We start from the raw sequence: 72,089 nt of genomic DNA, 5'->3' as shown, positions 1-72,089 counted from the left end.
GGGCGGAAGCCTTATAACACGATCGTTCGCCGATTTGCGGGGGAGGAATGTGGTGTCACCGCCAGACACCACACTTGCTAGGTGGTAGCTTTAAATCGGCCGCGGTCCATTAGTACATGTCGGACCCGCGTGTCGCCACTGTGTGATCGCAGACCGAGCGCCACCACAAGGCAGGTCTCGAGATACGGACTAGCACTCGCCCCAGTTGTACGGACGACTTTGCTAGCGACTACACTGACGAAGCCTCGCTCATTTGCAGAGCAGATAGTTAGAATAGCCTTCAGCTAAGTCAATGGCTACGACCTAGCAAGGCGCCATTAGTAACATTACATGTATCTATGGAGTCTCACTTATATCGTCAATAGCGATGTACCAAGGATGGATTAAAGTTAAGTATTCCAGAAGCTACGTACTTTTCTTTATAGCATTCATTACGTATCCTGTTACAGACCTCACGCCATCCTGCTTCAGCTTCGCGCGTGCCTTTCGGCTTCCTCTCATTGTGTCTAGGCTGTCTTGTCTAGACACAACAGATGGTATGGTCTGTGTTTACATGGAATGGTCTGGGTCTTCTGGTCCAACTGAACCGATCATTGACTGGAAATGGTTTCGTTCGGCTACTTGGAGACCATTTGCAGCTATTTAACGGTGGAATTTTTATGGATGAGAATGTGTCTTCATCGGGCCACAGTTGTTCATGATTGGTGTGGAGAATATTCTGGACAGTTCGAGTCTGTGCTTTGGTCAACCATCGAAGATCTATAGGACATAATCCTGAGGTCGGTTCGTGCACAAAATCTTTCATGGGCAACACTTTCGCAGTTATGGACAGGTATAGAGGCAGCATGGCTCAGTTATCCTGTAGGGGACTTCCAACGATTTGTTAAGTCCATGACATGTCGAGATGCTGCGCTACGCTGAGCGAAGGGAGGTATCCCGAGACTTTTGTCACCTCAGTGTATCAAGCAGTCACAGCCAGAAGAGTGATAGTGTATATCAAATTAGCCTTCAGTGCTAACGTCGTCTCTTGCTACTGAAATGAGCACAGTGTGGATGGTGCTGAGTTTGTAAGAGGTCCGAGCAGATGTAATTTCGATGTATTGCTCATGCGCTGCCTGCGATATGCAAGGTCTTTGACCAGAGAGCAGTGTTGACTGCAGTAGGAACTGTGTAGCTGTAGCAGTAAGTTGTTGCTAGTCTGGAGTCTACTCTGGTCTGGTCTGGTGTATCGTGTTGGCTGGCCCGGTCGCGGTGCAGCGATGCCGGAGCCTGAGTATTATTGTATAAGGTAAAAAGCAACCTCGCGCATATGTAGTAATGTTATCTCAAGTGCCATGTAAATGTTTTAAAAATCTCGTAATAATAATCTTCCTCATAAAAACTAACTTTTAACAACGATTCATTTCAATTTAAAGAATTTACTAATTTCTCCCGTCCATGATCATCCCGATTATTGCAATAGAAAAATCAGTTGCTTCCTTTCATAAATGACAGATAGGTCGGCCAGCATTGCACAGAGCTGTGTCGAAAAAATTTATTGTAAGAGCAGATATATCCGGCGACTTCATTGAGGTAAGAATTTTTCCTTCTTTATTCAGAATGATCTTTCAGGGCCATGATGCAGCACTGCTGTTGTCTAAAATTTACCAGGTTAAATTCACGGTGAATTATTGAAAAGTCATAAGTGAACGACAATTTAATTGAGAGGCTAGTTACATTGTTTTATTACCAGGTTACTGAATTTATTTTTTTATTGGGACGTTACACTGAATGTGAACGACATAATTATAATTTTTACTGTTGAGAGGTTTAGGAATTTTTCTGTTGTGAGGTTACGCTAAATGTGAATGAATTTTGAGCTTAGATTAAACCAGAAAGAATTTTGTGGGTAGATTAAATGTAAATGAATTTTGTGGGGAGGTTACACTGTGAAAGAATTTTGTTTTGAGGTTACACTAAACCATAATCATTATCCATAATATTTATTATTATTTTTTGTGGGGAGGTTACACTTGGCGACAACCGGCCAGGATCGTATTTCTTTGTGAATCTCTGAGAAGTAGTCATATATCTGCTCTTATTTACTTAAATGTAGTTTGCATCTGGCGCAACGCATTTACTAATTTGTCACTCTTTCTTTCACAGATCATCGGCAATTTATTGCTCTTTGTTGTAATTGTGTTTGTTCCATTTTTGCTTCATCTTGGTTTCATTTTGTGCTTAATTTTGATTTGTGAAAAATGCCGCGAAAAACTGTTAACAGTACATCGCGATGTGCAATGAGTGAAATAGACAACTCGAATAATTTGACCGATAATACTAGCGACACTCAGTGTAATAGTGATAATCCTCTAATTACAGATAATCAGTGTGTGCCGATCACTAGTAATGGTTTTATTCCAGATGATGACCAAACAACTTCATTTACGTCCACACTTAATTTAATGACAATTGATGACGCGGCACGTTCCGATACAATGAACGCTGCCCAGCTTGACATAACCGATTTGCAAAATTTACGTAACGAACAGGTAAATGTTTCTAACGAAAATGAACAGTGTACTCAAAGTACGACAGATTTATTTGATTCCGAGGTAGTGACTAACAGTGCACATCCAATTGGCAAACCTTTTTGTGATTCAGAGAATGACCAAATGGTTACACAAAACGTGACAAATGCAGACACACCACCACACAGCTCAGAGAAAAGAGTTGCTAACTTTGGCTTGGATCAAGTTATGGCATTATTGCTACAAATTAATGAAAATAATGAAAATCTCAAACAACAACTTAATGAAAAACTAGACAATCATTTCAAACAACTTAATGAAAATTTCGACAACCATTTCAAACAACTTACTGAATCGTGCAAACAACTTAATGAAAGTTTCAAACTGTCTAATGAAAAACACGACAACCTTAACGAACAGAACAAACAACTTAGTGAACAGATTACAGCCGTTACCGTGCAACGTCATGATACTAAAGAACAATTATGTGACGAAATTGAGGCTTGTGCTGGGAACAGTAGTGAAGAAATTAGATCTGTTGCACAAGAATTAAGTAGTACACGTGTAGCCACAACGAAATTACTTAGAGATGAAATTAGTGCAGTCACTGAACAATGTTCAGAAAACGCAACACAGATACGCGACGAGTTTAAATTAATGTCAGCAGAAGTTTCACGCACTCTGTATACGGAAGTCGATAAGAAATTTGAACAACAGATCAGCCAAATTGACGAACGTTTTAAAGTGACAGAAATGAAAAATATTCCAGCCTTTAACACATCACAGCATATGCCACTCTCCGAACATTTGTCAGACTCACACAGCCAGTATAATTTAGGTAATTTACAGAGAGTACGTGAGTTAGATTCCGAAGAGACACAGACAAACAGATTCTCATGCAATCTTGAACCTGCTAAGGCATACAGAGACGATAATTTGTATTACAACCACTTTCTATCCGTGAGAAAATTTAAGGTATTTAAAAATGACAGAGCACAGGTACACGCTTTGAACTGGATACGACAATTTATTTTTGTACTTTCACCAGCTTGGCCTGTAATGCAGAAACTAGAATTGGCCTGGATACAACAGTTTGTTTTTAAATTTTCACCGGCATTGCCTGTAATGCAGAAACTAAAATTTATTTGCAGCGCGTAATAGACCTTAGGGGATTCATTACACTTCGATGAATATGTGCCGTAGCGTGCACAGGGCCCCGAGCCGTAGTAATGCTATTTCATCTTAAGTTTTCTGCACTGCTGCCTTCTCTTTTACTATCCTTTATATCTATCAAAACAGCTCTTCAACTATCGATCTATCTAGAATTAAGAATGAGTAATGAAAACCTGATACGACAAATTTTACCGAAAGTGACAGTTTTCTTTAGACACTCCCGAAATGACAACTACTGCCGTATTTTTAATAACAGATAAAATTGTAATCATCAGTATGTACAACATTTTCAATATCGTCAAAATTATCAGCAGTAGGAACCACATTTTGGTAACAATAGAGGTTTTTCCCCACAACAGCAATAAAACCAGCCAGTTAGCATACCTAACCAACAATGTAGTCTGCAAGGTCAACCAAGCTTTAATGTTTCGCCGCCTACACGTATAGCGTCGGCTCCGCCAAATAGTAACGCACAGCAACAAGGAAATCAGTACGTGCAGAAAACACACCATTTTAACTCATATTGCAATGCACCGTATAGAAATGACTATCATGACAGACGTAAAAGTAATGAGCACAATTTTCAGCGTACGTTTAATAACAGTCGGTCTTACCAGCAGCAAAATCATCCGCAACAACAGATTATCATGAATGAACCAGACAGTCGGTATCATCCCGAACCTAATGCGTCAGGACGAAATAACAGAACAGTCGGTCTTACCAGCAGCAAAATCATCCGCAACAACAGATTATCATGAATGAACCAGACAGTCGGTATCATCCCGAACCTAATGCGTCAGGACGAAATAACAGAACAGTACAAATAGTCGAAATGCCACAGCATCCTTCCGCAAATAATAGCACGTCAGATAGAATTTGACTAGATACAGTATAGACTGCATCTTTCAGCAACGTAAGCAATACTTCAGATACACATAATCTTGTTCACGAAAATGTTATTTGAAACATGCCTTGTTGAATGTACCACTTTTATCACACCCAGATCTTACTAGAAATTTTTCCATTGCCACCGACAGTTCTAACACCGCTTTAGGCGTACACAAAAAAATGGTTCAAATGGCTCTGAGCACTATGGGACTCAACTGCTGAGGTCATTAGTCCCCTAGAACTTAGAACTAGTTAAACCTAACTAACCTAAGGACATCACAAACATCCATGCCCGAGGCAGGATTCGAACCTGCAACCTAGCGGTCTTGCGGTTCCAGACTCCAGCGCCTTTAACCGCAAGGCGTACACATTTTTGAGGAAATTGAAGAAGACGGTACTACAGTTATTAAAAACATCGCCTTTGCGAGTCGCATTCTGTCACCTGCTGAGGGCAATTATTCTGTTACAGAACTTGAAACATTATGTGTTGTATGGGCATTTACGAGATTTCGGCATTTTCTTTATGGAAGACATACGACCGTTTACATAGATCATAGAGCTATCCAGTTTTTACTTTCCGCAAAATTTACACACTACAGGTTAAGCAGATGGAAACTTTATTTACAGGGATTTAATTTTACAATTGTTCACATTCCCGGAATACAAATTATTGTAGCAGACGCACTATCCCGTTCTCTCAGCAATAATCAGCAAGACATCGCAACCAACTTCTGCCAAGCAAATTTTAGCGTCATGTACATTCAACAAGTTGCATTTGAAAATTTTATTTCGTCGTCATTACGAGATATAGCACAAGAGCAGAGTAAAGACAACGTATGGAAAGAAATTAAACACCTTTGGCAAGATAGGAATAATGTTACCATTAGAAACCATTACACTGTACGCAATAATATTCTGTTTCGCCGCTCTCACCCTGACAGCAACAATTGGTTACTATGTATTCCTGACGAACTTGTTAACAAATTAATTTGGTATACTCATTTAAGTTACGCACATTATGGAGCTAGAAAATGTTTCCTTATACTGAGACAGAACTGTTATTTTGCCAATATGGAGAAATGCATTCGACAAGTTTTAGCGTCATGTAAAATCTGCCAGAAAGCTAAGTCAGACACGACTTCACATATTCCTCCGTTACATGCCATTGTACCTGTTAAATTAAGACACATGACCGCTGTAGACATTTTTTGGTCCGATTCCCAGATCTAATAGAGGTTTTTGCTACATCTTTGTCGCTGTTGAACTCACTTCAAAATTTGTTACCTTCACTCCGTTACGCAAAGCTACTGCTAAATCTGTTTCGAATGCATTTGTAAAACGTTTTCTATTTCATGTAAGGCATGTATTGAAAGTAATTTCCGACAATGGACCACAGTTTCGATCTGCTAAATGGACATGTATGTTACGAGCAAGAAACATTTCTCCGATCTATATATCCAGCTATCACGCTTCTTCGAACCCTTGTGAACGACTAATGAAAGAAATTGGCAAACTATGTAGAATATACTGCTATAAAAAACATATTAATTGGGATACACACATACTGTCATTCCAGGATGTAATTAACTCCATACCAAATGAATCTACTATGTTATCTCCGACTGTTATACTGAAAAATGTTGAACCACCTAACAAAATTAAAGAATTAGTATCCTTTCCTACGTCTCGTCGACTACGACACCATGAAATCATTGACATTGCACTGAACAACATCAAACGTGCCGCAGAGCGCCGGAGAAGACAGCAAAAACAGGTTTGTACACGCCGTGTCTTTCACATTGGACAGAAGATATTAGTACGTACACACTATTTATCTAACAGAGGAAAGAATAGATGTAGTAAATTTGAGCTTCTATACGCAGGTCCATATCGAATTCGCAGCATTCCTCACCCCAATGTAGTACACGTCGAAACTATGAGAACCAGAAAAAGTAAAGGCAATCACCATGTCTTCCTTTATTAAATGAATATACTTTATGATTTATCACACTGTAATGCCATTTCCTGATTTTTATATGACCAATGATGCAATTACATTTATGTGACTACTTACTGATGATTATCATATTTTTTCTTGGCAAGTGCCCGGCAAGGTAAGGTTAGCAGGTCGCTTTTCTTGTCGTTACACATCAGACCGTGCACATTTTTCCAGATAAACTTACATATTTTATGACCAATTATGCAATTCTATCTATATGACTACTTACTGATGATTATCGTATTTTTTCTTGGCAAGTGCCCGGTAAGGTAAGGTTAGCAGGTCGCTTTTCTTGTCGTTATATATCAGACCGTGCACATTTTCCATTTTTTGTGTATGTATGATTGTTTTCCTATCGAAAGTAGAATTTTTGTTTGTATGCGCCACGAAGTCTTTGAGATATAACAAACGCCAGTTGACTTTAACATTTTTCCTTATGATATCTCAATATCTTGACTATTCTACACTTTTGGCTACTGCATTATGAGACTGTGTGTACATTTTTGCACCTGAACACTCTCTATGTTTTTGACATAATTCGTTTTCTGTCATGCTATGCTGTATGCTTAATTATATCACTAGAAACCAGTTTTTATTTAATGGGTATATGATTTAAATGCAAGATATTAATCCTTATTCATCATTTTCAGAAAGCAATAACGTGTAATTGAAATAACTTAAACAAACCACAGTGGATTATTATGAAATGGGAATTTGACCTTCGGAATGAACCAAAGAAAATGGAATACCCTGTGATGAAGAGTAAATGGATCAGAATTAACAAGTATTAACAAGAATATAATATACACATCGTATGATAGCAGTTTTAACTAATTATTTTTCTTTCAGAATACGAGGCGATTGATGCAACTGTCAGACAGAACTACACATCTTAGATTTAGTGATGAAATATGCTAGAAATAAGAAACTCTATACTATGAATAGTTGTATGAAGTAAATGGTAATATGAATAATGAATAATGAAGTGTCTTTTTTGCTGATAATGAATGATAATGAATAGTTATATGAAGAATAAGCTAAAATGAATAAAATGGTTTATCTTTCCAGGTGATGATAGTAATGAAGTTATGGTAATATGAATAATGAAGTTTTTCTTTGCAGATGAAGTTTATATATTTACTGTTAGTTAAGAAATGCTATGTAGTTAGTTAAGTATTCGTTGCAGTTCGTTTTGGCAGTATGTCTTATGTCGCATGGTATAATGACTGAATGTTTTGGAAAGGACAGCTAGAGTACATACATATTGAGTACACGTTTCATTATCTGTTAATTCGAAGTTTACTACTTTTCAGCGTAATATGCGTTTCTTCTTTCAGCTTAATAATCAATTTTGTATTTTTTCTAGGAGATGCTATTCATGACATTAATGTGCTATAAGCAGTTAGTTATTAAACCTGTTCTAGTACTTGCATTTTTTTTCCCATTTGTGTGTGTCATTCATGAATGTGATCACATATACTCTACTTGTTTCATAACCATGCTACAGCTGACTCATGACAAATGACACTACTAATCCTTATTTGCAGCAATAAGTCAAAATCAAATATTTTCATGCCCCAGCAGTTAATTATCGATCCCAACGCAATGCATTTCTGGCACAAAAAAAATGTATTACCAGTCCCAAATAATGCTACTAGTTTAAGAGATATTTATGGTACTAAATATAATGTAGATTTGTCAGATGTATTGAATCCATTATATCTATGTATCATTGGAACACAGGTCTTGAGTAATAGTTATAGTGTGTTACATTTTAAATATGTCCTATGTCACTTCAATGATGAGTTCTGAGTAATACTGAATGATGTTTTGTAATAATGCATAAAAGCTATGCCAATAATTTCTGTAAGTAATATTTTTGTTATACTCTATAAATGCTATGCCAATAATTAACTCTCATTTTGAATGATGACTTCTGAATAATACTGAATAATGTTTTATAAAACTATATGACTACTTTGTAACTGGCCAATGAATGCCACTGTTTCTTATATTTTAAATTTGTCTTATGTCACTTACATGATAAAACTATATGAATACTTTGTAACTGGCCAATGAATGCCACTGTTTCTTATATTTTAAATTTGTCTTACGCCACTTACCTGCTATTATATATGAATACCAGTAGCTTGATGCTACACTCATTAACTCCTGTTTTGAATGATGACTTCTGAACAATGCAGAAAAATGTTTAGTAACTGGCCAATGAGTACCAATGATTACTATAATTAGATGAATTATGTAAATGGTATGCCATTAATTAACTCTTGCTTTGAATAATCACTTCTGAATAATGCATAAAAATGGTTTGTAACTGGCCAATGAGTGCCAATATTTAGTGTAATCAGATGACTTATGGTTCAAATGGTTCAAATGGTTCAAATGGCTCTGAGCACTATGGGACTCAACTGCTGAGGTCATAAGTCCCCTAGAACTTAGAACTACTTAAACCTAACTAAGCTAAGGACAACACACACATCCATGCCCGAGGCAGGATTCGAACCTGCGACCGTAGCGGTCGCGCGGTTCCAGACTGTAGCGCCAGAACCGCTCGGCCACCAGCGGCCGGCAGATGACTTATGAATAATGTTCTGTAATACTCCATACATAGTACAGAAATGTTTAGTAACTAGACAATGAGTGTCAACAATTACTCAAATCGGTTGATAGACTAGTGTAATTCTCTATGATGACTAGCATAAGACTTAATGTCCTTCACCTTCTGACGTAATTACTAGAAATTACTGCAATATCCGTTTGTCCTGTCCATCCTCTTGTCATGGAGCACTATATTTGGTTTTTGCACTAATTCTACGTTGGTGTACCTTACAAGAATGTGGTGTTGACACATCATGCTGTCCACCACCTTGAATGATGGAGATGTTATTATGGTCCCACTGTTTGGTGTACCTAATGTACTACCAAAATGATAACATTGAATATGAATACGACATTTTAGTGTCTTGGCTACACTGATTAATACTTCAGGGAAGAGAACTTCAGTTTGTCTCACTTGGTGTTGTGCTTCTGTAGAAAGATATGGACTTTCAGTACAGCTACGTGCAACCTCCTGTGCTACAACCATGATGCAATCCTTCCCTTTCCTTTCCTAGTTCTTGTAAAATGGTAAATATATATACAGTGCGTGTGCACTTTATGTCATTTGTTAATGTGTTTTGCACTCATTGCGTATACATTTTGTCATTGCTTGATATGTTCTGTACTCAGTGCATGTGCACTCTATTTCGTTTCATGTTCTGCACTTATATATATGTATATACTCTGTGACTGTAAACTTAGTTAATTAAGTAGATTTTAGAAAAATTTGTTGCTCATGGCAAGTCCAATTGACGCACCATCACTGCCAAATTTTTGCCCCCCCCCCCCCCCCCCCCCCCCAGTGGAGGGTTATGTAAGAGGTCCGAGCATATGTAATTTCGATGTATTGCTCATGCACTGCCTGCGATATGCAAGGTCTCTGACCAGAGAGCAGTGTTGACTGCAGTAGGAACTGTGTAGCTGTAGCAGTAAGTTGTTGCTAGTCTGGAGTCTACTCTGGTCTGGTCTGGTCTGGTGTATCGTGTTGGCTGGCCCGGTCGCGGTGCAGCGATGTCGGAGCCTGAATATTATTGTATAAGGTAAAAAGCAGCCTCACGCATATGTAGTAATGTTATCTCAAGTCCCATGTAAATGTTTTAAAAATCTCGTAATAATAATCTTCCTCATAAAAACTAACTTTTAACAACGATTCATTTCAATTTAAAGAATTTACTAATTTCTCCCATCTATGATCATCCCGATTATTGCAACAGAAAAATCAGTTGCTTCCTTTCATAAATGACAGATAGGTCGGCCAGCATTGCACAGAGCTGTGCCGGAAAAATTTATTGTAAGAGCAGATATATCCGGCGACTTCATTGAGGTAAGAATTTTTCCTTTTTTATTCAGAATGATCTATCAGGGCCATGACGCAGCACTGCTGTTGTCTAAAATTTACCAGGTTAAATTCACGGTGAATTATTGAAAAGTCATAAGTGAACGACAATTTAATTGAGAGGTTAGTTACATTGTTTTATTACCAGGTTACTGAATTTATTTTTTTATTGGGACATTACACTGAATGTGAACGACATAATTATAATTTTTACTGTTGAGAGGTTTAGGAATTTTTCTGTTGTGAGGTTACGCTAAATGTGAATGAATTTTGAGCTTAGATTAAACCAGAAAGAATTTTGTGGGTAGGTTAAATGTAAATGAATTTTGTGGGGAGGTTAGACTGTGAAAGAATTTTGTTTTGAGGTTACACTAAACCATAATCATTATCCATAATATTTATTTTATTTTTTGTGGGGAGGTTACAAGTTTGATCTTGAGACTAACATACTGGGTGATTTGCACGAAGAGCTTCGCCTGAGTAGCAGCAGCAGAACCTACAACATCCTCAAGGGAGAAAATTATACTCATTTTGTCCTTTGAGCAAAGGAAGAATGACAATAACCCTCTGTAACCACTACTCAAGGGCTATTTGTGTAGTACACTGAGCTAGAACTTGTGTAGATTGTAATGAAGTGTCTAAAGCAGAAGACTCTCTACACATTTTGTGAGTAAAATACTCTTGGAGTTATAATAATTGTAGTAATTTGTAACTAGTGCATAATATAAATTATGCTCTTTTTCAAATAACATTTTGAGCAGTAAAATTGTCATTACAGGGAATAAATCAGGATATTTCGTACCTATTTTGTGTGTAAAATACCACTGGAGATTAATATTTATAATTAACTCGCGCATAATTTATAAGTTATAACTCCTTTCAATAAAATTTGTAGTAGTAAAATTTACGATGGTTTAGTAGTAATTTGTAACTAGTGCATAATATAAATTATGCTCTTTTCCAAATAACATTTTGAGCAGTAAAATTGTCGTTACATGGAATAAATCAGGATATTTCGTACCTATTTTGTGTGTAAAATACCACTGGAGATTAATATTGATAATTAACTCGCGCATAATTTATAACTCTTTTCAATAAAATTTGTAGTACTAAAATTTACGATGGTTTAGTAGGAATGCAACATTTTTCTTCTTTTAGCGCTCTAAGGTTAATAATCTTTGGCGTCATAATGAGTCAAATGCTTTCTGGAAGTCAAGAAATACTTAATGTACCTGACAGCATGGAGTTCAGGATGCTTGTTTTTGGAATCGAAGGTGATTGTCATAGAAGAGGTTATTTTGTTCGAGATTTGAGCTCAGAATACCGATAGACCCCGATATAATTTATTAGCAAGTTTTAATGCCAGGGAGAGTGCCGGCCGGAGTGGTCGTGCAGTTCTAGGCGCTACAGTCTGGAACCGAGCGACCGCTACGGTCGCAGGTTCGAATCTTGCCTCGGGCATGGACGTGTGTGATGTCCTTAGGTTAGTTAGGTTTAATTAGTTCTAAGTTCTAGGCGACTGATGACCTCAGAAGTTAAGTCGCATAGTGCTCAGAGCCATTTTGAACCAGGGAGAGTACTAAGGTTCTAGAGCACTAGCAGCTTCGATGGTAAAAGGCACAAACTTCCTCGTATTAACGTTAGTGCAGATCGATGGAGGCTAGAGGAATAAATTTAGCCGGCGCTTCCGTCCGTGTGTGCCGCGCCGCCGATTGCCACAGGCAGGAGCGACCGACCCAGTTGCGGACTGGGTTGGCATTCCTCGCCCATTGGCCAGCGGGCAGCGGCCACTGTCACTGCCCGGCGACGCGGCACGCCGGCTGCGTACGACCGTCGCGGCCCCAGTGCTCTGCCAAGGTCGCCGCGTCTGCTGCCGCGCGGGCTGCCCTGGGGATACCGGTAGGGAGCGCTGCGAAAGTGGCTGCTTAGCATTTGGAGATGGAGCCAAAGGCACTGCATCGTTGAATACACCGGTTCCTCACAGATCACCGAAGTTAAGCGACGTCGGAAGTGGCCAGTACTTGGACGGGTAATCAGCTGGGTATGCCACGTGCTGTTAGCCGCTTTTCCTCTGCCTTCACAGCAAAGGAGAAATGGGGTCACCAGATTTTGCGCCCATGTCTTGAATTCAATGTCAAATCTTTCCACAGTGTCTCATGATGTGTGATCATGTGACATTGCTAATGGTGATCCGTCCGTCGGACAGGGAAGTTAAGTTCGAAGACCCCATCGGTGCTATTCGAGAGGAGCAGGCTGTGTGCCTGCACCGGGTCTCAACCTCCACTTCTCTTATCATCATCATCATCATCGTCATCATCATCATCATCCAACACAAATATGACGCCACATAGCACACACACCCATTAAAGTCACCTGCACATGTCACATACACGTAAATGCACAAAAATATGGTTCAAATGGCTCTGAGCACTATGGGACATAACATCTGAGGTCATCAGTCCCCTAGAAATTAGAACTACTTAAACCTAACGTACCTAAGGACATCACACACATCCATGCCCGAAGGCAAGATTCGAACCTGCGAACGTAGCGGTCGAGCGGGTTCAGACTGAAGCGTAAGTGCACAACTCACACACTTTGCGAAACAAAGCTGGCAGTGTGCGTGGAGGTCAGGAAACTTATCCAGTTAGGTGGCTGAACCTGTTCTTCGTGGCCCCCCAGCAAACAATAAAGTATGGCTTTACTTTACTTTTTACCCAGAGGTGGACTATTCTATGGCGGGTGACGAGGGCCTCCCGTCGCGTAGACCGCTCGCCTGGTGCAAGTCTTTCGATTTGACGCCACTTCGGCGACTTGCGCGTCGATAGATATGAAATGATGATGATGAGGACGACGCAACACCCAGTCCCTGAGCGGGGAAAATCTCCGACCCAGCCGGGAATCGAACCCGGGTCCTTAGGATCGACAGTCCGTCGCACTAACCACTCAGCTCCCGGGGGCGGACCCCAGAGGTGGTAATCCTCTTTCACTTTGTACTTAAATGTGTCATACCCTGGATGCCACATTGAAGAGCCAAAGAAACTGGTACGCCTTCTTAATACTGTGTACGCCACCGCGAGCATGCAAAAGTGCCGCAATACGATGTGGCATGGATTCGACTAATGTCTGAATTAGTTGTAGAGGAAATTGACGCCATGAATCCTACAGGGCTATCCATAAATCCGTGAGAGTACGAGGAAGTGGAGATCTCTTCTGAACAGCACATTGCAAGGCATCCCAGATAGGCTCAAGAATGCTCATGTCCGAGGAGTCTGGTGGCCAGCGGTTGTGTTTAAACTCAGAAGAGTGTTTCTGGAGCCACTCTGTAGCAATTCTGGACATGTGGGGTGTTGCATTGTCCAACTCCGTCGGAATGCATAATGGTCATGAATGGAAGCAGGTGCTCAGACAGGATGCTCATGTACATGTCACCTGTCAGTAATACGTAGACGTATCAGAAGCCCCATATCACTCCAACTGCAAACGCTCTACACCAGCGGTTCCCAACAAAATTTTCTCGAGGACCCCGCCCCCCCCCCCCCCCTCATCGAGCATGATTGGTACCTTGTCATATCACAGTATCAATTACCTAAAAAAGCCAAATTAGGAGTCTTTTTATATGTTTTCTATTTTTGATACTTAGAAAAAACAATGACATTCATTACTGAAAAAATATTGAGCGGCCAAAACAAAAAATTTGTTATCATACGAAATATATTTAATATATTTTTTATTCTAATAGCATCTTGCGAACCCCTCTGGCAGAGCTCGCGGACCCCTGGGGTCCACGGACCACCTGTTGGGAACCACTGCTCTACACCATTACAGAGCCTCCACCAGCTTGAACAGTCCCCTGCTGACTTGCAGGGCCCATGAATTCATTAGGTTGTCTCCATACGCGTACATGTCCAACCACTCGATACAATTTTAAACGAGTCTCGTCCGACCAGGCAACGTGTTTCCAGTCAGCAACAGTCCAATGTCGGTGTTAAGGTCTCAGGCGAGGCGTAAAGCTTTGTGTCGTGCAGTCATCAAGAGTACTCAGTGAGCCTTCGGTTCCGAAAGCCCATATCGACATCCTTGAATGGTTCGCATGCTGACACCTGTTCATGGCTCAGCGTTGAAATCTGCAGAAATTTGCGGAAGGGCTTCTTCACGTTGAACGATTCTCTTCAGTCGTCGTTGGCCCCATTCTAGCAGGATCTTATTCCGGCCACAGTGACTTCGGAAATTTGATGTTTTCCCGGATTCGTGATATTCTCGGTGCACTCATGAAATGGTCGTACGGGAAAATCTCCGATTCATCGCTACCTCAGAGATACTGTGTCCCATCACTCGTGCGCCCCGTATAACACCACGTTCAAATTCTCTTAAATCTTGTTAACCTGCCATTGTAGCAGCAGTAACCGAACCAACAACAGCGCCAGACATCTTTTGTTTTATATAGGAGCTGCCGACCGCAGCGCCATATTTGCCTGTTTACATCTCTCTGTATTTGAATACCCATGCCTATACGAGTTTCTTTGGCGCTTCAGTGTAAATTTCCCTTGCAAGCGCCCATTCAACAAAAAGGTCATAATACAGGACAACCATAAATGATTCATTAATTTTCAGAGTTTTATATTTTCCAAAGTATTACATGTTCAAACATAACTGATGCGTGGCACCGAGTGACCGCGCAATCTTAGACGCCATGTCGCGGATTGCGTGGCCCCTCCCGCCAGAGGTTCGAGTCCTCCCTCGGGCATGGATGTGTGTGTTTTCTTAGCATAAGTTGGTTAAGTTCGTTAAGTAGTGTATAAGTCTAGGGATCGATAACCTTGTAAGGGGTTCATTATGTAAGAAGTTTACTGTTAACCACCCTACTGGAGCAAATGTAATTTCGATGTATTGCTCACGCACTGCTGCAATATAAAACATCTCTGCTGCAATAGAATCGCAGGTCAGAGCAGTGTCGGCAGCAGTAGTATTCGCTCGCTCCTACAGAGCAGAAGTCGTAGTAGCTCACCGCTACAGTACAGTTGCTAGCCATGTAAGAGCAGTAGCAGTCGCCACTGGTGCAGTGCAGCTCATTGCCATGTACTGTAAGGTAAACTTTATTATTCTTCATCGCCATGTAATTAAATTTGCTGTCTGAGATGTTAATATGAATTTGTTTCAGTCTTTTTGTGATTTGTCAGCACTAATTAAGTCAGACTTGTAATGTTCAGTTTTTTATGTAACGGTTTGCAGAAATGTTTTCAATTATAAGGTTTTTCATAACATAATTTTTTACCAGTCATTTACTTGAATTTAAATATTTTACAAATTTTCCCAGATCATAGTCATGTGTTGTTTAATAATCAGAGGACCACCTACGCAGGTGTGTCAACAAGCAAAGTCAGTTTTTTTTTTCTAATAATGCAAATCTCAGACAAATGTTGTTCAGTAGTAGTAAATAGGCCAGCACTGCACTAAGCTGTGACATTTAGGAGCAGTGGCATAGACAGCGTTATCCGGCGACACCATTATGAGGTAAGAATTTTTTCAGTTTATTCAGGTTGATTTCACAGGGCCATGACGTAGCGCTGCTTATGTCCAAAATTTATCAGTTTCAATTCTCAGTCAACTTTGTACCAGAAATTTTTATATACGGGAGGGTTACACTTGGCGACACCCGACCAAGTTCGTATTTTTGAGAATTTTCTGAGAAGTAGTCAGCTATATATCTGCTCTTACTTATCTAGAGTTAAGCGTAGTTTGAATCTGCCGCAACGACTTTGCTAATTAGTTATATTTTTTCACAGATCATCGGTAATTTATTGCTCTGTGTTGTCATTGTACTTGTTCCACTTTGTATTCGCTTTGTCTTTATTTGATTTTGTGTCCACCTTTGATTTATGAAAATGCCGCGAAAAACTGCATACAGTACATCGCGAAGTGTAATGAATGAAAATGCCGATTTTAGTAGTTTGACCGAAAATACTATAGACATTCAGTGTCACAGTTCTGATCTTCCAACCTTAGATAAACAGTGCGTGCCAACTACCAGTAACAAGTCAAATTTAAACGATGAGCAAACAAATTTAATTGTGTCCACAGTAAATGTAATAACAACTGATGACGCGGCGCATTCCACTACAGCGAACGCTGCCCTGTTTCACACACTAGATGTGCAGAATTTAGACAGTGAGCAGCTAAAGGTTACTAATGAAAACGATCAATTTACTCAAAACACCTCAGATTTATTTGGTTCCGATGTTGTGACCAACTGTGCACAACCAATCAGCAGATCTTTTCATGAATGAGACAATGACCAAACGGTTACAGAACAAGTATCAAACGCAGATACACTATCACATAGCATAAAAAATAGAGTCGCTAATTTTGACGTTGATCAAGTTATGGCAATATTGCTACAACTTAATGAATCGAACAAACAAATGAAAATTTCAAACAGTCGAATGAAAAACGAGACAACAATTATAGACAACTTAATGAATCGAACAAACAAACAAATGAAAATTTAAAACAGATTAATGAAAAACTTGACACCTCTATTGAACAGCTTACTGAACAGATTACAGCTGTGCAATGTAATGCAACTAAAAAACAATTACGTGAGGAAATTTAGGCTTGTGCTAGGAATAGTAGTGAAGAAATCAGATCCATTGCACAAGAGATACGCAACACACACGAAGCTATAACAAAATTACTTAGAGATGAAATCAACGCAGTCACTAAACAATGTTCAGAAAACGCAACACAGTTACACTATGAGCTTAAAGCAGTATCAGCAGAACTTCACGGGCTTTGGATGCGAAAGTTGAAAAATTTAAGCAACTGAACACCCAAATTGACGAACGTTTTAATTACCACCTACAAAACAGCGAAACGCGTTATCGCAAATTCATAAAATAACAGAACAAAGTAAAGAAACAAGTCATGCAAACAATTACTACACAGAGACAGGAAGATAAGCGTAAGCTGTTCGCGAAAGCAAAAACATACGTAGACACCAACATTGCTACAGTATCGGATGAAATTAACACAGTCAAACAATCGAACACAGAATTACAGGATGAACTTACTGTCCTGAAAACAAAAACAGACACTAATGTTCAGACCTTAGAAAATAAATACACAGAAGACTTTCTGACAGTTACCCTCAGAATTGAAAAATGGAGGTTAGTACAGGATTCCGATGCCATTAAAGCAGACGTTAAGAAGTTAAATAAAACCACGCGTGAAATGCAAATCAAATTGATGCTTGTGACACCAGAAATGACAATCAGGTAAAAGCACTAACTGAAAAATTTGATGAATTAGCCAGTAGAGTTGACGTTATCGAGAACAATGACACTAAATCAGACGATACTTCACCAGTTTCCTTCAATCAGACAGCCGAATTTCAAAATATACAGCAAACAAGCAATGAGCTAGATACATCAAATATGCTACGTCGAAAAACGTCATCTTTACAACATGAAGTGACAGAAATAAAAAATATTTCAGGCTCTAACATCTCACATCCTACGCCACATTCTGAACATTTGTTACACTCCCAGAGCCAATACAACTTAGGCAGATTACAGAGAGTACCGAACAGACGCAGACAAACACATCCTTACTCAACCCTGAACTTGCTCAGACATTTAGAGACGATAACTTTGACTATAAGCACTTTTTATCCGTTAGGAAATTTAAGATATTTAAGAATGACAGAACACAAATTCACCCCTTGGACTGGATACAACAATTTACTTTTGCATTTCCACCAACTTGGCCTGTAACACATAAGCTACAATTTATTTGCAGCTTTTTGGAAGGCGAACAGGCATCTCGAATGAGACCGATTGCGAGACACTGTTACTCAGTAGAAGAATTTCAAAATGCCTTTCTGTCAGCTTATTGGTCGAAAACGACACAGCGCGGTATCAAGGATCAGTTAATTAGCCTACCCAATTATGAAAACTCAAATTTTCCACTATTACACAATTTTTTGAACACATGGTACAGCGAAACCAGTATTTATGCGAACTATACAGCGAGTCAGCACTAATTCAGCTATGTATTTCGTAATTACCATGAGCGTTAAGAGTATCGCTTTAACTGGACAACAGAAAGAAAATATTTCGGCATTTAGAGATTTATTACAGCTTTTGGAAGTACAGCAATCAGATTATTATTCGTTCATAAATACAAACTTTTCACAACAAAACCACGGCCAAATGGTATATGGCAACTACGACTAGCTATTTTAATAGCAAAGGAGATAGACGTTCCCGAAATGACAAGAACTATCAACACCACTTTAATGACAGACAGAATTTTAATCATCAATATGTACAAAATTATCAGCAACCGCAGACACATTTTGGCAACAATCGAGGCTTTTTCCCACAACAGCAACAAAATCAGCCAGTTAGGATATCTAACCAACAATGCAATTTCCAAGGTCAGCCAAACTTTAATGTTACGCCGCCTGCACATACAGCATCGGCTCCGCAGAGCAGTAACGCTCAGCAAGAAGGGAATCAGTACGTACAGAAAACCCATTATTTCAACTCGCATCGCAACGCGCCGTATAATAGTATCCATCATGACAAACGTAAATGCAACGAGCACAGTTATCAACGCACATTTACTAACAGTAGATTTTGTCAGCAGCAGAATCATCCACCATCACAGATTATTATGAATGAACCAGGCAGTCGATATCATCCTCAACCTAATACGTCAGAACGAAGTAACAGAACAGTACAGATAGTTGAAATGCCACAGCATCCTCCCGCAAATAACAGCACGTCAGAAGGAATTTGACTAGATACAGTACAGGTTGCACCTTCAAGCAACGTAAGCAACACGTTTGATACACAAGATTTTGTTCACGAAAGTGTTATTACTTTTGACGATATCCGAGATACGCTTTTGCATGAAAAACCAGTTATACAAAAAACCGTTTCCCACCCTGTTATTGACGTAAAAATTTGATCATTCACATTTTCAGCACTAATCTATTCTGGATCACCTGTTTCGGTAATAAATGAAGAGACTTTCAACAAATGTAACAAAGAAAATAATTATCCTACGTTACCACTGGGCAAAACAAAAGTAAGAGATTGCAGTATCTGGTAAAGGAGTAGATGTAAAACTACAGACACACTTATCATTTTTATTGCAGGTCATACGTTTCACATAAACTTTTGGATTGTTCTTTTATTGATAACAGACGTCATCTTAGGCACGAAATTTTTGGCACAACACGACGCAATTATCGATTTCAAAAGTTCCAATTTGATGTTAAAGGATGGAAAAGTACAGCTGGCACAGGAATTTCAGCACACATTATCAGCAGAAGAACAGGCAATTAATAGAACAGAAGTCATGTCTACATCCCGTAATGTCGACTGGCATTCCACATTGTTCACAGATACGTATGTACACAACTATGATACACCAGACGAATCTGATTACGACCTGATGCAAACGATTTCTGAGAAAGTGAAACAGAACAACGTAAATACAGATGACGAACGTACTCAACTACGTGATATTCTTTTATAGCAAGCCCCAATTTTCGACAACATCCCTGGTACTACGTCCGGTTTTATGTATGAATTTCAAGTTAAACAGCACGACACATTTAAAGCCAAACATTATCATATTCCATATAGCCACAGAGAACAAGTCAAGAAAGAACTACAAGCCATGCTAGACCAAGGCATTATCGAACCGGCAGTTAGTCCGTCCGTACATAAACACGCTTCATATTGTTAAGAAGAAGGACGGCTCACTTCGCCTTGTACTTGATTCTCGTCACGTTAATGACATTATCATCAATGAAACAGATCGCCCACAGACACTAGAAGAACTTCTTCAGAAATTTCATGGTACTGCTGTCTAATCCACCTTAGATTTAATGTCCGGGTTTTGGCAGATTCAGCACCATCCGAACTGCTGGGAGTACCCAGCTTTTCTCTGTTTTGGTGATTGTTATCAATTTTGCAAATTACCGTTTAGTTTAACAATTTCTTCAGCAGCATTTATTCGTGGTATGAATACAATACTTCCGAAAGAACTTAAATATGGAATTACAACATATGTGGACGACATCCTTATAGCAGAAGCTAACTGGTCTCAACATAATTTCATTTTGGGACAACTGTTACAAACTTTTCGTGCACAAGGACTCACAGTTAATCTTAGCAAATCGCACTTTGTTAAAACCTCCATAAAATTCCTTGAACTAGTAACATCAGCAGAAGGCATTGCCCCTAACCCTGAAAAACTTCAAGCTTTACGCGACATTACTGTTCCAACGACTAAGAATCTACTACGTAGTTTTCTGGGATTAATTATTTTTTTCGTTAATTTATTCATTACTTTGCTTTAGACACCCCAAGATTATGCTAGTTGAAAGGCAAAAACACTATTTGGTTCTGGGATAACCAAGCACAGTCTGAATTTATTAATCTGAAACGTGCACCACTTTTTATCACAGCCAGATCTCACCAAAAATTTTTCCGTTGCTATTGGCAGTTCTAACACCGCTCTAGGCGTACAAATTTTTCAGGAAATCGAAGAAGATGGTACTACAGTAATCAAGAACATCGCATTTGCAAGTCGCATTCTATCACATGCTGAAGGAAATTATTCTGTTAGAGAGCTTGAAACATTATGCGTTGTATAGGCATTAAACAGATTTAGGCATTTTGTTAATGGAAGACGTACTACCGTTTACATAGACCATAGAGCTATACAGTTTTTACTTTCCCCCAAATTCACACATGACGGATTAAGTAGATGGGAACATTATTTACAGGAGTTTAATTTTACAATTGTTCATATTTCCAGTGCGAAAAATATTGTAGCAGACGCACTATCCCGTTCTCTCACCAACAATCAGCAAGACGTCGCAGCCAACTTCCGCCAAACAAATTTCAGCCTCATGTCTATTCAACAAGTCACATTTGAAAATTACGAGACATTGCGAAAGAACAGAGTAAACACAATGTATGGAAAGAAATTATATACCTTTGGCAAGATAGGAATAGTACTACCATTACAATTACACTGTATGCAACAACATTTTGTTTCGCCGCTCTCGCCCTGACAGCAACATTGGTTACTCTGCATTCCTGAAGAGCTTGTTAACAAATTAATTTGGTACACTCATTTAAGCTACGCCCATTATGGAGCCAGAAAATGTTTTCTTATCCTAAGACAGAATTGTTATTTTGCCTACATGGAAAAACGTATTCGACGAGCTTTAGCGTCATGTAAAATCTGCCAGAAAGCTAAATCTGCAACTACTTCAGATATTCCACTGTTGTAACCTATTGTACCCATTAAATTAAGGCATTTGGCCGCTGTAGACATCTTTAGACCTATTCCTAGATCTAATAGAGGTTTTTGTTACATCTTTGTCGCTGTTGAACTCACTTCGAAATTTGTTACCTTTACTCCACTACGCAAAGCTACTGCTAAATCTATTTCAAATGCACTCGTAAAACATTTTCTACCTCATGTAGGTCATGTACTGAAAGTAATTTTCGTCAATTGACCACAATTTCGATCTGCAACATGGACACATATGTTACAAGCTAGAAACATTTCTCCGATTTATAGATCCAAGTATCATGCTTCTTCGAACCCTTCTGAACGCTGGATGAAAGAAATTGGTAAACTATGTAGAACATACTGCCATAAGAAACATATTGATGGGGACACACACATTTTTTTATTCCAAGATGTAATTAATTCTATACCAAATGAATCCACTATGTTACCTCCTACTGTTATTTTGAAGAACGTTGAACCACCCAATAAAATTAAAGAACTGGTATCTTTTCCTACCTCACGTCGATAACTCCACCACGAAAGAATTGACACTGCGCTCAACAATATCAAGTGTGCCGCACAGCGCCGCAGAAGACACCAAAAACAGGTTTGTAAACCCCGTGAATTTCACATAGTTCAGAAGATATTGGTACGCACACATTATTTACCCAACAGAGGAAAGAGCAGGAGTAGTAAATTTGAACTTCTGTACGCTGGTCCGTATAGAATCCACAGCATTCCTCATTCCAATTTAGTACATATCGAAATTTACGAACCAGAAAGTCAAAAGGTAACCACCACATTTCAAACGTCAAACCCTTTACAGAGTGAACTTGTTTTGTGATTTATCACACTGTAATGCCATTTCCAATTACATTTACATTTATGTCGCCACATACTGATTATGATCGTATTTTTCTTGGCAAGTGCCCGGCAAGGTAAGGTTAGCAGGTCGCTTTTATTGTCTTAATATCGGACCATGAACACTTTATAAATGACATATTTTTCTTGGCAAAGTCCCAGTAACTTGAACTTAGCAGGTCAATTCACTTACTGTAATCACAGACCTAGCAGATTTTCCACTTTATAATGTACATATGATGGTTTTCCTACAGAAAGTAGAATATTCTCTGTATGTAGTTTTTAAGATATAACGAACGCCAGTTTACTTTGACATTTTGCCTTATGATATCCCACTATCTTGTTTATTGCATATTTCTTTATGCCACTACATTATGATATTGTGCATCCATTTCTGCACTTAAAAATATTCTTGTCTATGGATCTGACCTACCACATTTTCTATTATGGTATGCAGTATGCACATATATTGATGTATGTAATAAAACAAAAAACCTTGCTATGTTATTGTTGTTGTTGTGGTCTTCAGTCCTGAGACTGGTTTGATGCAGCTCTCCATGCTACTCTATCCTGTGCAAGCTTTTTCATCTCCCAGTACCTACTGCAACCTACATCCTTCTGAATCTGCTTAGTGTATTCATCTCTTGGTCTCCCTCTACGATATTATTAGAAATAAGTTTTCCCTTAATGTGTATACGATATAAATGCTAGATATTAATCCATATTCATCATTTTCAGAAAACTATATCCTGTAAAAGAAATAAACAACCACAGTGTTTACTGTAAACTGACATGGATATTTTACCATCAGAACGAAAGAAAGAAAATGCAGCCCTTTGTCATGAAAAGTAAATGGATCGTAATTAACAAGCATTAACAAGAATATACGCTACGCACCATATGATAGCAGTCTTAACTAATTATTTTTCTTTCAGAGTATGACACGGTTATGGCAGACTATCAAGTAAAACTACTTACGTTAATTTTAGTGATGAGGTATGTTAGATGTAAGAAACTCTATAATATGTGAAATGATGATGTTATACGAAGAAAATGATACTAGAGTAGTCATGCCTTGAACTGACACAAACAAATGATGGTGATGAATACTGAATTAATTTTTTGCATATGATGATAATTATGACGTTTTCCTTTTAGTTATAAGATGCTATGTAGTTGTTTAAGTATTTTTTGTAGTTCTTTATGACAGTATGTCATACATCGCATAGTATAATGACTAAATGTTTTTGGAAGAGACAGCTACAATACATTCATATTAAACACAATTTTTGTTACCTGTTAATTCAGAGTTTATTACTTTTCAGTATAATATGCATACATTTCTTCTTTCAGCTTAATAATCCACTGTGTATTTCTTCTGGGAATAACATTTCATGTCACCAGAATCATTTTGAAATATGTTTTTATGTTATATGCTATAGATACTTAATTATTAAGCCTGCTCCACTACTTGTATTTTACTTGCTTCTTTCTATCATTCATGAATGTGACCACATATACTTTACTTATTTGATAACCTTGCGGCAGCTGACCCATGGCGAATGACAAGTGACATTAATTTCCAGCAATAAATGAAAAGCAAACATTCCCATGTGCCCCAGCAGTTAACCATTACTCCTAAAGCAATGCATTGCTAATCCAATATATACTGCAAAGTTCCATTCTTGCCATATGTATTGATTCCATTACCTGTATGTATCATTAGGCTAAGCACCTTGATCACTAGGTTAAATGTCATGCGTTTTAGGTATATCTTATGTCACTTGCACAATATTATATTACATTTACTAACAGCTAAATTCTATATGTAATAACACCTATTTCTGAATAATTATTTGTATATCATCTGTATCACTTACTGAAATACTGACAGGCCACTGAGTGTCAACACGTCTCCAGCTAAGAAAGTATACAATTACTGCTGATGATTTCTGTGTTACACTTATTTTATTTTTTACTTTTATTATTTGGCCTTTGAACGCCACAAAATTTTTGTGAAATTGTTATGTAAAGCTTTCTCGAAGCCACATTAATGATGTGATAACACCTATTTCTGGATAATGATTTGTATATCATCACTTAATGAAATATTGACAGGCCATTGAGTGTCAATTCTCCAGCTAAGAATGTAAGATAACTAATGATAATTTATATGTTACACTTATTTAATGTTTTAATTTTATGGTTTGGCCTTTGAATGCCACAACATTTTGTAAAATTGTCATGTAAAGCTTCCCTGAAGCCATGTAAATGAGTAACATAAATTTTTTCCTTGATCTACTGATTATGTCACATCAAGTATACATCTGTGTAAAACCGCCAATGAAACGCTCATTTGAGTTTAACTTACATATGTTATGTGACAGAAATTCGGGTTATACTTTGTAAGTTTGGACTGATGTCAACAACGTAACTTTTTACAAGATGTTATAAGACTAAATATGTCCTTCAACCTCTGACCCAATTATCACCAATTAATGAGGCATTCCTATATCCTGCCCATCCTCATAGTCATGCAGCACTCTATTTGGTTTTTGCACTAATTCTGTGTTGATGTCAGAATATGGATTCTACAAGAATGTGGTGTTGACATATCAAGCTGTCGACCACCCTGACCAATGGAGATACACTCCTGGAAATGGAAAAAAGAACACATTGACACCGGTGTGTCAGACCCACCATACTTGCTCCGGACACTGCGAGAGGGCTGTACAAAGGAATGATCACACGCACGGCACAGCGGACACACCAGGAACCGCGGTGTTGGCCGTCGAATGGCGCTAGCTGCGCAGCATTTGTGCACCGCCGCCGTCAGTGTCAGCCAATTTGCCGTGGCATACGGAGCTCCATCGCAGTCTTTAACACTGGTAGCATGCCGCGACAGCGTGGACATGAACCGTATGTGCAGTTGACGGACTTTGAGCGAGAGCGTATTGTGGGCATGCGGGAGGCCGGGTGGACGTACCGCCGAATTGCTCAACACGTGGGGCGTGAGGTCTCCACAGTACATCGATGTTGTCGCCAGTGGTCGGCGGAAGGTGCACGTGCCCGTCGACTTGGGACCGGACCGCAGCGACGCACGGATGCACGCCAAGACCGTAGGATCCTACGCAGTGCCGTAGGGGACCGTACCGCCACTTCCCAGCAAATTAGGGACACTGTTGCTCCTGGGGTATCGGCGAGGACCATTCGCAACCGTCTCCATGAAGCTGGGCTACGGTCCCGCACACCGTTAGGCCGTCTTCCGCTCACGCCCCAACATCGTGCAGCCTGCCTCCAGTGGTGTCGCGACAGGCGTGAATGGAGGGACGAATGGAGACGTGTCGTCTTCAGCGATGAGAGTCGTATGCGTGTTTGGCGCCGTGCAGGTGAGCGCCACAATCAGGACTGCATACGACCGAGGCACACAGGGCCAACACCCGGCATCATGGTGTGGGGAGCGATCTCCTACACTGGCCGTACACCACTGGTGATCGTCGAGGGGACACTGAATAGTGCACGGTACATCCAAACCGTCATCGAACCCATCGTTCTACCATTCCTAGACCGGCAAGGGAACTTGCTGTTCCAACAGGACAATGCACGTCCGCATGTATCCCGTGCCACCCAACGTGCTCTAGAAGGTGTAAGTCAACTACCCTGGCCAGCAAGATCTCCGGATCTGTCCCCCATTGAGCATGTTTGGGACTGGATGAAGCGTCGTCTCACGCGGTCTGCACGTCCAGCACGAACGCTGGTCCAACTGAGGCGCCAGGTGGAAATGGCATGGCAAGCCGTTCCACAGGACTACATCCAGCATCTCTACGATCGTCTCCATGGGAGAATAGCAGCCTGCATTGCTGCGAAAGGTGGATATACACTGTACTAGTGCCGACATTGTGCATGCTCTGTTGCCTGTGTCTATGTGCCTGTGGTTCTGTCAGTGTGATCATGTGATGTATCTGACCCCAGGAATGTGTCAATAAAGTTTCCCCTTCCTGGGACAATGAACTCACGGTGTTCTTATTTCAATTTCCAGGAGTGTATTATTATGGACCTACTGTTTGGTGTTCCTAAAGTACTACCAAAAGGATAACATACAATATGAATACTACATTTCAATGTTTCATCTACACTGATAAGTGCTTCAGGAAAGAGAACTTCAGATTGTCACACTTGGTGTTGTGCTTCTGTGAAAAGATATGGACTTTTCAGTGCAGCTATGTGCAACCCACTGTGCTACAACCATAATGCTATCCTTTCCATTTCTTACTTTCTTGTTATAAAGAAGCTAAAGACTTATACAGTGCATGTGCACTTTATACCATTCTTAATATTCATAACTACCTTTGTAAGTTCAGTACTTATATAATTTGTCAGTGATTTGCTCTGTAATTGTGTAAAACACATGTATATTAATTACTAGAACTCATTTTGTAGACTTAGTAAACTAAATATGTCATATCTAATTGCAATAGAAAAATATGTTGCTCATGGCAAGTTCAGTTGACTCGCCATCGCTGCCATATTTATACACCCCCCCCCCCTACCCCTATCCCCAATGGAGGGTTATGTAAGGGGTTCATTATGTAAGAGGTTTACTGTTCACTACTCTACTGAAGCAAATGTAATTTCGATGTATTGCTCACGCGCTGCCTGCGATATAAAACATCTCTGCTGCAATAGAATCACAGGTCAGAGCAGTATCGGCAGCTCCTACAGAGCAGAAGTCGTAGTAGCTCACCGCTACAGTACAGTTGCTAGCCATGAAAGAGCAATAGCAGTCGCCACTGGTGCAGCGCAGTTCATTGCCTTGTACTGTAAGGTAAACTTTAATATTCTTCATCGCTATGCGTGTAATTAAATTTGCTGTCTGAGACGTTAATATGAATTTGTTTCAATCTTTTTGTGATTTGTCAACACTAATTAAGTCAGACTTGTAATGTTCAGTTTTTTATGTAACGGTTTGCAGAAATGTTTTCAATAATAAGGTTTTTCATAACATAATTTTTTACCAGCCATTTACTTGAATTTAAATATTTTACAGATTTTCCCAGATCATAGTCATGTGTTGTTTAATAATCAGAGGACCACCTACGCAGGTGTGTCAACAAGCAAAGTCAGTTTTTTTTTCTAATAATGCAAATCTCAGAGAAATGTGGTTCAGTAGTAGTAGATAGGCCAGCATTGCACTAAGCTGTGCCATTTAGGAGCAGATGTATAGACAACCTCAGCGGTTTAGTCTCTTAGGAATTCACACACAATGGATGAATAGATTACTGATTCATGAACAGAACCGTAACTCGCCGAATTGGCATTGTGTCCACCAATTGGTGTTACGAATGCATCACCTTGACAAATGGCGAGATGTTTCTCTGTTATAGGAGTGCAGCATGCATTCAGAAGGAATTATTGAAAAGAGCCGTTGATGTAAACACATGGACCGTGCCAAGAACACTGGAACTGCTCAGAGAAAGCATCAATGACACTGTGATGGCAATTGAAAGGACGGTGCTATATAAGGCACGGAACGCACTTGACTACCTCCTGGACGTCTGTCGTATGACCACAGGGACACTCATAGAAAAGTGGAAAGAGCAGAAGAGAAGAGTGCAAAATGCAAACTTGGTGTGTTTGCGGTTCTGTTCATGCATCAATTATATTTGCACAATTAATACTTTGGAAAACACAGAGCTCTGAAAAAGAATGAATCATTTATAGCAACCCTGTACATTGAGAGGCATTTGAAATTGTAAAATCGTCACCGGAAACGCAAAGATCATCAAGTTTACACGAAGTGTTACAGCATACTTGTATATTCAAATGAGTGGCATTTCAGCACAACAGCAGAAAGTAGATAGGTGTTCTGTTTCCTTACCGTATAGCAGGCCGCACTCACGTCAACAAAGGGAACACCGCTGACAAGAAGTTTCTCGAAGCCGTCCTCGATATGCTGGGTAAGATTTAATACCTGACCTGTGTAAGACTGCGCAGGTCGGAAGTCGGATTTTCTTCTATGAGTGGAGTGAGCAGGGCTGGAAAAATTCGTTCATATAGCTTGAACGGATGACAGACTAAAGATACTGACCGAAAATTTTTCTGGTCGCCTAGTGGTTCTACAGCCTTTATCAGAGCAATAACATGAGCTTGTCTCCAGAGAATCGGAATATTGAACGTTTCCAAGCCGATGCTGACCATTTGGCGGAGCCAGTCAGTACCCCTTTTCCCAAGGCGTTTTAGCAATTCTATATGTATTTTGTCCACCCCAACAGCTTTGCCATCTTTCAGATCTCGGATACCGTTAGTAATTTTTTTCTGTTGTGATGAGGCTGCCAATGCTATCAATTCCTGATTATAAATCACCAGTTACTTTATTAACAGTCTTAAGACGCTTACTGCTGTACTTCCCAATAGGCAGAAGTTGGTGGACGGTTTCACTTGCTGTGACGTTGCTACATAATACAGGGTAGTGCGACCGAACGAGGTGGCGCAGTGGTTAGCACACTGGACTCGCATTCGGGAGGACGACGGTTCAATCCCGTCTCCAGCCATCCTGATTTAGGTTTTCCGTGAGTTCCCTAAATCGTTTCAGGCAAATGCCGGGATGGTTCCTTTGAAAGGGCACGGCCGATTTCCTTCCCCATCCTTCCCTAACCCGAGCTTGCGCTCAGTCTCTAACGACCTCGTTGTCGACGGGACGTTAAACAACACTAACCTAACCTAAGGGTAGTGCGGGTCGCTGGATAATTTCTTTATTGTGGACCAGGCCTTATTGCTTTCGCATATCCATTCTTTTATCAGGAGGTTTTTGGGACTACGGCCGTCTTCTGTTGTGAGAACATAAAAGGACGGCTGTAGGCGTTTTATTTTTTCACAGTAGGCCTTCTTGCTGTTGTAGGTGAAGTTGAGGTGGCGGTGGTGTAAGTTCCTATGGGACCAAACTGCTGAGGTCATCGGACCCTAGGCTTACACATTAGTTAACCAAACTTAAATTAACTTACGCTAAGGACAACATAGACACATATGCCCAAGGGAGGACTCTAACCTACGACAGGGGGGACCCGCGCGAATCGTGGCAAGGCGCCTCAAACTGGGGAATCTACTCCTTGCATTCGTGTTTCATCCGGCTCCCTCTTTACTTCGGAGAAATGGTCTGCCTCAAAGCTAGAGCCCCTCGGAAAGCTCTAACACGCAACATAATCGGGACATCATAGTTCTTTGGACTGACAAGTTGACCTGCGTCTCAAAGGTGTGACTTGAGGCTGTAAAACTTTTTGAGTGGTGCACACAACTGGTCAGTGTTGCACGGAGGATATTCCTTGCAGAACCTGCTTCTTTATTATTTGACTGACAAATAGATCAGTGTTGTAAGTCTTCTTCCATCAATAGCAATAGAATGTCTTTAGTTGCCCAGAGTCGTGGATGAGTTTGAGCAGCTGACACTCTGCCCATAGCTCAACCTCTAGCCCATCGTTGTTACTTGCACTATATCCCCATCAATGTGTTGGCTGTTGAAATCGCCGAAAATGACTGTGTTTTTCTGATTGTGTTGATTTCCTGGGGGCTGGAAAGCAAACTTAGCGGCAAGAGGTTTGTAGACGGAAGTTACAGAGCACTTGTCCAGTTCCACAGTTAGGATTTCAATGTCGTCATAATCTGCTACACAAGCGGATTTTATCACTAGGTACTGGCAGAAGTAAAGCTGTGAGTACCGGGCGTGAGTCGTGCTTCGGTAGCTCAGTTGGGCACTTTCTGATAGACTCCTCATAGATCAAACTTGCCTCGGCGGTAAGAGCAACGTACATACGGCGCTCAGTGACTACCGAGATATCATCGCATTAGCAGCGGCATGCCGAGTGCGTGGGGCACTCGTCGCTATTGACTTCGATCATGCATTCGACAGAGTGGATCATACCTTTTTGCATGCGGTGATGGGCAGATTGGGAATCCCACAGGCCTTCATCCTAGTGATCATGCGACTGTTACACGGCGTACGATCAAAGGTCTCGGTGAATGGGCGGGGCACTGACTACATGGTTATTTCAAGGTCAGTTCGTCAAGGTTGCCCCCTTTCGATATTTTTGCATGCAATGGCTTTGGAACCCTGTCTATATGGTCTCCGAAGACGGTTGGAGGGCGTGCCGTTGCCACAACTGACCTTTCATTGCCGCGCTTATGCTGACGATGTGATGCTGGTGGCACGGACAGGCGAAGAAGTACGTACGGCGTTGGCATGGATACAGCGATACGGGATGGCGGCAGGAAGCGTGCTTAATCTACAAAAATCACGCTGCATGAATGTCGGTCGAGTATTACAACCGGGGGAGGAAGGCCCGCTCATCTTAGTTAAGACCATAAAATGCCTAGGTATTACGTTCCACACGGATGTGCAGCGGACAGCAGCGGATAACTACCGACGCATATTGAAGCTGATGCGGACAATGGTGCTGTTACAGAAATTAAGAGAGTTGGATATGATTCAGAGGGTGACCTATGTTAACGTATACCTAGCACCGAGACTCACTCACGTAGCGCATGTCCTGCCTTTAACGCGCACAATGGCATCACGGATACAAGCAACTTTCGGAACCTACGTGAGTGTGGGACACCTGTTTAAGATCCGATACACAACGCTTACGCTACCACCTGGAGAGGGTGGACTTGGTCTAGTGAACGTATATGAAAAGGCACGGGTGTTATTCGTCAGTACGATTTTCCGACAGTGGCGCGGTCAATTTCGCAATATCTCGGGTGCGTTGGCCGATGTACTAGCGCCCACTTCAATGCTGCCCCCAGTCGATGTGGGCCATATTTCATCGAAGCTGTCACATTTCAAGTCTTTTTTTTTTTGGAGCTTAGCTATGTCAGAGATTCCTTCCCAACAACACGACTACCGACGACGCGAGACGTATACCAACTCTTACTGCGCCGGTGCCCCAGGAATACCCTGGAAAAGAAGTACCCAGACAAGAACTGGCGACAGATATGGCGCGTTATACGGAACGTTTACCTCCCAACGTCGGTACGCTCAACATGGTATGTGGTGATAAATAGGAAGTTCGCAACGAATCAACGGCGGCACGCGATTCATTTGGCAGACACTCCACTATGTTTAGGCTGCGCAACAGTGGACACTGATGAACATCGTTTAGCATGTAGTGGGACGGCTCCAGTGTGGCACTTGGCACAACAGATATTGGCGTTCCTGTTACGCTCCGCCCCTCACACAATTTCATCAGACACACTTTTTTTCCCCCAAGAATCTTATTTCCCGGTCCAAAAAACCAATGCAGTGACATGGGTACGGGGAACGGTGGTGGGCTACGTGTATAACGAATCGGAAAAGGACAAACTTGATTTTTGGCATTTTCTTCTGGATGGACACACGAAGCTGCAACAGCATAAGAAATATAGGCAAGACTTCGCTAATTACTTGCGACTTACATTTACCGACCCGCCGGCCAGATGGGGTGTGACGGGTGAGAGATGAGATAGACGAAGAAGCCGAGATAGACATCGATCACACTTACGGACCCTTAGTTAAGTTCGAGAAGACGACCCAGTCTTACACCAACGTCTGGAGAACGAGTCGATAGATGGCTCTCTTGCTCTATCGAACGTTGGGTCGTGAGCAGGTGTCGCCCCCGACACGAATTTCATTTCATTGCTACAGGAGCATGTTTCTTTTGTATTTGTATTATCCGCAATTGTCTTCATGTCTTTCATTTGAGCATTTTCAGTTTTATTCATTTCCTTAATTAATTAAGTTTCTAATTAGCCACTATTTGTCAACATATGGACTTTGTAGACACTATTTATGCGATAGTACAACAACATGTATGTCAGCAAAGGTGGTAAGCCTGACATTGGATACCAACAAAAAAAGAAAAAAAAAACAAAAAAAAACAAACAAAGAAACAAAAAAAAACAAAAAAAAGTTGGTAGAGCATTTGCCCGCGAAAAAAACAAAAAAGTGGCTAGCGCTCCTACCTAGCAAGCAGGAGACCGGGATTCGATTACCAACCTTAGTACAAATTTTCACTCGCCGCTTCAGTTTACATACATAAATCCCTATCTGTATGGGACCAGCAAAGTCTCCAAAATAGTGTAATATCATTTGTATGACTACCTGCACCTGGTTAAAGGCTGGATACCCTATTTATTTTAGATGCAAAAAAAAAAAAAAAAAAAAAAAAAAAATTGGTAGAGCACTTGCCCGTGAAAGGCAAAGGTCCCGAGTTCGAGTCTCGGTCGGGCACACAGTTTTAATCTGCCAGGAAGTTTCATATCAGCGCACACTCCGCTGCAGAGTGAAAATCTCATTCTGGATCATTAGGCTTAGTTTGCACTTCCATATTTTGAGTGAAGTCTCTCTATAGCTAGTCTCATGCCATCAATTCTTGGTCGGCAGTCGGTGGCTTTTGTATAAAATTATATTTTTGATGTAGGTCAGATAGTAAAACTGATTTTTTGTTGTTGTTGAAAATCGTTCGATGTTGATCAAGAGTGCTCTTAAGGGTGGTCTTGAAAAGGCTCTGTTCTTGGTTGTTATCGTGGGGAGAGGTTTGGCCAGGCCAGTGGCATTGTTACCGCGGCACTCCGGGTCTTGCTTTTCGTGGTAAGAGCACTCCACGTGGAGCGACCTCTCTTGTCTCCCAGTGTATAGGTGAGAGGCAAGACAGGTACCTCCACGTGGTGTGCTCTTACCACCATAAATAGGTGAAACGCCATCTGAATTCTATATGCAAGGAAAGATTATGCACCGGGTTTTTCATTCAGAAATCGCTTTTGAATGTTAGTGAACTGTGACAAGATCGTGCTGTGTCTCGCGTAAGAAAGCGAGTAGCCAATCAGCCCGTGTCGTGATTCGAAAACGGGAGTGTTGGTCTACCGAGACTGCAGTTTAAAGTTCCGCGATACTGCTGCTCTCGTTGGTCAGAATCTCAAGACCGTCAGAGAAAATATATTGAATCGATTTGTTCAACAGGACTATACTTAGCGTCTGAAATGACAGACATACACTATCTGGTCAAAAGTATCCCAACACCTATTAGTGTAGATGTTAGTGTAGAGTAATAAGGGGTGTGTCCAGCCTTCGCCTTTACGACGGCTCGTATTCTGCTGGATACGCATTCAGTTCACTGTCTGGTTGTCTCTCGAGGAATGGAAACCCGTTCTTCAAAAAATGGTTCAAATGGCTCTGAGCACTATGGGACTTAACATCTTAGGTCATCAGTCCCCTAGAACTTAGAACTACTTAAACCTAACTAACCTAAGAACATCACATACTTCCATGCCCGAGGCAGGATTCGAACCTGCGACCGTGGCAGTCGCGCGGTTCCGGACTGAAGCGCCTAGAACCGCTCGGCCACCACGGCCGGCGAAACCCGTTCTTCCTCAAGAGCCGAGGCCAGAGAGGATATGGGTTTCAAATGCTGGGGTCTGGAACGAAGCCGACGATCTGATTCATCTGAAAGGCGTTCCATTCGGTTGAGGCCGGAACTCTGCATAGCCCAGCCATTTCAGAAATGTTACTGTCCACAAACCATCGACTCACAGATGCCGACAGGACACGTTTCATGCTGATACAATCAATCATCTCCGCACTGTTCCTCTACTGTATGCAGTATACAGTGCTGTTATATGTGTTCATATCCTTCCGCGCGTAGTATTTTCTTACGCGCCATAATGAGACCACACCACAAAAACTAAAAATATCCCTATAATGTAAACCAACTTCTCTATGCGTCGGTGTTCGCACTACACGCCATGGCACAGAACGTTCTCCAGGCATTCGCTAAACCCAAATCCTTCCATCGAATTGTCACAAGGCATAGCGTGATTCATCAGAGCAAATCATTCATTTCCTAAAGTGTGGGTTAAGAAAATCTGCCCGACCATTGCATCCCATTCTTTTAGCTCCATACGCACAGCCACTGTCCTCGCTTGCCTGCTCTTAATACCGCAAAATGTATACACGATGTTCAAAGAAAGTGTCGACTACTTCGAGAGATGGTAGCATTCATCGAAACAAGAAAAATAAGTTCAGTAAACACAGGCCCGGAAACGCATTCTTTTCGAGGTACACACGTGTTTATAGGAATGGCTGCGCAACACTTCGTTGCTGATGTTAGCACAGTCGTTGCATTGGCGCTCCGTCAAATGTGTCGTCAGGCTATTCTTACTCACATTGCTCTACCTGTCATTAAGTGGTCTACAGTAAGTTTTGTGGTTCGAGTCGTGTTGTAGGGAACGTTAGTTTTCGTCGTGTTTGTGTGCCGTATTGTACAGTACTGTCAACCCTGTGTACTATGGTGGTGTTTTACCTTCTCCCAAAAGCGGATTCACTTATGTGTTTACTGTTATTGCGTTATTTGTACGTACAAATGGCGTAGTACATTTACATTTTCTCTGTTCCAACACCTGTTAGCAACGGAAGCCTACCACTCAAGTGAAATGGCGGGTATGATATTCTGCTATGGATTAGCAAATGGACATAGCCTGCGAGTCCATGTTCTCTACGCTGAAAAATATTCACAGTGCAGACTGCCCTCTGAGAAGCTGTTCGGGAGACTTTTCCAGCGTCTGAAGGACACAGATACCCTTGCACCTCGGAAGAGTGACAGTGGAAAGCCCCGCACAGTCCGTACGCCTGACATGGAGAAGTGCGTGCTATGATCGGAGGAAGAAACCACTGGGAGCAGTGGGTGACAATTAGTAGCAGCAGAAGGCGTGTTTCTTGGGGATACTTCCCGAACAATTGCTGTGCCCATATCACCTACAGCGCATTCAGACAGACGGCAGTCTTTCAATGGCTAATATTGCAGAAGTGTGCCGCAGACCCACTGTTCACATCCAAGATTTTATTCACCGATGAGTCTGATTTCAGAGGAGATGGTGTTGTGAATTTCCATAACCCGCATATATGGGCAGATGTAAATCCCCAAGCAATTCAGGAAAGAGGGCATCAACACTAATTCTCAATCAACGTGTGGGCAGGCATACTTAGCGATAAATTAACAGGGCCAGACGTGCTACCAAAATGGTTAACCGGGGTGCAATATCTGAACTTCCTTATTAATGTACCGCCTACGTTACTGGAGGCTGTGCCATTGCAGCAACGAATACAAATATGGTTCATGTACGATGGCGCATCAGCTCACAATCGTCGAAGACCTGACGCAGACATTTCAGGACTGCTTGGTCGAACTGCGAACTGGGGGGTGGGGGGGGGGGGGGCGACGAGCGTCGGGGGCAAACCTTGGCCTGCTTGTTCTCCAGACCTCAATCCCCTTGGCTTTTGGTTATGGGGGCACTTAAAGGAATTCGTTTGGTCCACGCCACGCCGATCAACGAAGTGGGGACTCTACAGGGTGGCGTCTTCAATACCTGCCAGCAGGTACAACAACAACCGGGTATACTTCAAAGGCTGCGTTATTCCTTAAGCCGGAGAGCAGAGGGTTACATCGTCATGTATGGACGTCACCTTGAACACCTCCTGTAAAAATGTCTTTATCGCAGAAAGTATGTATTTCCGAACCCATGTTTATTGGACTTATTTTTCTTGTTTCGATGAGTACTACAATCACTCAAAGTATTTTTTGAATACCCTGTATACACCGGGTTTGTATTCTAACAGTCGTCAGGCGCATTTTCTCTGGTGTTGCGCCAGATAATTACAATTTCGTTTTTGCATTGTGTAGCTGGAGACACCCCGAACAATTACTGTTCGTTGGGGTTGGGTTGTTTGTGCGAAGAGACGAAACTGCGAGGTCATCGATCTCGTCGGATCAGGGAAGGACGGGGAAGGAATTCGGCCGTGCCCTTTCAGAGGAAGATCCCGGCATTTGCCTGCAGCGATTTAGGGAAATCACGGAAAACCTAAATCAGGATGGCCGGGCGCGCGATTGAACCGTCGTCCTCCCAAATGCGACCACTGCGGCACCTCGCTCGGTTTACTGTTCGTCACGTCTTCCGTGCGGCGCCCAATGTCAACAGAAAGTCCCGGTTTGTTCCTCGCTAGAAAGAAAGTTATTTTTGAATCGGAATTTTACGTGTCCATTCGATAGAGGGCTTCCAAATCAGTCTAGTATGATAACAGTTTTATCGATGTGTGTTAACAGGGGCCGGCCGGAGTGGCCGTGCGGTTCTAGGCGCTACAGTCTGGAGCTGAGCGACCGCTACGCTCGCAGGTTCGAATCCTGCCTTTAAAGGCGCTGCAGTCTGGAACCGCAAGACCGCTACGGTCGCAGGTTCGAATCCTGCCTCGGGCATGGATGTTTGTGATGTCCTTAGGTTAGTTAGGTTTAACTAGTTCTAAGTTCTAGGGGACTAATGACCTCAGCAGGTGAGTCCCATAGTGCTCAGAGCCATTTTTTGAATCCTGCCTCGGGCATGGATGTGTGTGATGTCCTTAGGTTAGTTAGGTTTAATTAGTTCTAAGTTCTAGGTGACTGATGACCTCAGAAGTTAAGTCGCATAGTGCTCAGAGCCATTTTGTTAACAGGGGTAGTATAATACAAATAATAACCAGTAATCCAGCAGCGACTCGGCAGTGCTGCTTGCTTGGTGGTAGCAGTCAGCAGGGGCCAGGGCAGCGCTGCCGCTGTTGGATTACTGGTTATTCTTAGAGTTTTACTTACTGCCCCTGTCAATACATATCGATAGCACAGACATCGCACTGCAGTAATCTGGGGCCGTACTATCGAATAGGCACGTACAATTACGCCTTAAAATTGTTTTTTTGTTTGTAACGTGAAAGAAACCAACACTTCCCGTCGAAAAAAGTGGTGAGAACTATTTGTTTGAGCTGACTCATAAAGCAAAAACGGAACTGCAGATATGTGCTAAAACAGCAGAGAAAATGCGCCTGACGACTCTTGCCCCGTATATATCAAAATACACACACACTCATATTTATATATAAATATATAGTGAGAGAGAGAGAGAATAATATTCAGAGGCTTGAACGCAATCACTCGCTATCGGCTACGCTTGATGAACTCTGGCTTACAGTTGAGGCAGCATCTGCCACCCAAGCTCAGAGGGATAATACGTCCAGCCGGCTTACAGCAATTTTCTCTGCCGCAAATGGCAGCTCGTTGTGCTAATCTTAGTATTCTGCGTACTCCCGAATCATATAGAAACTGGACCACGTATTGTTCCTACAATAGTGTTAGAATAGCGTACACATAATAACTAAAATCTGGTTGAGCACTATCTTTCCTAGCGCTATAGTTGTAGCGGCCAGCAGTTTTTTATGTGAAAAGACCAAGAACGTAAAATCTGGGAGGTGTGAGCTCAACAGTCGTTCAGTGGAGCAGAAAGGGGACAGTGACTGTGGTACTAGAAGCATCCTCCGCCACACATCATAAGGTGGCTTGCAGATTGCAGTTGTAAAATTAGATGTAGAAGTTGTAGCTCCCGTCCAAGTACGTTTCTTTGATCGTTCCCTTTCTATATATTTATTGGTCTGGGCAAGACTTAATATTTCACTGTCAAATAAAGGCTGTTAAAAAACAGTACGCACGGTTTTTAAGGGTAGCAGTACGGACCGAAACGAGGAAAAAATCTCCAGTAAACGTAAGCTCTAAGATATGTATCTTAGGAGCTACGTGCACTTGTTCATCTTCGCCGCTGTGAAACACATCACTTCTACTGCAAGCTGTTTGCTATTACGAATGACCTACAGAATGCGGTAAACAAATGAGGACACGTTCCTCTGCTATAGTCATTGGATACAGCATGCAGGAAACATCTGACAGTGCTGTTACTGCAGACCGTATACACAGTTCTGCGTAAGTGCAGCCCATTTTCTCCGAAATGCCCGAGAACACCTCACACAGAAACTTAAGCGCCAATGGACTGATCGGAGAGTTCCAGCACGTTGGCCTGCTCTTTCCCCTACCCTAATCACTTGGATTTTTGGTTGTGGGAACACTTGAAGTTTTTGGTGTATGCAATGTCCATTCGTAATGTACAATGACTTCAGGAACGCGTTATCAATATCTACTACCGCATCCGTGACCAACTCGGAGTTTTTCAGAGACTGCGTGACAAAAGCATGCTCTACCATGAACGGTTGCAATACTGAGTACTTCCTTTAGTGACAGTTTTTAAGTTTAACTCGTAGGTCACAGTAAGTAGGATAAAATAGAAGCTCTTCTGTTTCATAGCAACGGAATAATGTATTCTCATTTCTTGACTCATTTGTTTACTGCATTCTGTAGATCGTTCGTAGCAGCAAAGAGCCTGCAATAGAAGAGTTCTGTTTTACAGTATGAAGATGAACATGTCCTCATAGCTATAAAAAATTTTGTTTTGGTCCTCTCAAAATGCGGAATACTTTCTTTCTTTACATCATGTATATTTCTCAAGCTTTGGGTATCAACACGTCGCGTGATCCAGTTTTCTTGTTCCTACAGTTGAGATCATAGTTCATCATATAGTGTATTGCCTAACAGAGATCAGAAATAAACTACGTAAACTCGCTTTAAACTCACCACCGACACCTCTGAAGGGAACGAGGTGGCGCAGTGGTTAGCACACAGGACTCGCATTCGGGAGGACGACGGTTCAGACCCGAGTCCGACAGTCCTGGTTTAGGTTTTCCGTGATTTCCCTAAATCTCTTTAGGCAAATGCCAGTATTTTTCCTTTGTAAGGCTCGGCCGACTTCCTTCCCTAATCGATGACCACGCTGTTTGGTCTCCTTCCCCCCAAATCAACCAAACGGCTCCTATGACGTCTTCTCAGAACTCGCAGTATCCGTATGCTCCGAGACTCGACTCGCCAATCTCCGCGCTGCCCGTTTACAGCCCTAAGCACGCCGCTTGAGTCTTGTCGTGTACAAGTGGACTCCACCAGCGTAGAAAAGACAGCGGGTACACGAGTGCGCGAGTATAACTGAGGACTACACAATGGCTGCGCATGACTACTATCTACAGAAATTGAAGTCCACCCCCGCGTATTTATGTGTTTCTGAAGGTTAATCTCAAGAACTACTCTAGGGATTTCGATACGATTACGCTGATACATTGATTCGCTATTTAGATTTTTGTATTTAATTTATCTCCGCTATGGTTCAAATGGTTCAAATGGCTCTGAGCACTATGGGACTCAACTGCTGAGGTCATTAGTCCCCTAGAACTTAAAACTAGTTAAACCTAACTAACCTAAGGACATCACAAACATCCATACCCGAGGCAGGATTCGAACCTGCGACCGTAGCGGTCTTGCGGTTCCAGACTGCAGCGCCTTTAACCGCACGGCCACTTCGGCCGGCTATCTCCGCTATGCCAGTCACGTAATCCGTTCGTAGACACTTAGTGCTACCCGTGCTAATCCAGAGCGGGTCGCTTGTCATTCAGTAACACTGATCGGTTAACAGTGATTATTATTCTCTATCTATACACAGTCCTGCGTAATGCAGCTCATTATATATATAAGTCGGGGCGGTTAGTAGGCCCGAGCGCCTCCCCAGGTGGCGGATAGTGGAATGCCTCCTAGATATAGGTGGTAGCGAGGAAATGAAATACTCGGGGCGGACCAAAACTACTAGTAGCGTCTGTTCCCACAGTGGGCGGCTACAAAAGGCGTCCGTTCCACTTGTCAGTGGCTTCCTCAACCAACCTCCTGATCTGGAAAGACAGGTTGTACTCGGCAGCATGCCATATATCCAACTACTAAACATCATGATGGTACAACGAGAAAAATCTCATTACCTTGGACCCCAGTCAATAGACTGGGACCGTCGTGAGCATAGGATTCCAGGGACTCACGGGCATAATGAGAAGAATCGGAGCTTCTCAAACTCCCTCAAGACCAAACGTAAACACTACATCAGAACACTCAACGTGAACACACTGATGAAGACAGGAAAGATGAAACAACTCACAGACACTCTCAAAAAATTTCAAATCAAAGTACGTGCACTGCAAGAAACACGATTCACAGACGAAGACCATTTCAACAGGGAGAACTTTTAGAATGTACAAAGGAAACCGATCGAGACAACTGAAAAACCTACGGCTTTTTGGCACAGGATTTGCAGTACACAGGTCAATCACGGACAGCATAATCGACTTTTCATCAACAAACGAAAGAATCAGCACCATCACAGTGAAATCAGCCAACAAATCCTACACAATAATCAACGCACGTGCACCGACTAATGACTACAACAGAAAAAAACCCGGACGAAATTGATGACTTCTGGATGACAATGGAAGAAACTATCAGGAAAATTCCTGCACATAGAGTCAAAATAATACTGGTAGACTTCAACGCTAAACTCGGAAAAAATATACAGACATACCACAGGAAAACATACTCCACACAAGGACACATACAAAAATGGAAAACACCTGATAGACTTTTGCAAAACCCACGACTTGCCATTATGTCAACAAAATTGAAGAAACCAACACGTAAACTTACCACATGTAAATTACCCAGTGGAAAGCAGGAACTTCAAATCGACCACGTAATAGTCCAGAAAGACTCACAAAAAGAAATTTTGAACATAGACACACGTAAAGGCTACTTCGACTCAGACCACTACCTACTACAGATCAGGATTCGTCTTTTGCCCAGGAAAAAGCCCCAGAAGAACAAAATTGTTAGACCAGATACAAAGTAGACAACAAAAAACGGACTATCATAGAGCAAAGCTTGATCAACACGACATCCAAAGTAAAGTTCTGTGGGGAAGTATCAGAGCCCTTTGAAAATCGCACAGGTGTCCGACAAGGCGATGGCCTCTCACTTCCCCTTTTCAATCTTGTGTTTGATAAGATAATAAAAGAATGGGAAATATCATAACAGGGGATAACCCTAGGAAACCTACAGATTAAATGCCTGGCTTGATTTTGCGATTGTCACGAAAGTTATAAACGAAACAAAAGACGCTATTGAAAAACTAGACGAAAGAAAAACTAAACTGGGCAAGGCATACAAAGTAGTGTGGAATCATTACAACAAGAAGTCTATCTCACAAAAAGCCACATTACGCCACTACGACACGGTGGTGCTCCCCGAGAAACTATATGCAGCAGAGACCACACTAATCCTAGGAAAGACACGTATCAGACAACTAGGAAAAGTAGAACGGAAAATACTTGGGAAAATATTTGGCGCAACTAACAACAATGGAATATGGATCAAGAAACCTACAGAGGAACTATACAAACATACGGAGACAATCACAGAAAAGATTAGAAAACGCAGACTACAATTCTATGGACGCCTATACAGAATGCCATCACACAGACTGAACCAACTTATCATCACAGCAGACACAATAAACGGCAGAATAAAATTTAGAAACATCATTAAGGAAAGTAAACTACATGAGATACAGTGTGACAAACGAACAGGCGTAAAATGGACCGAAGAACGGAAGTAAGATCACAGCCGGAAGATGAAATAAATATGGGCAACCAAAAAGGCAATCAAGATGAAGCCGAAGACACGAAGCCGACAAGAAGCATGGACAGAGGACCGGAAACAGAAACGCAGCGAGCGAATGAGGGAAGTTTGGGCAGGAAGGAAGGCAGCAAAAGGAATTGGCCAACTGCGCTCTTTAAAGGCAAAACACCAATAATGGGCTGTGCTTACGCAGAACTGTTTATACGGTTTTCAGTAACAGCACTGTCAGATGTTTACTGCATGCTGTATCCAATGACAATAGCAGAGGAACATGCCCTCATTTGTTTACTGCATTCTGTAGGTCGTTCGTAATAGCAAACAGCTTGCAGTAGAAGTGATGTGTTTAGCAGCGGCGAAGATGAACAAGTGCACGTAGCTCATAAGGGACGTATTTTAGAGGGTTGGGTTGTTTGGGGGAAGAGACCAAACAGCGAGGTCATCGGTCTCATCGGATTAGGGAACGATGGGGAAGGAAGTCGGCCGTGCCCTTTCAAAGGAACCATCCCGGTATTTGCCTGGAGCGATTTACGGAAATCACGGAAAACCTAAATCAGGATAGCCAGGCGTGGGACGTATTTTAGAGCTTACGTTTACTGGAGATTTTTTCCTCGTTTCGGTCCGTACTACTACCCCTAAAAACCGTGCGTACTGTTTTTAACAGCCTTTATTTGACAGTGAAATATAAAGTCTTGCCGAGACGAATAAATATGTAAAAGGGAACGATCAAAGAAAACTTCTTGGACGGGTGCTGCAACTTCTACATCTAATTTTAGAACTACACTCTGGAAGACACCTTATGATGTGTGACGGAGAATACTTCTAGTGCCACTGTCACTGTCCCCTTTTTGTTCCACTGAACTACTGTTTAGCTCGAACATCCCTAATTTACTTGCCGGCCGGAGTGGCCGAGCGGTTCTTGGCGCTACAGTCGGGAATCGCGAGACCGCTACGGTCGCAGGTTCGAATCCTGCCTCGGGCATGGATGTGTGTGATGTCCTTATGTTAGTTAGGTTTAAGTAGTTCTAAGTTCTAGGGGACTGATGACCTCAGTAGTTGAGTCCCATAGTGCTCAGAGCCATTTGAACCATTTTGAACCTAATTTACTATCGTGGTCTTTTTGCGCAGAAGATTGCTGGCCACCAAAACTGCAGCACCAAATTTTAGTTGTTATGTCCATACGGTATTGTAGGAACAATAGGTGATTCAGTTGCTAGATGAGTCGGGAGTGTACAGCGTGCTAAGATTAGTACACCGAGCTGTCACCTGTAGCAGAAAAAAATGTTCTAAGCCGGCTGGACGTAGGGTCGCCCTGAGCTAGAGTGACAGATACTGCCTCAACTGTAAATCAGAGCTCTTCAAGCGCAGCGAATGGCGAGTGACTGCGTGCAAGCCTCTGAAAACCTATGCTAAGATTGTTCCAAAGGGTGAGATGTCTGAAGAAAGTAGCCAGGATAAGACATGTTGCATTATATTGCTGAAGGATAACATAACAGAGCCATCGACGATACGGCACAACCACCGACTTTAACACATCGGAAATGAAACGTCTGCCGCCAAAATTACGAAAGATGGGCTGCACCCAATGACATCCCGTACCAGTAGGCCAGATATTGGACCTTTACGAGCATGACGAGTGAAATATGGTAACGCCCGCTCTCCTCGGAGTCTCTCCAGAAGAATTCGTCCCTCGTGATGCTAAGCCCAAAGCTGAGAGTCATCTTAAAAGACAATGTGGTGCCTCTCCTCCGTCGAATGTTATAATTTGACGCAGCGCTGCTCTCTGGGTCAAATGGTTCAAATGGCTCTGAGCACTATGGGACTTAACATCTGAGGTTATCAGTCCTCCAGAACTTAGAACTACTTAAACATAAATAACCTAAGGACATTACACACATCCATGCCCGAGGCAGGATTCTAACCTGCGACCGTAGCGGTCGCGGGGTTCCAGACTGAAGCGCCTAGAACCACTCGGCCACATCGGCCGGCCTGCTCTCTGGTGCTGCACCAAGAGATGCAACCATGGTCGCCCTGCCGACAGTCGGTGGTTTTCCAGATGTCGTTGCACTAGCTGTGTAGCTACTTCCCTTGCTCCAAACAACCCCATTTTCGAGATCAAGGTACGTGACGTTAGTATAGTATCCTGTAGGGCGACGTGGGTAATACACTATCTGCTCAAAGATATCCGGTCGCCTCTACGTAATGCGCAATTCACAATTAGCTGTCACGAGAGCCAGATCCACCGGTACAAAAGGACACAGGAAGTATTGTTTTGTCAGTAGAGAAGCTGTAACAGCAGAATCGATATATCAGGAATGATCACTAACTTCGAATGTGGACTATTCACTGCAGTAACCTGAGTAACGTATCCATCAAAGAAATTTAAACCCTCGTAAAGCTGCCCAGCCGGGCGCGGTGGTCTAGCGGTTCTAGGCGCTCAGATCGGAACCGCGCGACTGCTACGGTCGCAGGTTCGAATCCTGCCTCGGGCATGGATGTGTGTGATGTCCTTAGGTTAGTTAGGTTTAAGTAGTTCTAAGTTCTAGGGGACTGATGACCTCAGATGTTAAGTCCCATTTTTTCCTGCCACAGGTGGCAGCTCGGTGTACTAATCTTAGCACGCTGTACACTCCCGAATCATCTAGAAACTGAATCACCTATTGTTCCTACAATAGCGTATGGACATAACAACTAAAATTTGGTGCTGCTGTTTTGGTGGCCAGCAATCTTCTGCGCAAAAAGACCACGATAGTAACCATTTGAACCATCTGAAAGCTAGAATGAGATTTTCACTCTGCAGCGGAGTGTGCGCTGATATGAAACTTCCTGGCAGATTAAAACTGTGTGCCCGACCGAGACTCGAACTCGGGACCTTTGCCTTTCGCGGGCAAGTGCTCTACCAACTGAGCTACCGAAGCACGACTCACGCCCGGTACTCACAGACGAGGTACTGGCAGAAGTAAAGCTGTGAGTACCGGGCGTGAGTCGTGCTTCGGTAGCTCAGTTGGTAGAGCACTTGCCCGCGAAAGGCAAAGGTCCCGAGTTCGAGTCTCGGTCGGGCACACAGTTTTAATCTGCCAGGAAGTTTCATCTGAAAGCTGCCCAAAACAACTGTTGGTCATGTAGATTTATTTAAAATGCCTGCTCCTAGCTGCGTTTGTTAAAGCCAGGCAGGTGTCACTTAAAGACGCTTGCGAGTATTGCGATACGTCTTTGCCGTTTGTAATGGGAAATGTAAGAAATACACTACTGGTCATTAAAATTGCTACACCAAGAAGAAATGCAGATCATAAACGGGTATTCATTGGACAAATATATTATACTAGAACTGACATGTGATTACATTTTCACCCAATTTGGGTGCATAGATCCTGAGAAATCAGTACCCAGAACAACCACCTCTGGCCGTAATAACGCCCTTGATACGCCTGGGCATTGAGTCAAATAGGGCTTGGATGGCGTGTACGGGTACAGCTGCCCATGCAGCTTCAACACGATACCACAGATCATCAAGAATGAAGGGTACAGCCACGGGTCGTAACACATCTGAAATGTAACGTCCACTGTTCAAAGTGCCGTCAACGCGAACAAGAGGTGACCGAGACGTGTATCCAATGGCACCCCATATCATCACACCGGGTGATACGCCAGTATGGCGATGACGAATACATGCTTCCAATGTGCATGTCGCTAAACACGTGTGCGACCATCATGTGCTGTAAACAGAACCTGGATTCATCTGAAAAAATGGCGTTTTGCGATTCGTGCACCCAGGTTCGTCGTTGAGTACACCATCGCAGGCGCTCCTTTCTTTAATGCAGCCTCAAGGATAACCGCAGCCATGGTCTCCGAGCTGATAGTCCATGTTGCTGCAAACGTCGTCCAACTGTTCGTGCAGATGGTTGTTGTCTTGCAAACGTCCCCATCTGTTGACTCAGGGATCGAGGCGTGGCTGCACGATCCGTTATAGCCATGCGGATAAGATACCTGTCATCTCGACTGCTACTGATACGAGGCCGTTGGGATCCAGCACGGCGTTCCGTATTACCCTCCTGAACCCACCGATTCCATATTCTGCTAACAGTCATTGGATCTCGTCCAACGCGAGCAGCAATGCCGCGATACGATGAACAGCAATCGCGATAGGCTACAATCCGACATTTATCAAAGTCGGAAACGTGATGGTACGCATTTCTCCTCCTTACACGAGGCATCACAACAACGTTTCACCAGGCAACGCCGGTCAACTGCTGTTTGTGTATGAGAAATCGGTTGGAAACTTTCCTCATGTCAGCACGTTGTAGGTGTCGCCACCGGCGCCAACCTTGTGTAAATGCTCTGAAAAGCTAATCATTTGCATATCACAGCAGCTTCTTCCTGTCAGTTAAATTTCGCGTCTGTAGCACGTCATCTTCGTGGTGTAGCAATTGTAGTGGCCAGTAGTGTACCTGAGAGACGTTGGGCCACGACCTAGGTGTTTCTAGGAGATCGTTCAAAAGTATCATTAAACTTAAATAACATTATATCACATTATTAACCTAAATCAAGGGTATTTTTGGATTATTGTTACTGTGAACCAATATTGTATCATCCCCAATATTAGAGTCCAGACGACTTGTGCTCTCAGTTACATGTTCCGGAGAAGGATCCTTTTCGAAGCAGCAATAGAGAGGTACAACAATACTTCGCGGTGTTGGTCCACATCGCCCAGACTTCTCGCACTTCTGCAATTCCAACGGATGCGGCAGTTTCGACGGGCCTGATGTACTGTCCTGCGAACCAAGATTAACTATAAAGAACTAAATGGCAATTTCTAGTATGGAATGATAGGCTTATACAGTTGTTTACTTAGTTGAAATGTTTACACACTAGCACCAGCCTCTTTGAAAACGATGTCTCTGTCTTCAGTGCTGAGAATCGAAAGATCTCGATACGAGAGATACAAAAAAATGTTATGATCTTGTGGTGAAAGTGAACTTCAATCGTGTGATTCCTTCCGTCTATGTAGCTTTTGCATTTTAATTTTAAGTATTGTCATGGCGTCATTATGTAATTCATTAAGACTCAAGTGATCATCCAGAGGTTTACGCCGCCAGAGAAGTAGCAAATGGAGGGATGGTTAACTGTCTTATTCAATATTATTACTAGTTTCTTTGAATGGCTTGCAGGACGTGATAAGTTCTTTAGGGTCTGTTTGTCTACATTCTGAAGTCAGTACCTTTAGTGGTTGTAACTACTGAACCTTGAACAGAGTATCACGTTCTGAAAGCAGCATGGACTTCGACCCTTTATTTGAGTGATTCTGTGAACCTCTTTGAAAGATCAACTCTGTACCAATATGTCACTAGTGCTTTACACGAGTTTATTGTCTCTCATACATGAGTTAGTTCTCGCTGCGATGCTAAAACCTCCGACTTTTGTGTATACTTGAGTGAAGTGCTAAGACAGTGACAGGTAAAAGGAAATCTAGTGCTTTCAGAGCTGCCATTATATTAGAACACTGATCTGTTGTGAAAGCTGCTGACATCGTTAAACACTCACAAATTTTCAACGTTAAATACTCATAAATTTGCAAGGACTTAAAACGGCGAACAAGCTGCGACAAAACGTTAACTGCTGTTTTTCCTCATAGGGAAATGGGGCGTTAAATAGTACTCTGTACTCCATATGCCACGTTTCACTAATAAGGTTCAAATGGTTCAAATGGCTCTGAGCACTATGGGACTTAACATCTGAGGTCGGAGTCCCCTAGAACTTAGAACTACTTAAACCTAACTAACATATAGACATCACATACATTCATGCCCAAGGCAGGATTCGAACCTGCGACCCACTAATAAGGGATATAGTCACTGTAGAGTAGGTTATTTTACGTGTATCATCCATGCACATATCGGTTTGGGAAGAAACTTTTTTATCGGCAGTAGCAGTGAAAGCTCATGGAATCAGCACGGTTTTAAGAGCGTCTACAATGGATTTATTCAATTCTTCTCCGTAATCGGATGAGGTAGTACAGCCTCCATATTAACATCACAATCACTTCACCTCCTACAGATACAAGTGCTTGGGTTACCGTTTTGAAATCTGAGCCATGATCCACACTGAATGGTCTAAGATTTCCACGCCACGTGAGTGTCACAGATCACAAATAGAGCGCGTGTTAATATGCGCTACTAAAGGGCCATCATTGATGAAATGGAAGTCGGCTTGCATGTGAAGAAATTTAATTTTATTTTTATATTGAGGATGAGCTTTTCCATGGCCTCCATTGCTTGTTTAGAAAGACACTGTTTCAGAATTCCTTTGCAAATACAATTACTCTATTAGTGTGTTTACGAGATGAATCTTTGTAAAGTGTGCTGAGCTTTGGGAAAAGACGTCTATTTGCACATGGTAACAAGAGAAGTATAGTATAAGTGGTTCTGATGAGCATATATGGGATACGAATTGTCTGTGTAACTGACAACAATGAGAGAGAAAAGGTGTACAGCCAACTGCTTCCGCGTAGTAGCAAAGTAGTCGCGGAACATAGGACTCCTTTGGAGTACGGATCATAAGCAACACTACATCATCCTCTAGCTCCAAGAGATAATGCAGTGATATTTGGAATTTAACTTATGGCATTTCCACACTGTAATGTGATAATAAATTTCAAGACTTTTCGGTCAAATATCGTGATGAAAGTTACATTTACTGCTGTTCTTCGAAGCGGGTGCATGACTCTGAGGAATTCGATTATGGACTCAGGTATTTCTGTCACGAAGTTGTCGTATATCACCTTCGTTAGCCGTAGCTGAAGATGAGATGTTGCTAATATCTAAGAATCGGTTAACCAATTAAATTGCATTCGAGTGCAGAGACATATGGGCTTACACATAATCAGACAGAAGAAGATAACGTAGGTCTGTTAGCTGAAACACTAGAGGATAGTTCAAATCTCCATCTGTCCAATCAGATTACTGCTGCAAATTGAGGGTTTCTATATGGAACCAACCCATAGGGTTTACACGAAGTCTGATCCGAAAAACAACCGCAACTGCGGACCATATTGATTAGATTGAAAATCCGCTTCATTTGTGAATGATACATCTTTCATTGCACAACCAGCTCATCTTCGGGTGTGACATAATGGTTTTTTTAAGTTATGAGTGTATTACTTACAAAAGATCTAAGTTGGATCTTTTGTGGTCAGTTGGCCCACCTGTCCTAGAACGATGAAAACAAACCATTGTGTGGTACCCGATGATGAAGCTTCACGTCTTCCAAACTGGTAGTGTAATAAAAGATATAATTTCACAACTGAAGCTGATTTCTAATCTAATATGTAGGCTATAGCGGAACCATTTTCGCCATGTCTCTTAGGCCTGCTACACAAAGAAGCAAATTCAGGAGAGCCTATGTGACGCACGTAAAGTGGAGCAGACGAACTGTCAGAGTATTCTCCTGGACACGGGTTGTTAAGGAATCGTAAGAGCGCTGTCAGCCAAAGACAAGAGTATGGGTTCAAGTCATCATTTCTCAGAACGTTTCATACCAGTCACGGAGAAAGAATTCTTTCGCGAATATTATATCGTTTGTGGATACTATTTAACATGAACAGAGTCCGTCTAATGAAAACACAACTGGCAGTCGACAATACTGAAGGCTGTTTCCTAGTCTCTGATTCATAGTCGAAGAACTGGAAACTTAACATCATGCATAATAATCTCCTTAGCAAACTGCACTTCATCTTGAGTTGTAAGAAACAGGTACCATGAGTCTAAAAGCATTCAACTTCCACATTGTGTGTTTCATTATAGAGTAGTTCTGCGTGCATCAACGTAAAGTTACTTCGTATTGACATTGGCTGTCCTTAGCAAACGGGAATACCCACGACTACGCTGAACAACACCATTCTCAAGAAAGTGGCCTTCTACATCACTCAGGATGCTCATCGAAAAGACATGTCAAATCCTTCGAGAAATGCGTACGAAGTGGACTGCGAATACTAAATATTTGACACAAAGGATCTCGGTTACTTGTAGTATTCTCGTATTACACTGGCCAACGGTTAGCTGGTTCCTTTGCGCGTTTCTCATTCAGTGCGTGGCTTCGAAGCCGCAATAAAGTAGTAGTTTGTGACGCGCTGGAAGCGCGAGGTGAATCTGAATGAGTATGCAACTGGAGAAACTATAAAAAGTGAAGACAAAGGACAGACAGGGATGAACCGCAAAACTAGACTGTCAATCCTGCAAATAGCACTGGAAACAGATACAGATGCCAGTTTTACTTACTGATTTTTAATTGCTTTGAAGAGAGCTGTACCGAAATTAGTGCAAAGTTGGTCACAACTTCTGTGTGAAATGGTGTAGATCACTAAAGCTGTACACTCGTAGCTGTACTGCGGACATGGTACCATACAGAGGATGGCACAAAGACCACGGTATGGGAGAGCGTGCGTGGAATGGGTGTCTCGGCGAGTGACACATGGATTGAGAGGGGAAGGTGCGAAAGGGTGCTCTGATTCTCTTTCGTCTTCCAATAAATAAGTTTAGCGGAGTTGTGCTGTCTTCTTAGTTCCTGGAAGTCAGCTGCTAGCTGTAGTAATCCGTGTATATCGCAGTCATTTCTAGTAGTAGTAGTAGTAGTAATAATAATATTCATCTGTAGATCTCTTTTTACAAGGATATAGGACATGTCAAAGTATTTACAAGTTTAGACCAATTTAAAATAAGCTAATTCGTATACACATACATTTACAGACTTCTACTCAAAGACAATCGTTAGATTTACTCCTGGTATACAATACTTTTTTATAAATTACTTATTAACATATCTCACTCTTGTTCCATGGTCACGGACAGAGCCGTTTGTGCAGCAATTACCATTGCTATATTTTATGGGTACAACTGACTGGTAGATGTATTCACACGGAACAATTAAAATCCCCAGTGATTTGAACAGATCTTTACAATGAGCTCTATTACTGTTTTTGTTGAGTTGTAGCAGTGTTTGCATTGTTATTCCTATTACTGTTGATGTCCTGGTCAAGAGACAAAATGTGTCTTGCTTGTACTGAAGTATTTATGGCAGTAGCATCCTCGTAACATGGCTGATATTATATGTAACGGAACTATGTTGGCTGCTTCGTGTATTTCTTGTTTACTGTGTTTGAAGGTGGTATTCGTAGCAGCGGATGTTTAGCTGCGTAGACACATTCGATAATCAGACATTGCCGAGGACAAAGTTTATACATAACAGTCCTCAGTTCAACGACGTACACCAGACGCTACTTCTGCTTCTGTTTGCTCACTTTTGGTCTAAGCAATTCAACTGAGTAGCCAGTGGTAGCACTACGGTAAAGTTCGCTTCTCGCCCTTTGCAGAGCCCTTCCGGCGTCCAACTGTGTCTTTCATTATCAGTGCTCACGGGATTTGACTCCTATTTCGTCTTTCTTAACGGGATAAAATAGTTAGATGTGCAAGCCACTTAAGAAGAGATATAGAGCCACTACAGTTCAAGTTTTGCACGGTGATTTCCACTACCATAATTTCGGATTTCGTTCAGTGAAATTGAGTATAATGGCACAAGGAAGGCGTGGTATCAGGTAGCTCGTTTCTGAGTAATACTGAGTGTGCGGTTTAAACATACAATGACATGAAATGTAATAATTTGAGAAGTAATTGAGGCATTTATTGACGGTATGTTTCTACAAGTATGGTAACTCAAAATGTTTTTACACATCTAATACACCTCGATATGGGCATTATTAGTGGCGCGACAGACATGTAATGTGTATCCCACTTCGCTCCACGTGTTTTGCAGCATTGCAGGTGTAACATTTGCGAAGCTACACGATTGCGATTGCGGAGGTCTGGCAGATCACGGGAGAACAGTAACTGCCTACTTGCTTGTCGGATTGACTTGCGAGGTTTCCGCTGGAAAGATGGTTCAAATGGCTCTGAGCCTCATGGGACCAAACTTCTGAGGTCATCAGTCCCCTAGTACCTAGAAATACTTAAACCCAACTAACCCAACGACATCATACACATCCATGCCCACAGCAGGATTCGAACCTGCGACCGTAGCGGTCGCGCGGTTCCAGACTGTAGCGCCTAGAACCGCTCGGCCACTCCGGCCGGCGTTCCGCTTAGAGTACCCGAGGATTAATGGAACAGTAGCCCTCTGAAACTGCGTGCTTGGCGTGATGGCCCGATATCGAAAACAAACCCCCAATTTCCCGAATCCGCTTGTCCCATTTCTTGATTGTTACGCAAGTGGGAACATCGTCAGTTCAAATGGTTCTGAGCACTATGGGACTTAATATCTGAGGTCATCAGTCCCCTAGAACTTAGAACTACTTAAACCTAACTAACCTAAGAACATCACACACATCCATGCCCGAGGCAGTATTCTAACCTGCGACCGTAGCAATCACGCGGTTCTGGACTGAGGCGCCTAGAACCGCTCGACCACCGCAACCGGGCCATCGTCAGTTGGTCGCAGTCCTACACGCGTCGAAAATGACGTTGTGCCAGTGTAACAGACTTAAGCTCTGCAAGAGAAAGCACATACACCTTGCGCTGTGTAGCCCACATGGCTACTGACGCGCATTTAATGAACAAAGAAGTTACATGCATGCGCACGCAGTATCAAATGCTGCTAGCGAACACAGAAAATCTTTTGAGTTACCGTACGTGTAGAAGCAAATTGCCAATAAACACCTCAATCATTTCTCGCGTTACTACGTTTTATACTATTACGTGTTTAAACCGGCCACCCTGTATTGTAATTACGATTCATTCGCTTTGTCACCCCAACATAACAGCGGAGGGAACTATAATATGCATTCACCAAAAAGAATATCACAAATCGCAGAGTAATTCAATAACCCTCAGACGAAATACATACTGTGATGTGGCTGACCTCTCTGCAGGCACATTTCCGCATAGTGACATTGCGCCGCCCTTTCATTGAAGTCAGTGAACCAGTTGCATATCGGCCAATCATCACCAGTAATCTTAACCATAGTATGCTGTTTATCACTGTTAACATCAACTATGGCACAAAAAAAAACCGCAGATAAAACCGAGCAGTAGTGAATGCAGTCTTCAGCGCAAAGAGTAAAAAGAACATTGCAGTTGTCAGTCGTGAGTCAGTGGAAGCTTTGTCTCCAAACAACACGTGCAGTGTGCTGTTCTGCAGAAAGTGCCAGTGCAATACAGACACAAGGATCAATGGTCATAAGACGTGAAACGAAAGGCAATTACTGTGTAACGAGCAACCGGAGACCATGGGTCCCTGATAGCAAAATAGTCAGAAAAAATTCCTGAACGACCTCAGAAATATTTGTGTGTGCACATAGCTGCGGAATATTAGCTCCTAAATAGTCGTAAATTCATGGTAAAAACTTTCAGCTGTCTTTTATTCAAACAAAAAAACCGAGAATGAGAAAGCAGCTGGGGATTTTTACTTGGTCAGATAACAGCCTCACAGTTTATTTATTCCTTCATGAGGTTGTTTCTAAATAATTTACTGCAGTTCAAAAGGAACAATGATATACATAATTACAATACCAGAAGAAAAAATGACAATAGCAGCTGTTTTAGCACAAAAAGGGGTGCACAATTTTGCCACCACAATTATTGATCACTTATCCGATGATATAGAATGTCTGACAGACAGCAAGGTGAAATTTGAAAACGAACTGAAAAAGTTTCTTCTTGACATTGCCTTTTATCCTGTAGAACAGTTTCTGTTTTTGTAATCTGTAACAGATGGTGGACGGGAATTACTAACTCACAGTTGTACTTAACAAAAATAATTGTAAATGGTCCGCACGATGATTTCCACTAAGAAAATTTCGGACGTTGTTGAGTGATACTGTCTGAGCATATGCTCAGCGTGGTCTCTGACGTATGAATGTGTAATGTGACTGTAAAATGATCCATAGAATCTGAAACTAACTACTGACTCAACATGGTGAAGTACATTCAGTTCAGGAAAGTCTTATTAAATATTCCACTCTGCAATTGGTAAACAGGTAGAGAAATTGTTGAGATACAACTTTGAGATGACATGGTAGCTCAACACATCGAGATTTTGCCGCCAATATAAAGAGTGAACTTATTTTTCGCATCAAATCAGGCAAATTTTTGTTACAAATGGACGAATCTAAAGATGTAGTTTAACTCGCAGCGTTAATTGTAATAGGTATCAGCACGAAAACGCATTGCTAGAGAATCTTCTTTAATGAAAAACTCTATCAGAAAGTATTATTGGATTTGAAATACTTGATACTTAAGTTCCATTCTTGAAGAGAATAAAATACCATGGGACATCTGAATTGATACCTGTGTTGATGAAGCAATGCATGAAGTTCGATCGTGTCAGCACATAAATACGAAAATTTCACTGTTTTGAAACGAGGGCCTATACCTTACTAAAAAATACCGCGCAAAACTGTTACAGTGGCCATTGCATGGGCCAAAGGCAGGCACTTGCTGCAAAATGTATTCCCCAGTTATAAGAATGCACTTGATGACATCATCAAAGTCATTAACTTCATAAAATCTCGACCATTAAGTAAGCGTTCACTCAAAATACTGTGTGAGGACATGGGTATTGTACATACATCTCACCTTATACACACTGTGGTCAGACGGTTATCTCGAGCAAAAAATAAACCGTATTTCTGAGGTGGGGTACTGAGGCCTTATACAAATTTTTGTTTCTTTTTTGATATTGTTTTGTGTTGGTATTATGTTTCTGGATTAAGTTGAGTATATTGTGCAGGATCGTTTTATCTTGCCTAAAGAGAAGGAATGGTTTAAATTGCGTTTTATAATTCATCATCATAGGTCACAAGCAGCAGAAAGATAGGTAAAACAACGAATCGTCGACTTCAAACAAATTCTATCAATCAGCGATATTTTTTCTCTTCGCTGTAATGTCTTGGATCTAATATTTAAACATCGTTAGCCGTAATATTTAAGCTACTTAACCTTGATTATGCAAGCTGAGTATGCATTTAATTAACTTCGAGCGCCACTCTCGGTGCACCGAAATAGCTTACGTCCTTAAAAACCAACGGCAAAGTTCATGTAATCTGTGCTGAGATCAATACCTTGGTACTACTACATTGATCAAAACTGACCTCAAGTATTTTTTTAGAAATTTTGAATTTACAACAATTTATCTGTGATTGTTTTTCTTAAATTCTGTTTTTATCATTTTTGGACTCACTGAATTTAAAGAAATCACTGGTTTCAGAGCACTGTTCTTCATAAACACTTTTAAATCAAAGCTATGAACAGTTCAGTTTCCTCAATCTTGTGAATTATGTAATAAAATACTTTTCAAAAACAGTTCAGTAATGAGAAATTACCTTCCACGGGATCTCTTTTCTCGTTAATTCTCGGTATCAACTTCCAACGTGAATATTTGCGACAGTTTTAAAAAAAATGTCTACGGCCTTGCCGCGGTGGTAACACCCGTTCCCCGTCAGATCACTGAAGTTAAGCGCTGTCGGGATTGGCTAGCATTTGGATGGATCACCGTGAGGGTGTGCCTAGTGCTGTTGGCAAGCGAGGTCCACTCACTACTTGTGAGGCCAGTTGAGGAGATACCTGATTGAGAAGTAGCGGCACCGCTCACGAAAACTGACAGCGGCCGGGAGAACGGTGTGCTGACCACATACCCCTCCATATCCGCATTCAGTGATACCTGAGGGCTGAGGATGACACGGCGGCCTGTCGGTACCAATGGGCCTTCAAAGCCTGCTCGGACGATGTTTGGTTTTTTGTTTGTTTTTAAAAGTAAATGACTTTTCATGTAAATAGGTCTTGACTACGTTACTCATGAACAACTTCCTTCTTGAACACCACGTTTTTTTTTTTTCGATATAACTGGTCGTTTTATTTTCGCACGATACAGAGCTGTCTCAGAACGTTGTATATGTCAACAGCTCGAGAGCCAAACAGTAACTTTTTACTTTGTACAATATTTTTCGTTTTGCATTTCATTAAAAATGAATGCAGAGGTTCGAGGGAATGGTGGAGTGATGTTCTCGCCCATAACAACCGTCGGCTTTATCTGCTGAAGTGACCTGCACCGCTAGACGGAGCTTCGGGTGGAACACCACTGGAACACCTTGTCAGCATTCTCCTCGGATTACACGGTATAAAAATATATAAAAAGAACAGATTTTAAGTACAGATATTTAAAAAACATTTATTCAGTTACTAACGTAAATAGGATTTACCTGAGTTCGCTCAAGCGGAGAATGTAGACAGTAGTGCCCACCCAAACTGGAGCACTATAGTACAAGATGAGTGGTTTCTTTTTAAAATACTATTCCTTTTTTCGGGGCTCCAAAAATATGGAAACTGCATGGAGAGAGATCGGTACTGTCTGTAGGATGTTTAAGAACTTCCCAGCGAAACTTCTACAGCGTAGTTGAAACAACCGTGGAAACATGTGGCCTAAGAAACATATTCGTGGCCTTCGATCGCAGTTCTCACATAATCGTTCCATTTCATATCGCTTTCCAACGTTAGGCCCAGATATTTAAACGACTTGAGTTAGTCAAGCAGAAAACTAGTACAGTATAACCTCGTTAGCATTGACTCGCATAAGAAGAACTCGCGGTTAACGTGAAATGGTATGTTTTATCAGTTATCACGAATGTCGGTTGAGGGGAATTACGAACTCTGTTTCAGTTCCTAGCGTAATTAAATTTCACTGTAACACAAACTTCCGACGTTAGAGTATTCTAATGCGTAATTTTTTTCCGAAATGAATGTAGGAAATGTAGCTACAAAGCTAATTATACTTATTGTTGACTCGTTTTTAATGTATTGTAGGTCGGTAGCTGCGATTATCACCTCGACCATGAGCGTATGCTGTACATTGTAAGACAATCAAGAATGTGTGCAGCAGCATTTAGGAACGTACTCAGTGCCAGATTTGACAGCTGTTCTGTTAGCCGTAGCCGTATCGAATTGGAATACTGAATAAAAACTACAGTTACAACCGGTACCGCCGCACGCGAAAATGGCAAAGAGGAAACAGACAGCTCTAGATGTACAGTTAGAGCTTAAGATTCTAGATGAAATGGACCGTGGTACCAAGAAAACAGCAATTGCAGAGCAGTTTCGAATACCTAAATCTACTTTATCTACGATTATTAAGAATCGAGAAAAAATTATTAATGCTGCGGCATCAGGTTCTGGAAACAAATCTAAACGACTTCGTACCGCCAAGTATGAAGACATCGAGACGTTACTGCTAGAATGGTTCAATCATATGCGTGCGTCTAACATACCTTTAACTGGCCCTATGATTCAGTCGAAAGCAAATGATGTTACTAAAGATATGGGCATCGAAGACTTCCGTTGTTCTGCTGGTTGGTTGTATCGGTTCCAACAGAGACATTCAATTTAATCTGTACAAATTTGTGGTGAGGCAAATAAAGTTGATGAAGAAAGTGCGAACAGCTGGTTGCATGAATTCAACCGAGTGAGGGAAAAGTATGCCTCGTGTAAAGTGTTTAACATGGATGAAACTGGATTTTTCTACGATATTTTTCCAAGTCACACCCTGGGGATAAAAGCTGTCACGGTGGAGCATGAAGCAAACAACGTGTGACTGTTGTACTGTGCTGTAATGCTGACGGCAGTGAGAAGTTTCGTCCCTGGGTTATCGGTAAATCCGAAAAACCACGTTGTTTTAAAAACATAAATATGGACACTTTACCTTGCATCTAATCTCACCACAAGAAAGCTTGTATCGATGGCACATCATTTCGCAAGTGGCTTTTTCGTTTCAACAGTCGAATGGTTGCTCAAACTAGACATGTTCTTCTTACATTGGACAGACGTACTGCCCATAATGTTCATGATCTGAACCTATTCAACATAAAGTTTTAGTTTTTTCTACCCAACGCCACAAGTCGCCTTCAGTCTTTGGACCAAGGCATAATCTCTCTCATAAATAGAGCTTATCGTAAGCGACTCGTAAGAGCTGCAATTCGTGCTGCTGAAAACGATAGTGCAACCCCAAATTGGAATCTGCTTGACGCAATAAAAGCCATCGCAGCAGCCTGGAACTCAGTATCGCCACATCATATAGGAAAGTGCTTTAACAGAGCTTGGAGACATAGCAACACTGAAGATAACCACGAGATAGAAGATGCCACTTCACCTGATGAATGGACAGTTCTGCAGGACGTTGCGAACCCTGGGATTAGTTTCGAAGAATTCATTAGTATAGACGACGTTGTTGCCGTATGTGCTTCTCTGGAATCGGGTGTGCCAAAAGCTGTGAACGAGGTGCAAGAAGGGCCATAAGAAGAAAGTGAAGAGGAAGAGAATACAGATACCATTCCAACTACCCATCAGGCGATGTTTATAGCCTTGGACTGTTTAGAACGGTTCGCTTCAACATCCGACGTCACTGCTGGGTTTACGGACGCTATCATTACAATTGGTTGTGAAATTACAAAATATTATCGTTCCCATGAACGTCAGCGTACCATGACCGAGTTTTTTCCAAGAAAGTAAGGTACATAATTTGTGAGTACTTGTAATTTTACAATCACTTTATACACTCCTGGAAATTGAAATAAGAACACCGTGAATGCATTGTCCCAGGAAGGGGAAACTTTATTGACACATTCCTGGGGTCAGATACATCACATGATCACACTGACAGAACCACAGGCACATAGACACAGGCAACAGAGCATGCACAATGTCGGCACTAGTACAGTGTATATCCACCTTTCGCAGCAATGCAGGCTGCTATTCTCCCATGGAGACGATCGTAGAGATGCTGGATGTAGTCTTGTGGAACGGCTTGCCATGCCATTTCCACCTGGCGCCTCAGTTGGACCAGCGTTCGTGCTGGACGTGCAGACCGCGTGAGACGACGCTTCGTCCAGTCCCAAACATGCTCAATGGGGGACAGATCCGGAGATCTTGCTGGCCAGGGTAGTTGATTTACACCTTCTAGAGCACGTTGGGTGGCACGGGATACATGCGGACGTGCATTGTCCTGTTGGAACAGCAAGTTCCCTTGCCGGTCTAGGAATGGTAGAACGATGGGTTCGATGACGGTTTGGATGTACCGTGCACTGTTCAGTGTCCCCTCGACGATCACCAGTGGTGTACGGCCAGTGTAGGAGATCGCTCCCCACACCATGATGCCGGGTGTTGGCCCTGTGTGCCTCGGTCGTATGCAGTCCTGATTGTGGCGCTCACCTGCACGGCGCCAAACACGCATACGACCATCATTGGCACCAAGGCAGAAGCGACTCTCATCGCTGAAGACGACACGTCTCCATTCGTCCCTCTCCCTCCATTCACGCCTGTCGCGACACCACTGGAGGCGGGCTGCACGATGTTGGGGCGTGAGCGGAAGACGGCCTAACGGTGTGCGGGACCGTAGCCCAGCTTCATGGAGACGGTTGCGAATGGTCCTCGCCGATACCCCAGGAGCAACAGTGTCCCTAATTTGCTGGGAAGTGGCGGTGCGGTCCCCTACGGCACTGCGTAGGATCCTACGGTCTTGGCGTGCATCCGTGCGTCGCTGCGGTCCGGTCCCAGGTCGACGGGCACGTGCACCTTCCGCCGACCACTGGCGACAACATCGATGTACTGTGGAGACCTCACGCCCCACGTGTTGAGCAATTCGGCGGTACGTCCACCCGGCCTCCTGCATGCCCACTATACGCCCTCGCTCAAAGTCCGTCAACTGCACATACGGTTCACGTCCACGCTGTCGCGGCATGCTACCAGTGTTAAAGACTGCGATGGAGCTCCGTATGCCACGGCAAACTGGCTGACACTGACGGCGGCGGTGCACAAATGCTGCGCAGCTAGCGCCATTCGACGGCCAACACCGCGGTTCCTGGTGTGTCCGCTGTGCCGTGCGTGTGATCATTGCTTGTACAGCCCTCTCGCAGTGTCCGGAGCAAGTATGGTGGGTCTGATACACCGGTATCAATGTGTTCTTTTTTCCATTTCCAGGAGTGTAGTTCTGTAAGTCTACAACAACGTGATTGATAGTGTAGTGTATTACACATTAGTGTACTGCTGTACATGTATACTTATTAAAATCTGTGTTTTTCACTTAACACGAATTTTTTTAACACGAGCTCCTGATTTTTCGGTCCCTTCGGATTCGTGTTAACGAAGTTTTACTGCAATACTGTATCCGAACCAGGTTTGTTCTTCCTACTCATCCTCATTAACTTACGGTTTTTCACATTTAGATCTAGCTGCCATTCATCACACCAACTAGAAAGTTTAGCTAAGTTTTCTTGTATCTTCCTTCAGTCACTCAGCTTCGACACTTTACCGTATACCACAGTATCATCAGCAAACAACCGCAGATTGCTGCCCACCCTGTCTGTCAAATCATTTATGTATACTGAGAACAACGGCTGTCCGGTCATTCTTCCTTGCGGCACTCCTGACGATATCCTTGTCTCTGATGAACGCTAGCCGTCGTGGGCAACATAATGGGTTCTATTACTTAAGAAGCCTTCGATACACTCACATATCTGTGCACTAATTCCATACGCTCGTACCTTCGTTAAAAGCCTGCAATGGGGCATGGTGTGAAACGCCTTCCGGAAATATAGAAATATGGGGTCTACCTGTTGCCCTTCATCCGTAGTTCGCAGCATATCATGTGAGAAAAGGGCAAGCTGAGTTTCGCACGGACGACGCTTTCTAGAAATATGGGGTCTACCTGTTGCCCTTCATCCACAGTTCGCAGTACATCACGTGAGAAAACAGAGAAAAGATCAAGCTGAGTTTCGCACGAGCGATGCTTTCTAAATCCATGTTGATCTTGGCCATAAGCTTCTCAGTCTCGAGGAAGTTTATTGTATTCGAACTGAGAATATGTTCAAGGATTCTGCAGTAAACCGAAATGAGGGATATTTGTTTGTAATTTTGCGTGTCGGTTCTTGTGTACTCGGTAGCCTGCGCTTTTCTCCGGCCGCCTGGGACTTTATGCTGGTCGAGACATTTACGATAAATACAGGCCAGGTAAGAGGCCAATGTTGTAGAGTACTCTCTGTAAAAAAGAACTGGGATTCCACTCGGACCTGGTGATTTTTTTTTTTTCAAATCTTTCACTTGTTTCTCTAAGCCAGTGATGCTTATTACTATGTCGTCCATATGGGTGTCTGTCCGATGGTCACATCACGGTATGTTTGCAAGATTGTCGTGAGTAAACGATTTCTAGAACGTGAAATTTAAAACTTCAGTTTTCGGTTTGCTATCTTCAACTGCCTCATCGGACTGGTGAACACTGGACTGAATGGAAGCCTTAGACCCGCTTAGCGATTTTGCATAGGACCAGAATTAACTTTAAAATTGTGACAGATTTAGAATCTATAGAAAATAACAATCAACAGCGATGTTAATTAAATTGTTTAATCATATTAATTCTTTTACTTCATTTGAACTATATTTGGGGATCGCAACATAAAAATGTTCAAAGCAAAGAGATCTCTGGCACCTGCTACAGGTTTGAAACCGCGCAGTTTGGCACAATGAACAAAGCATATTACCAATGTCAAAACACTAATTCACAAACCTCTTACGCACTCCAACGTACAGTACTCAGCGCTCAGGCATTAGGCGGCTCCAGTGCGACTGAGCGAGTCACAAACAGCAAGTGCGCTCGAAAGTTTAAAAGCTCTATCTTCATAAGGTCATAACTGCCTACTATCAGATTAATGGCCCAAAGCATCGATTGCTGGTGCTGATATCTTGAAAGAGGACTTCTTTTCTGCTTAAAATACTAGCATGAGACGAAGTTGTTGATGTTTCCTTGCTAGTGTGGGTACGAAATTTGTCTTTTGGATCCAAAATTTTCTCAAGCTATGGCTCTAACTTCGTCTAGAGCATGAGTAAAATATCTCGTTAATATTCAGCACTCAGGTTATTTCTCTAAGTAAATTTTGTAAATCTCACATATATAGATAATGCTAAACGAGGATAAAAAACCTCAAACAAAGTCGTTGATTTTAAGGTAGTTTTCTTCTGAAGGAAATTTCCTTCCTTACACTTATCCTCCATGGTGTCATCAGCTAGGAGATCAATGTTCTCCATTTGCAGAGTAGCTTGAACGTCTTCCACTTCGCAAGTAAAGAGACTCTGGAAAGTATCGATGTCATTGGAATAACGATGTAAATCTCTGAGAACCTGGAAAAGAACACTTTCTTCAGACCACGAAGAAATTCCGTTGCAAATAAGAGCGGAAAACTTGAACAATGTTCACCGTTCAACGTCTGAGAATTGGCGAAGTGTGAGAAAATTTTCTGTCCGACGTTGTGTTCTGTTTGACGTTGCGTGTAAAGGTCACAAATGATATTGTCCTCTGCTTGATACTTTTATTTAATTCATCCGAATGGAAAACAACATCAACCAAGAAGGCTAATTTCCGTAGCCATTCTTTGCCCGACAGGACTTTAAAAGGATTGTTTTTCACGTTCAGAAATTTTACAAACAATCTACTCAATAAACAAACTGACTTGAAACGTAAGCCCTATCTAGAAAATTTTATTGAAATTTGCGATCACAAGGAAGGATAAACATATGAAATCACATGTAACACATAAAAAAATTTAACCAACTAATACCTGTGCAACCCAGGTAAAAAATCTGTAAACATACAGCATCCAAGGATGCAACAGTCAAATAGTTGTCAAGCAATTATCACAAAAAATTTCATATTACAAAAACTATGTGATTGTAATAATATTATTTCAAAACAGACAGTTCACAGTTGCCCCCTGGTTGCCATATGATCTTCAAAGCCACCTACACGTAAACTATGAAAATGATGTTATTGATTATAAGGAAGATGTAAATAAGATTCTCCATTTACACCACCCACAGGAACACGTGAAAATCCCATTGTAAGCCGAAACATACAAGCTTCTTCTACAAAAATCTCTAAATACGAGTACAACAAGCAAATAAGGATTACATTGCAGCTGCTGGAATTTGGAATTGACTTCTTGTAAAACAATTTATTTCGAGTTAATTCATATTTTAGGTCCTACTGACACAAAAACTGAAGACGTTACCAGCAAAAGAAGATCTGGTGAACATATTAAGTTATTTACGTCTAAATATCAAGATGTCGAAATTAACAGAAAGTATATATTCCAATAGACAATGCATTAAGAACAAAATCATCCCGTCTTACATAAGCATCAAAATGAAAACAAAATCATCCATAGTGCAACGCCTCAACATCATCAGAGCAAAAATATAGATGAAAGGAGAAATCACAAACAAGATAAAACATACAAATGCAGTCAACCAAGATCTGTATGTAGGTAACTTAAGACTAAGTAATATCTTAAGACCGCTAATATATTTGATCATGTAATAAGATTTATATACAGATACATCACGCATACCAATCAACAAATAAGTAAACTACTGAAGAAAAAGTTTGACAAATTGATAAACACAAAATACCTTAGACAACAATCTGATCACCAAATTGCATAATGTTTCCAATTCTGTACAGACGTTACCCAATATGTACACTGAGCAAACAGAAGGAAGCCAAACAGAAATTTAGTAAAAGAATTAAAATTCACAGAGATGGAGTTAAAACTGAAAACTTTGAGGTTGTTGACTAGTGTGATTCTATCAGAGTTGCGAAGGGCTTAGAAGAGGATCTGAATGAAGTGGATAGTGTCTTGATAACAAGTGATAAAATAAACATAAATAAAATAAGAATAATGGAATGTGGTTGTAACAACACAGTAAGTTCGAATCATTAACGCACAATTTACTTTTCTTTCTATTCTTTTCAATTTATTATTTAATTTAATAAAAAAAGTGGGCATTTTTCACTTTTGCTGTATTAATTTTATTTCTTCACAAATATTTTCAGCTTTCTAATCCATTTTCAAATGATTTTGTGGTTCTGTGAAAAATAGAATATATTATGTTACCTCCATGAATAGAAAGATAATGATATGAATATAAACATATTTGAAATACATTTACCTGCAGTAGATTGCTATACCTTATGAACTGAAATGATAGAGTCTTTAAATTTGTATTTTCTATTTGTGTTGGTTCACAAATGCTTCCTTGTTGGTTTGACAGCTTGACATCCACAAAGTTATTATATTGATCAAATACTAAAGCTAAGCATGGCATAAATGGAATAATAATTTCAAGTAATATGACTGTACATTTACATGTGTATTTGAGGAAATTTAAACAATAGGAAGAAAGAAAATGGTATGGAACATAAAATAAAATGAAAATAAATATTGAAATATAGTGAGCTAAGATTAAATTATAGATTTCATTTTGTTGTATAGAAGAATTCTGCTTGCTCATTAGCAGAATGTGATTGAAATTATCAAGAGATTTTTTTATTCTGGAGATCTATTTATTCATTAAGGAATGTATCTGAGTGACTTTGTTAATGACTGAAAATTTCGATTTCCTATCCTTCTTAATTTAATGCAAAATTTGCACATTTGTTGTTTAGGAGATGTACTGCAAAACCATTTGTATTGTTATATTGGATTTTATGTGGTCTTTAAAATGTATCTTACAGTTTCTATTAGTTTTCCTGATGTACACTTTGTCACAATCTTCACATCCATTTTTGTTTATACCTTAGTTATTAAATAGGTCTGTTGTAATTTTGGTGTTTCTATAATATTATTGATATTGCCTTCAGTATGGAACCCAATTTTGATATTTTCATTTTTAAAAGTTTTGGTTATTTTACTATAAATGATTCCATAATAGGGCAGAACTGTAAGTTTAGTGTTTTGTTTGGTTGCCTCTCTTTATAGAGTACTTTGACTTGCCTCTGATTATTACTTAACTTTCAGGTTCTGTCTATACATTTCTTTAATTACTTCCAGATTGAAATTATTTACTTTGGCTAAATTTTCTAGTATTACTAATTGTTTGTTGATCTCATCTTCATCAAGTTGAAAATTTTTTATTCTTCATATCTGGGTTGTATGATTCATTATTAATTAATGTGTCTGTAGTGGCTGGTTTCTGAAAAATTCCAGATGTCTACACTGAGTTTTCTTTCTTTATTGTTATATTTGAGAGGTTGATACAGTTATTTATTTCAATTCCATGGGTGAATTTCATTTTATCATGCATACTTTTTAGGTGTGAATGTGTTTTGACTGTATCATTTAATATGATTTAAGTGTCCTCCACATAATGTTTGAATAAACGACTTTGTCTGCTGCTTCTTAAAAAGTTATCAAACAATTTTAATTCAGTCTGGTTAACAAATATGTTACCTAAGGCTCCTGCCGTGCAATTACCCATGGCTAAACCATATGGTTTACGGATTTTTTTGTTGTGCTCGAAATGTTGGGGTTCTGGAGTTCATAGTGTGCATTATTTTACTTCTTTATCTGTGAAGAGATAACTGCAATTTTTAAGGGCTTTCTTGACTTGTGCATTAAATGTGTTTGTAGGGTCGTATTTTACCTTCGTTACATTGTTCTTTTCAAAAAGTAACTGCAGTGGTACCTATTAGTGGCATCTGGAACTGCTTCATATTTTGTATTGTCTATTGGAAACTTAATATTGTTTTTCTTTTTTTATTTTCCACATGTTATGGGCATCATCAACTATTTCAGTTTTTATATTGTCTGTGTAAAACTGAATTTTGTTTGTTATTTTTCAGTCATATATTTTTCACATGTATTTCAAAGATTTAAATGATAGTCAAATATTAAACGATATGTAGAATATGTAGGATGAAAGACAAATTTTTTGTAGACTTTTGCTAGCAGTTGACAGAGAGAGCTGCTATAGATAGGGCAAATACATTATATGTTACTTAGGAAGCGTATGAATAGTCAGTCTGTAGCCTACAGCAACTGTGAACAACACTTATGTATAACGGCAGTACACCGCGACAGATAATGCTTACTGTAGAGAAATGGGCAGTGTATAGAGAGGTTGGAAGCAGCCCTTTGAAGTTGTGGTGAAACATCCCCTTAGTACAATTTATACACGACTGTGCTTAAACTGACACACAATATTTTGTTAGCGCAACGGAATCTGACTTTCAATAATCCCTACAAAAGAATGGCCCTGACTAACATTAAACTATACCTTTCACAAATCACTTACCTCACAAAAATCTTCGCTACTCAAGCTACTGCAATACGGCGAGCGCCACTACTGCCAGCTAAATAAAAGATTCAAACTACTGAAGGCACTAACTACTGATAGGGATAGTTAGCAAATGAAAGATATTAATAGAGAACAAACAATGTATTTACCTTGATATCATCATATATAAACATAGCAGTTCATGACAAATTTCAAAACTCCGCCATCTCTCTCCCCATCCACCACTGCTGGCGGCTCACCTCCAACTGCGCAACGCTACGCGCTGTTAACATCCAGCTGCCCCTCTACAATGGCAGACAACAATGCAAACTAGCCACAGACTGCACACAGCACAGCCAGTGATTTTCATATAGAGCGCTACATAACTTTGCCAATAAGAAAATATAAACAGCCTACTTACATAGCCCCCATGCTCCCCACAAAAAATTTTTACAAATGGTGTTGGGCATTGGCCAATACAGATTTGACAAAAATTTTCACAATTACAGTAACAAAGATATAAAATGCACACACTTATTGATACAATGTTGGTCAAAAGCTAAAATTTTCTCACAGTCCATAAAGATAGTCCTGATCATTCATCATAATAGTAATTACAGTTTCTCATTAGTAAAAGAAATTGCACACAGAAGTAGTGGATTTCCATGCAGTCTTGAAGAAGTAGTGTTGTCCTTCCAACGGAAAGACAGTGCTGACTCTTGACATGCTGACAGGTAATGGGCCACAATGGAGCAAACCCACAGCAGAGTCATTCGAAGTTCTGACGAATATTGGTAGATAGGTCATCACAGAGCAGACCCACTGTAGTCCTGGTAGAGAGTATTGGTACTGGTGGGCCACCAGAGGTGCAGACCCACTGTAGTCCTTGTAGAAATAATGGTATTGGTGGGTCATCAGAGATGCAGACCCACTGTAGTCCTTGTAGAGATGGCCAGCAGCCATCTGTTGCGACTGTGCAGGTGCACAATCACCATCGAAGAGGCTTGCAGAGAAGATAGCAAGTCCATATACCCCCACTTGTGCACTCACAAAGTTTGTGGAATTGTCCTTAGACCCAGCAATGCTGTTGTCCAGTCCCTTGCTGAATTATTAACACATGTGCAAACACTATCAGTCCCTACTTCTCACATATTGTCCATATACTATGACCAACAGAAACGTGTGCAGTGAAATGTAACGTACAAGTTACTTAATTAGATGAACCAGTGTCAATTACAATTTTATAGCAGAAGAATACAGTAACAAAGGTACAAAATACATCATGAAAAACATAACAATACAGATAACATTTGTAGTAATAGGGGCTTTACAAAAGAATAGAAATAAACATATACATCAGTGTTACAGGAATTATGACATAAGTAAATACATAAAAGATCAGAATAACTTTTGAAACATCAACTTTACACATGAGCATTAAAACAAAACAGAATTAATAATGTCTAACATCTTTACAAAGTAAATAACATATTATTAGTGCCAATTATATTCGAGGATAACAGTATTCCTCATCATAGTGAATGTAGCTTAATATTAAAAGAAGAAAAAATTCTATGAAACTACACAGAGACAGGAAGAAAACAAATACACAAGGGTACACAAACATATAGTGGGATAACACCAATAGGAAAGGATAGCGTTCGTTTTCAGTGTAACGTTTGGTACTGCAGTCCAACACAAAACTTCATATATCTTTCCTCTTATTTCATCCTTTGTTTCCACCAAAAAAATATTCTATCTAAGCATGCTTTCTGTATTTATATGTTCACACATTTCTTACCTCAACATTTATTTCCAAGAAAATCCTACCTAAACCTGTTTTCTGTACTTTTTTTCGTATAACTTCTCTATGCATTTCTTCCAATTCATCGCAACTCATTCTCTTAGAGGCTACCTACTCTTAAGCTAACTTAAATCTACTGAGCTCAGATGCTAAACTAAGGGACGAGGCAATGCAGCATCACATAACAAATTATCACAAACAGCAATGACAAAAAAATGGCAATTTGCAAAGCAAGCAGCAGCAAATCTAAATTAACAGATAAAATGCAAAATTACAACTAATGTGAGCCAATGTGCAGCAACATGAAAAATAAATGAGTAGTAAAATTGGCTTAGCAGAGTAACACAAAGTCAAATTCAGTAACACTACGCCTGGCAAACAGCAGCTTATATCGAAACATGACATAGCTCAAGCAGAAAAAATAGTACACTAAAGATAACAATGCAGATAAGGGAAATGTATAATCACATCTTAATGTCTAAGTAATTAAAGTGGTGCACCACAACAACTGATTGTAAAAAGAAATATTACCATGTACTTGAAAAGAAAATTATGTGTTACTGTTACTAGTTCCTTCTTATTGTTCTTTCCTTTCCAAGTGCTCCTTTTTTTTAAAGAATGTGGATCATAAAATAATTATTTAATAGATCTGTTGACAGAAAGTGTTCACATTAGCAAATGCATTTCATTTTACAAAAGCAATGCTGCAACACAGCTGGAAACCAGATATCAAATGAAATAAGCAACTATGAAAAGCAAAGCATAAAAATATCATTCAGTAGTCATGTGGCATTTCGTAAGTCAGTAGCACTCAACTCTCGGAGAAAGACACTTGTCATAATCAGGTGTGCAGATGTATGAATATTTCCCATCAATTCATAAGCATTTCAGTAATTAGCACAAAGTGCGAGTAATCATATGTTTTCAAGTAACGAGGGCGTCACATTAGCGATGAAAGGCACACCCTAATGGCTTGTTCTCCAGGTGTTTGACACAGCTGTGTGCCCACAACGCATTACAAAAATCATATGTTTTCAAGTAACGAGCGTGTCGCATTAGCGATGCCCTCTACAAAGGAATATCAATAGCAAGGTTAATGGAAGTAATGAGGGTGTCGCATTTGCAATATTTTCTCTAAAGGAATGTCAATGGCGAGGCTAAAGGCCTGCCTTTTTTTCCTTTTTTTTCTACCTGTGCCTCTGGAAAGGCCCTCACTCTAATGGCTTGTTCTCCAGGTGTCTGACACAGCTGTGTACCGACGACGCACGTGCAGGTGGTCACTTTCTTACGGAAATATTTACGACAGCAGTTTCCGCTACAGAGACAGTCTCATATACAAAATTTCACGGGTCGAGAATTTGCGTTGCAAGTGTGTAGAAACAAAATCCTATGAATATAACAGTGTCCAAAAAAATTTTCGCCGGCATTGTGATACATTCACGCATTTACACACACATTTCATAACTCTTAAAGTACGATTCTCGGTTTCCAACATCCTTTTTCAAAAGTCAAGAGTCCCTAACCACTATTCATTACTCCTTACCTTATTCGTCGACACTTCTTCAATATTGCATCATAACAGATAAGTAGCATAATCAAATAACTCATATAGCATCAGTCTATTAATCATAAACATACCTCAGCAGCATAATACACATCGTCGTCGTAATAATGACATCATAACATCTCAGTCAAATCTCAAAATCGTCGTAGCTTTCTGCAATAATTTCAAAACCTAAAGAAAATTCTCTGCTCATTTCAGTAGTGTCATCTACCTCAAACGTACTTTAAAAATCATGATCCCATACCAAATACATCATTCAAGGCTCTCATAGTATCACAATGGTTCCGAAAATATATGAAGAGTTCACACAGTACAGACAAAATACAATTTCATAAGTGTGAAGTTACCCAACTGTGTAATTGTGTAAACATCTGTCACTAACATAGTAAAAAGGTTTGTCTCTCTCAGTTAAATGATCAGATAGCTGTGTAATTTATGTGATAGAGAAATATGGTACCGATGTGTAAAGTTGTATAAGCAAATACCATATTAGCTAGGACTCCTTGTGCTTGCCAAACACATGGTACACAAAGCAGGCGTGTACCCCCCTGAGGTTTATTGTAATTATACCCTCAGGTGTTACAGATTACAGCAATGGAATGAAATGTATCACGAAAAACTTTCTTTGTAATTCAAAACTCTTTAAAAATAAATGTTTTAAGTACAAAATTAATCACTCAAATACGTGTCCTGTAGCGTTAAATGTGCGTCTTGCTGTAAGATAATCTCTGTGGAAGTGTTGTAGTTATTGTCCTCCGAAAGCTAAGTTCTGCAGAAATCAATGTACTTACCTCATGATAAACAAAAGTGAAATGCTTTGCGTATAGATTTCTTAGTTATTACGCTTATTGCTGTGATGAAGAAATTACTGTGCTGTAACGTATTGTTGTCCTACGGAAAAGGCTGTCTCCTTGTAGCAATAGCACAAAAGTCACCACTAAAACATGTCTCACTTTATAGAAGAATTCAGAAAAAACTGTGCAGATATAAAACAGATACACCGCAAAAGCAACATTGTAAATTGTCATGCATTAGCAGCGTCGTGATAAAATCGTGTAGCTGTCACATAAACTAACCACTGTGTCATCTGGCATTTCACAGAAAGCACCTCAAATCCAGAATCCACTCTCAAGCAAACCAAAATGTTGCATGAAAATTTCATTAGCAGTGCTGGTATATGTTCTAAGTATGTAAGCCGTATATTTGTTATGTAATCGTGCAACTAACAAGGAGGAATGTATAAATAACAACACTGTGTCGTCTGTTCGCAATAACAATGCATTCGCAATTACTTGTCTAAGTTACCTATGTTCTTGACTGGATAGTTAGTTAGCTTTAAAACATAGTTGCATGTTAACAGTTTCTCAGTGTGACAAATTGTACAAGTAGCGTGAAGTGAAAATTGCAAAGACTAAGTTAAAAAGCAGATTATCTGTCAATAAATGGTTTTACATGAGAAGTGTGGTGTAAACCTTTACTCTTCCTAGTACGCAGAGTTTCAACTTCAACGCAATTATCATATGGTATATGTCGGATTCTGTAAGGTCCATTGTAAACTAGAAAGAATTTGTGACTCAAGTGTTTCTTCTTATGTGACAATGAATGAGCTTTAATGAGAACTTTCTGACCAATATATAATTTCTTTGCATTTGCTTTACCGTGTAGTTTTCTCCTTTTGTCTGCTGCAGATTTTATATTTTTAAGAGCCAAATCAATTATGTCTTTGTGTCAAAGTTTACGTGTATTCGGGAAAGGTACAAGCTCTCTGATTCTGTTCGGAGGTTCTACATTCTTCAGTACAAGAGTAGGTGGTAAAGCAGTGGAATCATGAGGCATTTCATTCAGCACATTTTGAAATAAGTGTAAATATCTGTCCCAATGCTGATGCTTTTTGTGACAATAAAGTCTGCAAAGCTTATTGATTTCTTTCATAATCCGTTCAGACGGGTTACAATGTGGTGAATACAATGAAATAAAAACAGGTTTGATTTTATGATTCCGAAGCATGCGTGACCAAACAGCAGATCTGAATTGCGGTCCGTTATCTGAAATGACTTTACTAACGTGTCCAACTTCACGTAAGAAATTTTTAACAAAGGCGTTGGATACAGACTGTCCAGTGGCTTTACGTAACGGAGTGAAAGAAACAAATTTTGAAGTAAGTTCAACAGCGACTAGAACGTACGAAAATCCATTCGATGTTCTGACAAGGGGTCCCAAAAGATCAACAGCAGCAAATTCTTTTAATTTAGAAGGAATAATTGGAAACAACGGAGCACGATGTGAGATAGTAGACGGTTTCGCCTTTTGACAAAGTTTACAAATAGACAAGACTCTTCGAATTCGCTTTTCCATATTGTTAAAATAAAAAGTCGTTCGAAGAATATGATAACATTTTCGTGGGCCAAAATGTGCGTAGCTGAAATGAATGTACCAAATGAGCTTATTAACAAAA

Source organism: Schistocerca piceifrons, chromosome 5, assembly GCF_021461385.2.
Source record: "Schistocerca piceifrons isolate TAMUIC-IGC-003096 chromosome 5, iqSchPice1.1, whole genome shotgun sequence".
NCBI lineage: Eukaryota > Metazoa > Arthropoda > Insecta > Orthoptera > Acrididae > Schistocerca > Schistocerca piceifrons.
Note: the sequence above shows the minus strand (reverse complement) of the source record.